Source organism: Monodelphis domestica, chromosome 2 (assembly GCF_027887165.1).
Source record: "Monodelphis domestica isolate mMonDom1 chromosome 2, mMonDom1.pri, whole genome shotgun sequence".
In the NCBI taxonomy this organism is placed as follows: Eukaryota; Metazoa; Chordata; class Mammalia; order Didelphimorphia; family Didelphidae; genus Monodelphis; species Monodelphis domestica.
The window spans coordinates 202,836,775-202,908,514 of NC_077228.1; the positions used below are offsets into that span (position 1 = coordinate 202,836,775).

Below are 71,740 nucleotides of genomic sequence, written 5' to 3' on the forward strand. Positions count from 1 at the left end.
CTCACTCATGCCTCTAGACTCCCAGCCTCAGATTGACTCTTGATACAAGACAACTTTCAAGCAAACATTCTTGAGGGTTCTGAAGATGAGATCTCTTAGTGTCATCTTCTAGTGAGGGGAGGGCACTAGAGATCAGAGGACAGCCACATTTCCATCTGTGGGCTCCTATTTATTCAAAATCCTTAGCGGTTCCAAGAGAGCAAATATAATGGCCTTGAGAATCAAGATGGGGGGGGGGGGGGCGGGGGAGAAAAGGAAAATCAAGACCTACGGAAGAACTGCCCTTGAAAACTCTACATTCTCTTCCTTTCTTGGACTACCCTAGCTAGGGCCAACAGTCTCTCACAGGTCCTTCCATTTCTGGGCAGGGTATCCAAGCGCTATGGGATAAGGAGGGGGTGTGTGTGAATATTTGAGGGCCAAGAAACAGATAGGTGGTACTTAGAGTCAGGAAGTCCTGAGTTCCAATCTGTCCTCAGACAATTACTAGTTGTGTGACCCTGGGGCAAGTCACTTAATGCCTTTCATCTTCAGTTTTCTCATGTGTAAAATGGGGATGGTAATAACACCTACCTCCAAGGAGTTTTGTGACAATCAAATGAGATAACATGTGTAGTGGAGGAAGAAGTGGAGGAGGACGGGTTGTGTGGTGCTGTTTCATTTTGCCTATGTAGCTTATGGATCTGCTTAGGTGTAGTTCATAGAGAGATATGAATAGATATCTCTCGAGTCTCCTCCTTCTCTTCTCAAAGGGAGATTTTGATTCTTGACAGGAGAGGAGGAAAGAGGTTGACCCTGTGCTTTCCTCAGAGAAAAAGGGAGTATCAAGCTAGAATTGTGTATATCTATTCCCTTAAATACTGTTAGTAAAGGGGAAATAATATTTAGGTTCAAGGTGCCCTCTCTATCACTATCCCTTAATGGGAAAGGAGTGCTGCAAGCTATGTAGTCAAAGCTTAACTTCTTTCCCCCACCTCCCTGATGCTAGTTGCACAATGAAAACACATAGCAAATAGCAGAAAAATCCATTTTCCCAAACAGATGGCAAACATAAATCAAAGAAAGTATACATAAGAAACTATATGCCAGAGAATACACAGAGTGAATGAGCTCTCCCATTGGGAGTGAATTAACAGCTCAACTTGGAGAGAGAGTCCCAGATTTCACAGAAGAGGAAATTCCCCAAAGTCTCTAGAGTAGTGAGCAGTGGCCAGGGACATGTTGAGATGCTGGCTCCTCTCATGTCAGTCTCTTTCCAGAGTCTCTCTCTCACCAATTCAGCCCTACACTCAGAAGAATATTGGATAATCAATTTCCAATAAGATAGAGTTCCATGCAACTGACCTTTGAACCAAGGATTACATCTGGAAAAGGGGGTCGGTGTTATAGACCTTTCTCCTTGTGCCTGGTTATAAGCTATTTATGTCTTTTCAGGCAACTTCCTGTGGTTATTCTCAAGCATTGAAAGTGCTCTTAGTACTAGCTGGCAAGGGAGTCCAAGCCACACCTGTGGATTTTTTTCTTTTCTCTTTTTACTATTTTCCTGAGTTGTCTATGACTCTGGCCTATTGCTTCATCATAGACATGGAGGGGACCATAGGTTCTCAAAAGCTAAGCCAATAGAGGCCATATCACTTCAATGTGCAAAATTGAGCAATAAAAATTAAAAAAAATTATGGGGGAAATAGAGTTTAGAGCACAATACTCAAAAATTTCATTAGTAACACATTTAGCTGGGCAGCTGGGTGGCTCAATGGATTGAGAGCCAGGTCCAGAGATGGGAGGTCCTGGGTTCAAATCTGGCCTCAGACACTTCGTAGCTATCTGACTCTAGACGAGTCACTTAACCCCCATTGCCTAGCCCTTACCACTCTTCTGCCGTGGAACCAATACACAGCATTGATTCTAAGACAGAAGGTAATATTTTTTTTCAAGTAACACATTTTTCATAAGGCAAGAACCTTATTTTTAAAAGGACAGTTTTATATATATTAAATGATTAAGAAATATATAAATATTATAACAAATCAGGGCAGCTAGGCAGCTCAGTGGATTGAGAGCCAGGCCTAGAAAAAGAAGGTCCTGGGTTCAAATTTAGCCTCAGACACTTCCTAGCTGTGTGACTCTGAGCAAGTTCATTAACGCCACCCCACCCCACCCTTGCCTAGCCTTTACCTTTCTTCTCCCTTGGAACCAATACACGGTGTGGAGATTGGATTTAGCTATTTCCTGATTGTAACAATGAAGATACTTAGTTTAACAAAATCAGGAATGTCTTGGGACCTTTTTTTTTACTTTTATTAGTCCACCCTACTTAGACCATACTTTAGGGGAAGATAAAGTTGTAATCTCCTGATTGAACAATGAAGGTACTTAACTCTTACCTTATAGTGAAGCTAGAACTTTAAGTTAAGTCTATTTTAAAATCTTAATACAAAAAGGTGTTAACTATAAAGGTTAAATTAATCACAAAAAGGTTAAGTAACTCACAAAAGGTGAACTTAAAGAAGTGTTAAGTAACTAAAAATATAATCTAATCAAAGAAGATGAGAACTCTAAAAGATATGAGCATTTAGAGGAGGAGATACAAGAGTAAAAGGTATATTTGGCTCACTTCCTCTCTTGGGGACCTTTCTGGCAGCAGACAGTTGGCTGGTGGCAACATACTAGGCCTTTTGGCATCTTAACATGGCTACAAACTATTGTCCAGTTCCGTGATGAGTTTCTGACTGAGTTTTCATCCTTTACTTTCCAATTTTATCCTCTTAGAAGCCTCTAATCTTCTTCAGAGACCTAGAGGTGGGGATTTAAAACTCCCGTTGGCACAGGTCAGGCAGGAGAAATTCTATATCCTCTTCCCTTCGTCTCTTTAAATTCCTTCCCTCTATATTAATTAAATTACCATAAATATCCGGACTGACTTGGGTATTTTATTCGAGATTTCCCTTGGTGACCAATTAAATCTAGATTTTAAATCACAAGCCTAAAATTATCTTTACAACGGTATTGAATCTAAGACAGAAGGTAAGGGTTAAAAAAATAATAGCAGCATCCCCAATTTTGGAGTGCTGTTCAGCCTGCATTCTAGTTCCAACAGGGCCCAGCTGGTAAAGTCAGTAGTGATCGGAGAGAGTCAGAAAATGCAACTCCAGGATAAGGGGTGAGGGCTGAGGCCATGGTTCAGTTTAGCCCTCCTCTATCTACAGCTCTTACTGTACTAGATGATTAATATGGCACTTAGACAAGTTTGGGATGTTGAATGAGTGGGCTTTTTTAAATATAAAAATTCACAAATGCAAAAGAACAGTAAGACACAGTGATTAACTGAAGTAGTGGATAGATGTCTGAGATTGTGTGCATTTTGTGTATTCCTACAAAGCTGGCTTCAGCTGGGTGCGGTTTTCTGCTTTCCCACTGTTTCTGGAGACAAAATTGTGCATAAGCAAATATGCAATTCAAGGTATACTCAAATTGGCCCCTAATATAGCAGTTTCATTGAAACAAATTCATGTGTATGTGTGTGTGTGTGTGTGTTTGTCTCCCACAGCAATCCCCTAGAATTCCATCTTAAAACATAAAGGTGCTTTGGTCTTGGTAGAAAGGATATTCCCCCTAATGCAATGAAAGCCCCTTGTATCTTCATTGGGCCAAAGCTACAGAATCACCAGAGCCCTGGTCTCTTTTCTCTCTGCTGTTGCCACTGGTCCTTGCCTAGTCTTCAGGAATCTCTAATTCCCACAAATTCTCCTAACCTCTAACCCAGATAGGATATTGGGTGTTTCCTTTCCTTTCCTTCTTTTAAACCCTTATCTTCTCCCTTAGAATCAATACCATGTATTGGTTCTGAGACAGAAGAGTGGTGAAGGCTAGGCAACAAGGATTAAGTAACTTGCCCAGGTAGAAAGTGTCTGAGGCCAAATTTGAACGCAGGACCTCCCATCGCTGGGCCTGGCTCTCAACCCACTGAGCCACCTGGCTGCCCCCTAGGTTTTTCTGAAAAGATCTTTATCATCAACTAAGGGAGAGAAGAGAAGACAAAAATCTAACCTTGAAAGACTACTTGGCTAGGCTCAAAGAAGTGAAGATATTAAGTCTACTCCCTGTTCTGAATTCAAATCTGTGCTCTGGACCAGGTTCAATCTTATGCAAGCCTGTCTTTCACAAGAGAGGATGCCCTTTCCCCCCACTACAATTCACTGCATGTTTCCACCCTAATACCTTAGGAATAATTTTATTTATTGGGTCATATGTAGGGTTCCTCCAAAAAGAGAAAGTAAAAAAAGAGACTCAATTGTACAAATATGAAAGAAGTAAAGACAGATAATTTATTCCTTCACAGAAAAGGAATATTAAACACAGGACACTCACATATATGTTTTTGACAGAAAACAAATGTATTCCAGGATTCAGTAACTTAACTTATAACTATTATTACAGTCTACCAGAAACCTGATATTTAAACTTCAGCAAAAAAAAACCACAATTTACAGGATTGCCAGTTAGGCATTTTTATACCTCACCTCGAGGAAACACTATCCAAATAATTCCCAGCTCTTCTCTATTGGTAAACCAGCAAGTCTTGGGTATATTGTCTTGATTTGGATTTTTTTTGTGAAGATGTTTTATTTTACCAATTATGTGTAATAACAAACTTCCACATAAGTTTTCTGAACTTATATGATCCAAATGGTCTCCCTCCCTCCCTTCCCTCGCCCTTCCCAGATCTGGTAAGCAATTTTATCTGGGTTATGCATGTATTATCAAGCAAAACATATTTCCATGTTGTTCATTTTTATAAGATAATGCTCATATAAAATCAAAACCCCAAAATAAAAACACAAATAAGTTAAAGGGGAAAATCATATGCTTTGATCTGTAGTCCTACTCCCACAGTTCTTTCTCTGGAGAAGGATAGCATCCCCAGTCATAAGTCCTTCAGAATTATCCTGGATCATTATATTGCTGAGAGTAGCAAAATCTTTCACAGTTGATCATACCATGATATTTCAGTTACTGTGTACAGTATTTCCTGGTTCTGCTTATTTTACTCTGCATCAGTTCACATAGGTCTTTCCAGTTCTTTCATGAAATCATCCTGTTCATCATTCCTTACAACATAATAATATTCCATCACCATCATATACAATGTTCATCCATTGCCCAATTGATGGACATCCCCTCAATTTCCAATTCTTTCTACCACAAAAGGAGCTGCAATAAATATTTTGTACAAATACGACCTTCCCCACCCACCCACCCCACACACATATTTTCTTATCTATTTGGAACGTGGTAGACCTAGCAGGCATGAAGGTAGGAAGTGCTTGAAGAGGAAAGATGCAGTGGGGAGCTTGGAAACAACAAATATGCCAATGTGTCTGGAACACAGTGTATAAAAGGGACCTTTAGGAATGTTAAGAAAAGGAAGGAGACTATGAAGGACCTTGAATGCCAAGTAGAATTGGGTTTTTTAGAAACAAAGGGGAGCCATTGAAAATTTTTAAGCAGGGGAGTGATAGGTTCTGTCTGATCTGTGTTTAGGAACATCTATCTAGCAACCATGAAAGATATATTGGAGAGGGTTGAGACTAGAAACTGGGAGGACAATTTAGAGATTACTGTAGGAAGTTATGAGGGCCCAAATAAGATGATGTTTGTGTGAATGGAAAAAAGGGATTGGATGTGAGGGAGGCTCTGCGTCTACTCACTAATTGTTTTGGATGTTATGGATATGGGACCTGAGGGAAAGAGAAGAGGGAAGAATGACTTAGAGGTTGCAAACCAGGTAGCTGTGGTGATGTTGGTGTTCTCAGCAGAACTAGGGGAATTTGAAAGGGAGGGATGTTTAAGGGACAAAATGCTCATTTGGTTTCAGACAAGAGTCTATCAAGTTATCTAAAGGAAGATATTAAGCAGGCAGCTATCAATGCAGAAGGTAAAGGTCTATAATAGCTAGCATCTAGTACCTACTATGTTGGAGGTACCCTTCAAAAATTCTCTCATTTGATCCTGTGAGGTAATTGCTATTATTAACCCCATTTTGCATTTGAGGAAGATGAAGCAGACAGAGGATTTGCTCAGGATTATCCTGGTAGTGACAGAGATCAGATTTAAACTCTGGTTTTCCTTAGTCCAAATTTAGCTCCCTATCCACTGTACTGCCTCACAGATTTGGGGGAATCCAAGAGAGAGACAGAGACAAAGACAGAGACAGAGACAGATGGAGGCAGAGAAACTCAAAGAGATATCTAGATCTAGATGCAGGCAGAAATATATTAACACAGATGAATAGTTTTCTTAGATAGACAAGCAGAGAGACAGGCAGATGAACAGATAGATTGATTATCTAGATAGATTGGAGAGGGAGGAGAGAGACCGAGAAAGGGGGGGAGAGAGAAAGGAAGAGGAGAGAGAGACAGAGAGACAAAGGGAGGGGGGAGAGAGGGAGAGCAGGAAAGAGAGAAAGAGAGAAGGAAAGGGAGAGAAAGAGGGGGAAGAAGAGAGCTGGAATGGTAAAGAGAGAGAGAGAAAGAGAAAGAGAGAGACAGAAAGAGAGAGAAGGGAGGCAGATAGGCATATAGATATATACCTACATGCATCATATATATATATATATATTTAAGGTTATGCTTATACATATGGGATATTTATGGATTTATGGAGATGATAATTAAATCCATGGAAGTCAATGGACTTTATTCATATTTTGGCACCTGAGGTTGAAGGGAGCATCCTTTGAACTCTCCCATCCTCCCCTCCATCTCGATGCTCAGTGGTGCTGAGGGGTCCCAGTAGTGACCTGAGGCTGAGCAGGTAGGAACTAGGAATCTCCCATAAACTCAGGGGAAGCTCACAGCACTCTGCCTTCTCTGCAAGAGTGAGGGTGGGTATTCAGAGAATCACGGGAGGATTGCTCCCTGGCCAACAGCCCCGTTGGCTTTCACCCCTGGAACCTGAAGCCAAGGGAAATGTTAAGCAACTTACCCAAGGTAGCCCAAAGACTAAGGAAGAGTGATGAAGCCAGGCCTCTGACTGTTATTTTGTCTGAGTACATTATTCACTTTGTTATTCTTGTGACATTTTTTGCTTCTGTTGTTTCGTTATGCATTTGAAACCCCATTTTTAATAAAGTTTTTCTGGAACTTAAAAGTTTCAAAGCCATTGAGGACCCCTCTTCCTATTAAGAGTCTCCCCCACTAAGGGGCCTGACTCTCAGTGGGAGGTCTCCCCCCTCCATGGAGCTTTCCTTTCCTTGGCCCCCTCCCACCACTGTCCCACAGGGTTGGCTGGAAGAGATAGAGGAGGCCAGGATAGGGACCTGACCTGCCAGGATATTGGACGTGGCTGAGAGTCTACAGGCATCCTGGGAGGAGCCCCCAGTCTCTACTGTGGCCAGCTCAGTGATGAGGGGGGGGAGTTCCCCTTCCCTGCCCCCCCTCAAAAAATCCTCTCAAAAATATCCCGGGCTCCACCCTGGGCTGGAGAAAGAACCATGGCCCTGAAATAAATCCTAAATTACACGGTGCCCAAAGGCAACCACAATTCTCCTTCCTCCCCCCCCCAGTTTATACTCTCCAGACTGAGATATTTATACTGCCTGGGCCTCCTTCTCCCTGGCTGTCTAGCCCTATTGTCCTTGGACTAATCCCAAGCAGGCCAAATAGCTCTCCTCAAAGGGTTTGTAGGGGTTTGGGTGGGGGGAGGGGCGCTATGGGAAGGAGTCTTGGAGGTTCAGGATGCCTGGGTCCCAAACTCTGTCCCAAAAAGGATAGAGAGATATGATCCACATTGCGATCTCTGGAACAGGAGTATCACGTCATTTTCCCTTTGGCCAGTTATCTCCCTCACCCATTTTAGCAACCCCCAGGATCCCTCGGATGAAGGCAGAATCTTTTCTTCCCACAGCTATCCTTTCATCCATACTCTTAATCCTAGATCAATCTTATCACAGATGATTTTTTTTACCCTTACCTTCAAGCTTAGAATCAATACTAAGTATTGGTTCCAAGGCAGAAGAGCTGTAAGGGCTAGACAATGGGGGTCAAGTGACTTGCCCAGGGTCACACAGCTGGGAAGTGTCAGGTCAGATTTGAGCCCAGAACCTTTATCTCTGGGCCTGGCTCTCCATCCACTGAGTCACCCAGCTGCCCCCTAGGGAGTTTTTTTTGTTTGGTTTTTTATTTGTTTTTTAGGAATTCTGGGGCAGCTAGGTGCTTAGGGTGCTAGACTTCCACTTTCACTTTCACTTAGAGTGAAATCTTCCTGATTTCAAATCTGGCCTCAGATGTTTAGTAGCTGTGTGACCCTGAGCAAGTCATTTTACCCTGTTGACCTTTCCTCATCTATCAAATGAGCTGGAGAAGGAAATGGCAAATCACTCCTTTATCCTTGCCAAGAAAATCCCAAATAGGATCACAAAAGAGTCAGACACTACTTGAGAATTTGCTGACCCCACTCTCTCTGTCTTTAGTTTCTCAGCCTTAAATCAATAAACACGGCCCCTCCTCCAACAGCCTCACTTCCCCAGCTGTCACTCCACACTTTCCAGGACTCCCCAGCTCTGACACCTCACTGCAGCCACACATGACAAGCCGTCCTCCACTCCCGAGGCTGCATCTCCCCCTTCCCCATCCCTCCTGACCCTTCCTTTCTTCCCAATGCTGTCCCCTACTTCTGTCTTCCAAAATCCTGCTCTGACTGGCCCCACACCCAACTCCTGAATCAGCTCAGCCAAACTGAACAGCCTTCTCTCTCCTCCCGCGCCCGCCATTGAGATCGTTCGCCACGCCTCCACTTGTACACATTTGTGAGTGTGGTTTTAGCATCTACGCCAGGGGCCTCCGTTTCCTCTCTTCTCCCTTCTAAACCCTCTGCAATCCGGCTTCTAGCCTCTTCATTCAGCTGAAACTGCTCTCTCCAAAGCCACCGTTGATTTAAATGCCCAACTCAATAGCCATTTCTCAGTCCTCACCCTTCTTTGAACTCTCTGAAGCCTTTGATACTGTGGACCAATTAGCCTGCTTCTCCCGGATGCTCTCTTCCCTGGGTTTTTGTAATTCTGTTCCTTCCTAGTTCTTCTCCTACCCATCTGGCTGTTCCCTCTCAGTGTCCCTTGCAGGACACACGTTATGGCCCCCTAACAGATGAAGGCTCTGTCCTGGCTACTCTTTTTTCCCTCCCCCTACACTATCCTGCGTAGGGATGTCATTGGCCACTATGGGTTCATCACTACCTCACTGCAAATGAATCCTGGATCTATCTATTTATCTGTCCCCAGCTCTCTCCTCCTGAGCTCCAGGCACCATTTACCCTTTGTTTCTTGGACGACTCACATTTGATGTCTCAAACTCAATATGTCAAAAAGAGAACATATTGAGGCAGCTAGGCAACACAGTGGATAGAGTGCCAGGCCTGGAAGTCAGGAGGATCTGGGTTCAAATTTGGCCTTTGACACTTCCTAGCTGCATGATCCTAGTCAAGTCATTTAGTCCCAATTGCTGCTCTTCTGTCTTGGAAGTGATACTAAGACAAAAGGTAAGCATTAAGAGAGAGGAGGAAGGGAAAGACAGACAGACAGACAGACAGACAGACAGAGACAGAGACAGAGAAAGGGAAAGGGAAAGGGAGAGACAGACAGAGAGAGGGAAAGGTAGACAGAAACAGAGAGAAGGAGAGGGAGAAACAGATGCAGAGACAGAAATAGACAGGGAGGGAGAAGGAGAGTAAGGATGAGATGGAGAGAGAGGGAGAGAGAGACTGAGAGAGAGCATACTTTCTTTCCCCCTTAAATCCTCTTCTCTTCCCAACTTCTCTTTTATTGTTAAGGGTATCACCATCCTGTCAATTTGGCACAGCTCAAATCCCACCTCAGCAGAAGGTTTTTCTCAACCCCACACCACTTGGAGACTGTCTTCCATTTACATTGGATGAACTATATCTTGTAGGTATCTCGTTATTTACATTCTCTGTCCTCCATTAGAACGTGAGTACCTTTGGACCTTTGTTCAGAAATAGTGATAGCTGCTCTTTTTGTGGTGCCAAAGAATTAGAGTCTGAAGGGTTGCCCATCAATTGGAGAATTGCTGACAAGTTGTGGTATATGATTCTGATGGAATACTATTGTTGGTTTTTTTCTGATGGAATACTATTGTGCCATAAGAAATGACGAATAGAATGATCACACACAAAAAAAACCCTGGAAAGACTGCTATGATGTGATGCAAAGTGAAATGAGCAGAACCAGAACCTTGTACACAGAAACAACAATAATGTATGATGATCAATTGAATGGCTTTACTATTATCAACAATGCAAGGATCTAGGACATCTCCAAGGGACTCATGACGAAAAAGGCTATCCAGGAAGCAACTAGGTGGCTTGATGAATAGAGTCCAATCTGGTGATTCAAGGGACTGGGTTCAAATCTAGCCTTAGACACTTCCTAGCTATAAGATCCTGGGCAAGTCACTTTAACCCCATTTGCTTAGCCTTTGCCCTTCTGTCTTAAAGTTATTACTAAGACTGAAAGTAAAGGGGGACAGCTCAGTGAATTGAGAGCCAGGCCTAGAGATGTAAGGTCCTGGGTTCAAATCTAGCCTCAGACACTTCCTAGCTGTGTGACCTTGGGCAAGTCACTTGACCCCCAATGCCTAACTTTTACTGATCTTCTGCCTTGGAACCAATATACAGTATTGATTCCAAGACGGAAAGTAAGGGTTTAAAAAAAAAAGACTGAAAGTAAGTGTTAAAAAAAAGATCATCTACTGTCATATAAGAAATTGATGGGTTCTGAATGAAGATTGAAGCATTCCATATTTCACTGTATTTCCTTCATGAATTTTTTTCTTGTATAAGCAATTGGTGTCATCTTTTGCAACATGATGGGCATGGAAATGTGTATTACATGATAGCACGTGTATCATCTATGTCATATTACCTGCTGTCTTGGGGAGGGGAGGGGAGAGGGATGGAGAGAGCATGGATGGCAAAATGTCAGAAAACGATTATTTAAAATTGTATCTACATGTAATTGGGGGGAAACAGAAATAAAATAAACAAGACCATTCAAGGTTTGAAAAAATAAATTTTAAAAAGCGTGTGAGTACATTGAGGGCAGGGATTTTGTCCTTGCTTCTCTCTGTTTCCCTCAAATGCTTACCACAGTGCCTAGTACAGGATAAGAGCTTAATAAATACTTTCTGGCTAACTGTGATCTGTCGCCCCATTTAGACTAGAAGCTTATTGAGGACAGGGATCTAGTCTTCTCTTCAGACTGGGAACTCCACAAAGACTGAGTCTGGGTGTTTTTATTCTTCTTCTCTGTCTCCATGTGTACATCACACTGGATTCTACACACACACAGGAGCTCAGACCAGGGAGAAGAGATTGACACAGTTGAATTTACCAAGTCCTTATTTTTTTAAACCCTTCCCTGCTGACTTATGATGAATACAGGTGTCACTTCCAAGACAGAAGAATAGTAGAGACTATGTAATTGGGTTTTAGTGACTTACACAGGGTCACATAGCTAGGAAGTGCCTAAGGCCAGATTGCTGTCTGTGCACTAAGCCACCTAGCCACCCCCACATCCCCATTTTTAACTCTTCATTTTTCCTCTTTCTAGTGTCAGTGTCTAAAAGAGACTGCAAATTCTAGGAGAAAAGTGCAGAGGGGAACAGAGGGAAGCCAGAGCAAATGAAGAAAATGAGAGACTCACAAAGGCAAAGAAGCAATTAGGCTTTGATATCCAGCTGGATTTTTAAAGTAGACTCCTAACTAGTCTCTCTGCTTAAAGTCTTTCCCCAATCCAGTCTGTCCTCCACATATTAGCCAAAGTGATAAGTGGATCTGACCATATTACTCCCCTACTCAATAAATTCCAGAGGCTCCCTTTTACCTATAGGATCAAATGTGAGTTCTTCTGTTTCATTGTTCAAGTCCTTCCCAGCCTGGCCCCAGCCCTTCTGTCCAAGCTTTTATAGTACTCCTTTCTTGCTGTCTATGGTGTAGACAAACTGCCCTTGCAGTGCACTCATCATCCACGGCATTCTATCTTTACACTCCTTGCTTCTGTACTATCTGTCCCCTGTGCCTAAAACACACTCCTTCCGCGCCTCTGAAAATCTTTTGTTTCTTTTAAAACTCTGCTCAAGCTCTGACTTCTAGCTGAAGGCTTTCCTTATTGCCCAGCTACTGATATTGTTGTTATTTAGTTGTTTTTCAGTCATGCCTGACTCTTCATGACCCCATTTGGGATTTTCTTGGCAAAGATACTGGAGTGGTTTGCCATTTCCTTCTCCAGCTCATTTGACAGATGAGGAAACTGAGGCAAACAAGGTGAAATGATTTACCTAAGGTGCCACAGCTAGCAACTATCTGAAGCCAGATATGAACTCAAACCTTCCTAATTCTAGGTCCAGAGTTCTGCCTCCTGTACCACCTAGCTGCCATAATAAGGTCATTGGCTGGGATTGAAACTGGGAGGCATGCAGGATGAGGGAACCTTAGGCTCAAAGATTTGGAGCTGAAAAGAACCAAAGAGGCCATTGAATCCAATCACCATAAAAAGGCCTAAGGAAATTAAATAACTTGTCTAAGGTTACTCGGGCAATGACTATTTGAATCTAGATTTTAATTTGGATCTCTGGACCCATAATACTAACCAATGCACCTTAGAGTTCCTGAGTATTTTATTTTATTTTTAACTATTACCTTCTCTGTTGGAATTGATACTAAGTATTGATTCCAAGGCAGAAGAGGGATAAGAGTTAGGCAAATGGGGTTAAGTGACTTGCCTAGGATCACAGCTAAGAAGTGACTAAGGTTAGATTTGAATCCAGGGCCTCCCTATCTCCAAACCTGATTCTCGCTGCCCCATATACTGAGTAGTTTTAAAAATATTTCCTGAAAGACTTACATGGGGGGGGGGGGGCAGTTGGATGGATCAGTAGAGAGAGAGCCAGACCCAGAGATGGGAGGTCCTGGGTTCGAATGTGACCTCAGATATTTTCTAGCTGGGTTACCCTGGGCAGGTCACTTAATCCCCATTACCTAGTCATTAAGGCTCTTCTGCTTTAGAACCAATAAACAGTATTGATTCTAAGACAGGAGGAAAGAGAAAGAAGGAAGGAAGGAAGGAAGGAAGGAAGGAAGGAAGGAAGGAAGGAAGGAAGGAAGGAAGGAAGGAAGGAAGGAAGGAAGAAAGAAAGAAAGAAAGAAAGAAAGAAAGAAAGAAAGAAAGAAAGAAAGAAAGAAAGAAAGAAAGAAAGAAAGAAAGAAAGAAAGAAAGAAAGAAAGAAAGAAAGAAAGGAAGGAAGGAAGGAAGGAAGGAAGGAAGGAAGGAAGGAAGGAAGGAAGGAAGGAAGGAAGGAAGGAAGGAAGGAAGGAAGGAAGGAAGGAAGGAAGGAAGGAAGGAAGGAAGGAAGGAAGGAAGGAAGGAAGGAAGGAAGGAAGGAAGGAAGGAAGGAAGGAAGGAAGGAAGGAAGGAAGGAAAGAGAGAGAGAAGGAGAGAGGGAGGGATGGAGAGACAAAGAGAGGGAAAGAGGGAGACATATGAACTGATGCAAATTGAAGGGAGCAGATCTAGGAAAACAATGTACACAGTAACAGAAATATTGTACCATGATCTGCTGTGATGGACTAAACTTTTGTCAGCAACGTCAGTTTCCAAGATAATCACAAGAGACCTATGAGGAAAAATGCTCTCCACAGCCAAGGAAGGAACTGTTGGAATCTGTGTGCAGATCAAAGTGTGCCAGCTTCTACTTTATTTGCTTCAAGTTTTTTATTGTACATGCGAGATGTGTCTTTTGTCACAGTATAAGCAGTATGGAAATATGTATTTCAGGAAGGCAATGATATAACCTACATCAGATTTTACCACCTGGGAGGAGGGGAGAGGGAGAAAATCTAAATTATAAAGTGACAGAAAATTTTTTCAAAAGTTGTTTCTACATGTAATTGAAAAAAAACCTCAAAATAAAATAAATGGGGGGGGGGGGTTGGCCACTGAAACAGAAAGAAAAAGTATTTCCTGAGTGAATGAGCAACAGTTCTTTTTGATGTTTTGTTTTTCAACTAAAACCCATCCCTTCTGTATTAGAAACAATACTGTGTTTCTAGGACAGAAGAGCAGTAAGGGCTAAGCAATGGAGGTTAAGTGAATTGTCCAGGGTCACAAAGCTAGGAAATGTCTCAGGCTATATTTGAACCCAGGACCTCTAAGACTCCAGACCTGGCTCTCTATCTACTGAGCTACCCAGGTGCCCTCTAACTGAATTGTTTTCAATGTCTCATCTGCCTAATTTTCACTTTTTTCAACTAGAGAGATACTCTTGGAGACTTTTTCTTCTTGCATCCAAAGGGGTTTCCCCTTGTCACCATCACCTGGACACAACTGGCCAGGTGGTCTTTCGTGGGTAACACAGTCCCAGGATGAAATCTGACAACCAGGCTCCTGCTCTAGCTTCTTCCCCACCTAGGAGAGCCCCACCCCTCCATCTGCCAAGAAAATATTGTTTATGGGGCTAGGGTCCATCCAACATGTCATTTGCAGAGAGAGCAAGGTGGAGGCAGCAGCTGAGAGCGGAGTCCGACAGGGAAATATTGCTCCCAGCCTAGGAGTGGGCACTGGCCCAGACACTTAGCGAGACTGTTTACCCTGGCTCAGGGAGGCTGGCACAGGTGGATGGCTCTCCAGGGAGCCAGGTGGAGCCAACAGACCCACCCTGGAGATTGTGGTTGAAGTGGAAGAGGTTGGCAAGCTTAGTCAGCACAGCTACTGCCACCTCCCAGGCCCCTAGTGGAGGGAATGGTCACTGTGCACTGGGCATCAGAAACAAAGCATCAGGCCCAGGGCTGGGGAACTGGGTGGGGAAGACACACGTGTTGGGGAAGAATGGATGAGGTTGGGGGTGTGGGGCAGATTGCCAAGGGCACTGTTAGCTCATTTCTGGGGGATAGAAGTGGGATGGGGCTGTGTGGATGGAGGAGAGCAGAGCAGGCACCTCCTGGAAATTAAGGACCTAGATAGCACCGACTGTTCAGTGATGAGAATCACTGAGTGGGGTGGGCATGACGACCTCTACACTTCTGGGGCATGCTCCTCACTCTCCTTTAAGCCCATGACTTTCCCCAGAGCAAAAGGCAAAATGATGTCAGGTACACGCACACCCCCATACTACAACACACGTACACACAAACACAGATGAACTCACAGACAGACAATTCTCAACATACCAACTCTCCCACACATGCACTGTTACATGTCATGTCCTCACTGATTCCCCATCTTTTATTCCCATCGCTCCCCTGGCCCCAAACCCCACCCCCTGACATTCTGTCTGCATCACTCTCCCATCTCACCTCCCTTCCCATCCCCACCCGCTATCACTAGTGGGCAGAACTAGCACAGGTCCTGGTACCCAGGAGATGCCATCCAAAATAGACCCCCTAACACACACACACACACACACACACACCTCTCCCCTCCCTCACTTATACACAACCCCCCACTTTCCCTCCCAAGTCCTAATATACATCCACAACTCTACATCTATCCCAACCCCAAAAAGAATGCTTTGGGCTCTCTGTCCCCCTTCCCTCCCCTGGGTCCAATCTCAGGTATCAAGTTATCCAACTCCCCCATTTTACAGATGAAGATATTAGGACACAAAGATGTTATAAATGACCAAGATTCCCCCTGGCTATAAATCACAGGACCAGGATTTGAATTCTAGATATATTTTTCTTTGTATCTTGGGACTTTCCTGCCATTGTGTCTCCCCAAACCTTTCCCTGGGTCACTTACCTCTTCACACTCCCCAACCAAGTCCTATCTCCTCATTTTCTCTTCATTTGAATAAGAAAGAACCAGGATTGGGGCTGAAAAAAGGCAGGGGAGACCTGGAGCTCAGAAAACAAGGTAGAGAGAGTTGGGAGAGGGCAGTGCACCTTTGGGGGGAAATGAAAAATATAGGGGCTATTGTCAGAAAGAGAAGCTTCAATCCTTAAGATTCTAGGGAGATCCTGGGGATGGGGGGATGCAAATGGATTGGGGTTCACTTAGAATCTTCAGCCCTGAAGTAATTGTTGCATTATTAAGGGGAAAATGGAAAATGTGAACAGTAATTAGAAGAAAATTGGGCCTGGAGGGTGGCGTCCCTTCTTTGTTCCCATGCAGATTGAGTCACCATACATCTGGAACTACTGAGGCCCCAGATATTCCCATAGGATCTCCCCTTCAATTTGGCCTACTCACCCTCTGAATTCACCCCCTACTCTCCAATACTCCCTGTCTCCTGAATTTCTCCCTTGGCCCACCCCCTCTACCCTTCCCTCCCTCCCTGAGAAAAGTCCTCATCCAACTACCACTGGAAACCAGAACAGGCTTCAATGCCCAGGAGATGCCACGTCGTCCACTAAGAGACTTCTACCTGCTATGTGCCAGAAGATGCCCACTGGGAGTGGGGAAAGATGTACCATCCTGTGCCCACTCCTGGTGTAGGAGGCTAGGAAAAGCCTCCGCTGAAGGTGAAGGGGAGCCCGGGGACTGGGGTAGGATTAGGGGAGAGGGAAGGAAGTGGAGTAAGGAGGGTGGGGAGGTGGTTTGGCCTCTAACTGCTGAGGGAGTTTATCCTGGCGAGCAGCCCAGAGGCCAAACATCCTCTACTAACCTCGCAGACACATCAAAGCCTGTTGGGAAGGGGCCCTCAAAGAGAGGAAACTTGGTATCCCTGGCTCTACCTAGGAGGAGAGACCATGTCTGCCCACCCCGGAGGGAGCTGCCTTGCCACCCCCCTAATGAATTAGACTGCAAGCATATAGGAGGTTGGAATATACCATGGGAACTCTCATGCCAGCCCTCTACCCCTAGCCCACTTTGGTCCAGCCTCACCTCTGCCTAGGAGATGATGAGACCTGGGCCCTGGAGGAACTAGTCCTGTTCTAAAAAGGAGGCCCTATGCCCTTGGACTACATGGGAGGGGACCAAGGGGATGCTGGCTTTTGGGAGGGGGACAATGCATATACCCTTATGTACATATGTACTTGCCTTCTCCCATGGATAGCAGGCACTCCTTCTCATAAAGAGGAGCCAGAGAGGGAGCTGCGACTGGAGGGGGGTGGGAGGAAAACTCAGACAAAAGTAGAGAGAAAATAAAATTGGGATTGGAGTCAGAGACTAAGAGAGAACTGGGCACAGAGCCATTGGGGGAGGCCTCTCTCCTCTTTCTCTCCCTCTTCCTCCCTCCCGCTCTCTCTTCTCTCTCTCCCCCTTTCTTTTCTCTCTTTCTCCCTCCTTCTCTCTTTCTCCCTTTCTCTCTCTCTGTCTCTGTCTCTCCTCTATCTCTCTGTCTCTCTGTCTCTGTCTGTCTTTTTCACTGTCTCTCTCTGTCTGTCTCCCTCCCTCCCTCTCTCTCTGTCTATGTCTGTCTGTCTCTATGTATCTCTCTGTGTCTGTCTCTCTCTGTGTCTGTCTCTGTCTCTGTCTGTCTCTCTCTGTCTCTGTCTGTCTTTCTGTCTCTCTCTCCCTCCCTCTCTCTCTCTCTGTCTATGTCTGTCTTTCTCTGTGTATCTCTCTGTGTCTGTCTCTCTCTCTCTGTCTGTCTGTCTCTGTGTATCTCTCTGTGTCTGTCTCTCTCTGTGTCTGTCTCTCTCTGTCTCTGTCTGTCTCTCTCTGTCTCTGTCTGTCTCTCTTTCTGTCTCTCTCTCCCTTCCTCTCTCTCTCCCTCCCTCCTCTCTCTCTCTCTCTCTCTCTCTCTCTCTCTCTCTCTCTCTCTCTCTCTCTCTCTCTCTCTCTCTCTCTCTCTCTGTCTTTCTCTCTGTCTCTCTGTCTCTCTGTCTCTGTCTGTCTGTCTGTCTGTCTGTCTGTCTGTCTGTCTGTCTGTCTGTCTGTCTCTCTCTCTCTCTCTCTCTCTCTCTCTCTCTCTCTCTCTCTCTCTCTCTCTCTCTCTCGGAAGTGGGTAATGGGAGGGGTGAAGGAGAAGGGAACCAGGAGGTGCTAACAAGGAAGCAAGAAAGTGCTAACAGGAACACTGGAGAGAGGAGGTTCCTGGGACTGGAGCAGGGTAGACAGAGTTTCCCTTGGAACTGGCAAGAGAAAGATAAGGGAACAGGGGCTAGGGCAGGGAATGAGGCTGCCACATCAGCAAAGGCCCAGCCCAAGTTCTCAGCTCTTGGACACACACACACACACACACACACGCACACACGCACAACTGGAACGAAGTCAGTCCTCAGCTGGGAGCCAGATGATGTGGTTGTTTGAAGGAGCTACGATTTTGAAAAAGAATGTGATTTGTGGAGAAGGAGGGGTTTCTAGCCTGGGTTTGTCAACCCACCACCTATTAATTGCAGGGACCCTTGGATCTCTGCAGGGTGATTATTTGCAGGAACATCCCATGCCAACCACAGTCCCCCTCCCCCTCCCCGACTTTGGTCTGAAGCAGGAAAGGGGTCCTAAGAGGTCATCTCATGCAATCCCCTGCCTCTAAGACCACCCTCATCTCAGGGCCTATTCTGAATTTTAAGGATCCTCAGCCAGGAGAGACACCACCCCCAGCTTGGATCTCGCTGGGCTCCCATCTCCCCTACAGTCTGTATCTTCTTCTGAAGTCTAGCCACAATCCTCTTGCAACCCATGTTCATTTCAGGGTCCTTTCACATATGGGGGGCCCTAGAATTCACCCCACAAACAATCATTTTCTTCTGGATCCAGCAGTCCTCCGGCCGGGGACCAGGGGCTGGAGAAGCAAGGCAAGGAACTGGCGGGGTGGGGGGGAAAGACCCTTGGGGGATCTTAAACTCCCTGATCCTCAGCTGCCTCACTGCAGAGGGTTCAAAGGCCAGTTGTTAATCTCTTCATGAGCATCAGCATCGTCTGACACCAGAGTTAGGGGGGCTGGTAGGGAAAGATTAAAGAAGATTGGGGAGGAGTAGGGAGGAACACTAGGGGAAAGAGTAGGGACTGGGGAACGTTGAAGCAGAATCTCTAGGAGAATGATGGAACAGAGGGGGCAGGAGCTAAGGGGATGTATGGGGTGGCCAGCGGCAGGGAATGGAACTGGGGGCATTCCCAGAACCTGGGATATTACTACTCTCAGGACACGCAGCCCGCTCCAGTCTCTCTGGTTCATCTGATTCTCATTTCCAGAGCTCTGTGCCAGAAGTGGCATTATAGGATTTAAGTGTGGAATGGGCCTTAGATCATCTAGTCAGAAGAGGAAACTGAGGCCCAAGAGAAGAATTAAAGGAACAGAGGAAACAAAAGATTCAGTCCTCCTTGCTTCTGCTCCACTAACTTGTTCCTTTCCACCTCACCTCTAAGAGGTGTTGCCTACCCCACCCATGGGTCCTTTCTCCGGAAACCTACACTTTGGGAAGATAATGGCTCCCCATATGCCATTTTTGTCTCCGCTAAGCTCTGGGAAGGTGAGCATTTAGCCAGTCCTCTCCAACCCACTCATTAGGATGATGAGCTCTCTGACCAGCTAATTGTTAGCTGGCTTGCCTTCCCTCTTCCCACCACAGCCTGGCTTCATGAGGGGATGGGCTCCGGCAGTCATCTGGAACCCATATGTTCTTGCTGTCTAACCCGCATCCATCCTGCTGCAAGATATGAAATAGGGTCATTCGTCCTGATTCTGTAGAGTGGTCCAGGCCTTCTAGAACCACCCAGGGGGCAGGTATGGAACACTTTAGCCTAGATCGGGTTTATGGTTGGAAGGGGCTGCATGAACAGCTTCTTGTAGCCCTCCCTTTAGGAAAAGACTGTGCCCCAGAATTCTATTCTCTTCACCCAGGGGACTTCATGGAAATGGGAGGTGAGGGAGCATTTAGAGCTGGAGGGGACCTTAGACACCATCTAGTCCAGCCCTCTCATTTTACAGATGAGAAAACAGACTCAGAAAAATAAAGGGACCCAGAGAGGATGCCCTCTAGAGTTCAAACCTGCCTCAGACACTTCCTAGCTGTGTGACCTGGGGCAAATCTCACTGCCTGCCTCCCTTTCCTCCTCTATAAGATCTGGGGTTATTGTGAGTATTAAGTGCTTACTTAGCACAGTGCATGACCCTTCATTGGTACTATATACTTGTTAGCTTTTTTTACCCTTTACTTTCTGTCTTAGAATTTATATAAGTATTGGTTCCAAGGCAGAAGAATGGTAAAGACTAGGCAATTGGGATGAAATGACTTGCCCAGGGTCACACAGCTAGGATGTATCTGGGGTAAGATTTGAACCCAGGATCTCCCTGTCTCCAGACCTGGCTCTCTGTCCACTAAGCCACCTCGATGCCCTGTTAGCTAGCAGCAGCAGCAGCCACCAATTGAGTTGAGAAGAAAGGTTGGAGGCTATCACGATTGTTCCTCTCACATAAATCTATTGCTTTTGTTTCTGCTACCAAATTCATTTCCTTCCACTGAGTACTAGAGATTAAACATGAGAGAAGACACTGTTCCTGCCCAGTCTGGTAGCATCGAGAGGACCCACACCCAGAGAGGGCATAGATGGACCTAGCCATGAGGACAGGCTCTCCAATGGAACAAATCCATGCCTGGGGGATAATGGGCCCCAGAGAGAGGAACAGGGCTGAATGGGTGGGCTCAGACAGGCTTCCTGGAGGAGGAGGTGGGGCAGCATCGAGGAGAGAAGAGGGGGCTAGAGGTCCTAGGCAGACGGGAGGTCTGGGGCTGGGAGATTCCCTTGCCTCCTGCATCTTGGGTAAACACCTTGGAAAGATCCTCTTTAGTCCAGAGTCTATCCCTAGCCTTTGTCCCACCTAGGGGCAAATTCCAGCAACTGCAGGCAGAAGCCAGGGCAGGCAGAATTGTCTGATTTGGGGGTGAAGGAGGATTGGGTTAGCCACCTAGGCTGATCTCTCCCACCTCTTCCAGGCACCAATTCCCAGGCAGATCAGTATCATCTTTGACTTGGGGGGGGTGGCATCCAAGGAGGCTAGTGAGCCAAGAGAACACAAAGCCGTCAGAGTCCTGGACTGCTCTGCTCTATCTCAGCTGGGCTGTGGAGGGTCTTTTGGAAAGAAGAATCTTAGCCACTTGGAATTCGTTTTCTCTGTGAAATGGAATTATATAGGTTCTTAAACACACACACACACACACACACACACACACACACACACACACACACACACACACACAAACCCTTGCCTTCCATGTAGAATCAGTACTAAGTGACAGCTCCAAAGCAGAAGAGTGGTAAGAGATAGGCAATGGGGGTTAAGTGACTTGCCCAGGGTCACAGAAGGCAGATTTGAATCCAGGACCTACCTGGCTCCCAACCCACTGAGCCACCCAGCTGCCACATATATGTTCTTTCTTTTTTTTTTTTTTAGTTTTATTTAAAATATTTTTCCATGGTTACAAAATTCATGCTCTTTCCCTCCTCTCTTCCCTCCCCACTCCCAGAGCCAGAGAGCAATTCCACTGGGTTATACATATGTCATTGTTCAAAACCTATTTCCATATTATTCACATTTGTAATAGAGTTCTTTTAAAGCCAAAACCCCAGTCACGTATCCATGGAATCATACCACGTATATGTTCTTAAGAATTCATCTCAAAAAAAAAAATAAAATAAAAAAAAAGAATTCATCTCAATTCAGTAAGTGATGACTGGAAACCTTCTGTATGCCAGACACTATGTAAGTTTTGCACTAAATATTTTAGCAAAAAACAAAAACAGAAACAACCCTAAAACCTTTCCTGTCCTCAAGGAATCTGAATTCAGCTGAGGGGAAAGAATTGGAGGAGGGGATGGAGGGAAAATATGCACATAGATAATTAATTACCAAATGATTCAATACAAATAAAATTAATTAAATACAAAATAAATGTAACATAATTTAGGGAAGGACAAGAATGTGCTGATAAAGAATTGGCACAGATTTTTTTGTATTTTTGTATTTTGTATTTAATGTAACAAATTTTATGTTTTATCTTAATTTTTTAAACTTATTTTTTAATTGTCTGACTCTTGGTGGCCCACATTCTTGGTGAAGATACTGGAGTGGTTTACCATGTCCTTCTCCAGGTCATTTTACAGATGAGGAAACTGAGGCAAACAGGGCAAAGTGACTGGCTCAGGATCACACAGCTACTCAGTGTCTGAGATTAGATTTGAATTCAAGAAGATGAGTTTCCTAGCTGGGAGGACAAATGAGAATATTTGCCCTGCAGCTTCTCTTGAGACACATCCTACTAGATTTTATCTATAGTGACATAAGCATCTATTATTCTAGTTGTGTTTCTCCATTTCTTCATATATGACATTCTATTTCCCATCTCTGGGCTTTTGCCTGGAATGTTCTTCCTTTCACATTTGCCCTTTGGAATCCCTAATCCCTTTCAAGGATCATCTTGGTCGCCTATAAGACCGTCTTCTTTATTCTCTCCAGTATCTTTGCCAAGAAAATCCCAAATGGAGTCTTGAAGAGTTGGGCACAATGGAAACAACCAAACAGCTAAGCAATAGGGAGCAACATTTGTGATGGGGGGTCTTGGCCACTCTGCCCCAAGGCCTGGCCTTATGGGGGTGCCCAGGCAGATAGTGATCTGACCCCATCTCTCGGCTGTTTCTCTGCCACTAAAGGGGTGGATGCCAGGGACCAGGTTATTTGGGAGTTCCCAGGAGGAACAGACACCTGGGCTGGAAAAAGCCAAACCAGGATTTCATGATGCCAATCCCTTTCAGACAAACAACCTCCCCCCTCCCCAAATCCTCAGTATTTATGCTATTAATTTGTATTTGTTAATATTATATATACTGTATGTAATAATAATTGGAAGTATTCCTGTGTGATTAGGGAAAGAAGCGATGATTCGAAGACATTCATGCTGGGTTTCTCCAAGGAAGTACCAGACACAATTCTGAAAGTGAAACTAGAGAAAGAAAAGAAAAAAGACTTAGATGAAGCCGTTGGGTGTCCCTCTTGGCGTCTTCCCTTCTCTAATACCCAAGGTTGAGGTCACAGCTGAAGAGAGGGTTCAGCTGTGGAAGACCCACTTGGGCCATCAGGCCCCCCCTCTGCTCTTCCTTCTGACAAGAGGAGCCTGTCTGTCCCTCTGCCCAGAGCCACCAGAGTCCACCCCCTACTAGTTCTGACCTCATCTTCTAGGAATTTGGGGGACCCTTGAGGCCAGAACTGGACAACAGGGCCTGGTGTTCTTGGCTCGAGTTAGGACCACCCACTGTCCATCCCTCCCCCCTCCCCACTCCTGTTCTCTTCCCCATTCACAGGAAGGAAAACAAGAGGAAACATCTGAGATCAGCCCCCATTTTTCCCCTGATGCACATATATATACACATAGACACAGACACATATACTCTCCACCCAGACCTCAGATGGAGTATATCGAGAATATTCAGGGGGGAGGAAGGAGGATCTGAGACCTTGATTGCCTCCCCTCATTAATGCCCATCACCTTTGCCCTTCAAAGAGCTATAAAAAAGTGAGGGGTATCTTCTATTCTTCATTCCTCTGGAGGATAGAGAATCTCCTTGTTTCGCTCACTCTCCCCAGAAAAATGACTTAGAATCCTTTTCTCTGGTTACACAGCCTTCCCTTCCCCATCCCTTTTCTCACCTTCAACCCCCTTTAATGCTCCAGCCCCCAAGACCCTGCTTGGGTGGCCAAGGAGCTGTGGAGGAGGAGGGATGGGGAGAAACAAGGGAAGACAGTGACAAACCCTGGAGCTTTGATTCTGTTGAAGGGAAGGGTGGCACTAAACCCCACAGCCATTGTGCTTTCTGGAACCTGGGTTTGGTTGTAAAATGTTTTCCACCTGAAGAGAAACAGATACAGAAAGGGAGAGGCAAAGAATCACAGAGGAAAAGAGATGGGAGATCTGGAAAGAGGATAGGATCATAAATTTAGAGCTGAAAAGGACCTCAGTGGCCATCTAGTACAAAATTCCCATTTTGCAGATGAAGGAACTGAGGCCCAGAGAGATTCAGCTAGTAAGTATCTGAGGTAGGATTTGATGCTGAGTCTTCCTAGCTCCCAGCTGAGTTCCCTAACCACTGGACCATGACGCCTCTCAGATCATACCCAGGGATGTGAATTAATACACATTGATACAGAAATATAAAACCCCAAATGCTGCCAGAGAGCATCTTAAATCCCACCTTGATTGGGAGTAGCTTGGTGACTCATTGGATAGAGAACCAGGCTTGGAGGATTTGCAACCCCCATTGCCTAGCCCTTCCAGTTTTTCTGCCTTGGAACCAATACACAGTGTTGAATCTAAAATGGGAGATAAGGATTGTTTTTTAAATCCTTTCCTGATTCCCAACTTCTCCTTTCCCCAAACTTGATTTTTTTCCTTTTACTTCCAATCAATGCCAGTAAACCTTGTCCTGCCCAGGTAGCAAAAGGATATCTGATGGATGGGAAGACAGCATGGGATGTAAAGCTGGAAGGGACTTTACTCCAAGCCTCTTTTTCCAGAAGATTCTGGGACAAAGAAAGGTTCAGAGACTTGCTTACAGTCAGATAAACATATACATTTATAGTTATTTTATTTATTTTTATATTTATGATATAATTTTATTTTTATATATTATTACATTTTATTGATTATATACTTGTTATCTTTGTTTTTCTTTTTAAGTTATTATATAATTTTATTATATATTTATATAGAACAATGTATATATATATATACTTTCTAGTTTATATATTTATATATAAGATCATCTGACCCCAAGACCAGGCACTTTTCCCACTCCCCAACAATCTCTCTCTGTTGGGCTCTTGGCTTTTCTCTGGCTCTCTCTTACTCCTCATCGCTTATCTTCTCTTTGCCTCAGCTCCTCTGGCCCCAACAGCAGCTAGCAAACTCAAGCCACCCCTTCCACTGGAATCCCAGGCTCTGTCCTGCTCCCCAACTTCCCCGAGAGCAGGCAGGGTTCAAATGGAAAGTAAGCGTTTTAGAGACTTGAGTTTGCAGCGGGGCCCTAAGGACAAGATGATTTCCAAGACGTCTTCAGCTTTGGGCATCTTATGAACATGAGAGTTGGGAAAGGAAGGCGAGTTTTACGGTTAATCTGGAAAGCTGGACGGTCAACCTACCCTCCTTTTCCAATCATTTCCTCACTCCTAAACCCTACGCTTGGGCGATCTACGCTAGACACTGCTGACACCTATCGGTTAAATTTGATCATTGCAGAGAGGAAAATAAGTGGAAGGGATGAAGGATTTGGAGGCAAAAAAGATCTGCCTCACAGATCTTCTGTTCCAAGTCCACGTCACAGATGAGCAAATAACGACCCAGAGATGAGGATGGATAAACCTGTCCAAAGTTACATGGGGTAGCAGATCCCCAATAGAGGTGAGATTTGAACCTAAGTCTTATGGATACATATTTAATGTTCTTTCCACAACCCTGCCTTGTCTCGCTTCCCTAACCTATTGGGAGTAGCCCAAGGCTCTGTGCCAAGATTTACCATTCTTCTAGTCTACCTCCATGGAATTCAGATTTGTTCCATTCCAACCCCCTCTACCAAATACTGAGACTTTCCTGGCTCAAAGTCCCCAGAAAGTGAATTATGGCTTTACATACTTTATTTGGGGGAATAGCTAGGTGGCTCAGTGAATTGAGAGCCAGACCTAGAGATGGGAGGTTCTGGGTTCAAATCTAGCCTCAGATACTTCCTAGCTGTGTGACCCTGGGCAAGTCTCTTAACTCCACTTGCCTAGCCCTTACTACTCTTCTGCCTTAGGACCAATACACATTACTGGTAGGGTTTTAAAGGTAAGGGTTTTTTAATATACATAAATATACAGGATAGAATGTATTTGGGTGAAAGTTAAAAAGGGAGAACAGAAGCGATGTAGTCACTGGAGTTTGTACTACAGACCATCTGAGCAGAAAGGAGTAATAGATGAAGAATTCAAGAAACAGACTATATGCTTATCACAGCAGTATGGAATAGTAGGGGGGCCAGGGATTTCAAATTCCAGCCTTTTTCTAGAGCTTTCTCTTTCTGCCAAAAGCATGTCAGTTAATAACATTGTGACCTTTCTTGTCTTTTAAAACTTGTCTTTAAAACTCTAAGATTTTAAAGGAACCAGCAAAGGGAAATAGAATTCTGGATCTGAGAAACTGGTTGCTGGGGTAGAAATGATGGGGTCTAAAAAGGAAATGACCACTCCATCCACAAGTTTGTGGCAGAGGAGAGGAAATCAGAGCATAGTTTTACATGAACCCTAAACTTAGAGGAAGCACATTTTAAAGGATTTGGAGAAAAGATAGATAGGATCCCATAGACTAAAATGTTTAGGAGGAAATCATTCTCAGAGGGTTGGAAGACATTTAAGAATGAAGATGTTCTGTAGACACAAATGGAAGCAATCCTGATGAGGAAGAAAATGGGATTTTTCTGAAGAGACTGATGTAAATGTGCAAGGAACTCACTAACCAACTGAGATTTTAGGGGGGAAATGTACAGAAGGTGAAAATGAAATTTAGCAATAGAGGGTGAATATAAAAGCATGAAATCCTGTAAAAATGAATACTAAGCTCAGAATGAACTGAGGCAGTCAAGAGAAGTTTCAGCCAACAAAAGTGTTTTTAGTCTTACTAGGAGAAAAAAGAAGATCAAAGAAGGGATAGGACCTTTGCTTGATGTGGATGGGACAATAACCAACAGCAGAGCAAAGGCAAAGTTGCTCAGTTCTTGCTCTACTTTGTTTCTCTGCAAAAGAGAATGATCTGGAAATAGAATAAAAATCACTAACAAAAAGTTAGTTAATACCCAAGCTAAATAAGGAAATAGTAAGAAAGCACCTGTTGATCCTCAACGAACAATATCTTTAGGTTCTGAAAGAAGTAACTGATATTATCCCTGAACCAGTCAAAGATATTGGATATGGAAAATGAGAGTCCCAATTTTCAAAAAAGAAAGAAAAAGAGTCTATAAATTATAGGGTAGTAAGCTTGAAACCAATTCCTGGGGAAATTCTAGAACAAATCATTAAAGAGAAGTTTGGGAAATATTTAGAAAGGGAAAGAGTGATTTTTAAAAGCCAGCAACAGCTTCTTCAAGAACCAGGCATGCCAACCTAACCCCATTTCTTTTTTGGACAGGATTACTAAACTGATAGGTGAAGGGAATTCTATAAATAAATAAATTCTATAAATATAGTTACCTAAATTCTGGCAAAGCATAAAACATTTCATATTATTTTTTTAGGAAAGGATAGATATGGATAAAAATAATATAGTCAAATGGAATTTAGAATGATTGCTGAGCTAAACTCAAAGTAGTCATTAATGTCCAATGTCAGCCCAGCAAGGGGTATCCAGAGAAGGAACCCAGAGATCTATGCTTAGCAGCAGAATGTTCAACATTTTTATCAGTAACTTAGGTAAAGACCTAGATGACATGCTCATCAAAGTTCTTGATCAGACAAAGCTGTGAAGGGTCCTTAACACAATAGATGACAAAGTCAAGAACCAAAAGGATTTTGATGGACTAGACTGTAGGTTAAATAGAATGCTGGGTCTAGAGTCAGGGAGACCTAAGTTTAAATCTAGCCTCCAATATTTCCTAGCTGTGAGACTCTGGGTAAGTCACTTAATCCTGTTTGCCTCAGCTTCCTCACCTGTAAAATGAGCTGGAGAATGAAACGGCAAACCACTCTAGTACTGTTGCCAAAAAAACCCCAAATGAAGTCATGAAGAGTCAGGCGCAACAGAAAAGACTGAACAACAGCAAAAAGATGAAATTCAATATGGATCATAAATATAAATGTAAGTATTTCTTAGGTTCAAAAAATCATAAGTATGAGATGTTGGAAATATGGATTGAATGTAATTGTTCTGAAAAAAATCTGTGGAGCTTAGAGTATTTCAAGCTCATTATGAGTTATCAGTAGGATATGGCAGCCAAAAAAGCAAATCTGATCTTGGGCTTTACTAAGAGAGTATGGGAGCTTGCATGGCTCAGTGGATTGAAAGCCAGGTCCTGGGTTCAAATATGACCTAGCTGTGTGATCCTAGGCAAGTCATTCCTCCTCCTTTGTCTAGCCCTTACCAATATATAGTACTGATTCCTAGACAGAAGATAAGGGTTTAAAAAAAGAGGGTATAGGAATAAAAAGGTTCCACTGTCCTTTACCCTTTGTCAGATTTCATCTGGAAGATTTTGTTGTTCTGGGTACCACAGTTTTTGAAGGATATCAATAAGTTAGTGTCCAGAGACGGGAAGCCATCATAGCATAGGGCCTTGTGTCCATGACATCTAAAAATCAGTTCAAGAAACTACTGGGCATATTTAGACTGGAGAAGAGACTAAGGAGAGAACATGATAGCTGCATTCAAATATCTGAGAGTCTGTGATATAGGAGAAAAATTAGTCTTCTGTTTGACACCAGAGGGCCATACAAGAACCAATAGTGGAAGTTACAAAGAGACCAAATGAGGCCTGCTGTCAGGAAAAACTTCCAAAAATGAATGAACAGCTAGGGGGTGCAAGTAGACAGAATACCATGGGCTGAAGTGGGGAAGACACATCTTCCTGGATTCAAATCTAGCCTCAGATATTTATGAGCTGTGTGACCCTGGGCAAGTCACTTAACCCACTTGCCTTGATTTCCTCATCTGTAAAATGAGCTAATAAAGGAAATTGCAAACTATTCCATGAACTCTGCCAAGAATACCCCAAATGGTGTCACAAAGAGTCATACACAATTGAACAAGAACAACAAAAAGTGAAATGAGCTACCTCAAGAGCAAACTGACTTTTTCTCGAACTCGGAGGACTACTTGTCCAAGAATATTAGGATAGGGATTCCTTTTAAGTGTAAATTGGAATAGGGGACCATTGAGGGCCATTCTAACTCTCAGATTCTGTGGCACTATGACTCACTTTTTTTTTCCTTTTCCAAACCTGAGAATCTCAAAGCAATCTCCCAACATAAACTAACCCTCAGGCTTAGCAAAGAATATTCGATCCTTTAATGTCTTCAAAATGCCTTTCTTTAGATCTCATACAGATTCAGAAACTAAGGCTCAGAAAGGTTAGGGGATTTGCCCAGAAGTCACACAGCTAGTAAGAGTCTGAAGCAAGGTTTGAATCCTGGTCTTTTCAATTCTCATTTGTAGAATACAATAATAATTGACCTGAATTTGGAAGGTGTCTTCTACTAGGATTTGGATTTTGGATTGTGGGCTGGGGGAGGAGAAAGGTAAAGGAAAGGGGGGGGGGGGTAACTAGGCACTCAGTCCCATCCTCCTCTCCCAGCTGAAGGCTCTGGGCACTGAGGAATCAGGACCAGTCCACCCAGGTTCACTGAGGCGAGAGGATGCTCATTTATGCGCACACCCACGAACTCTAGACTGAATTTCTCCCCCAGGCATTCATTCATCCCTTTGAGAGGAGAAGGCGCCTTGAGGTGAAACTAGGGAAATGAGAAAACCCAGCTGAGAGGACTTACTCTTCCGGAATAGACTTTAGCTTTCTTTAAGGGTGAAGAGAGGGCCAAAGAAAGGGAGGAGGAGTGTTGCCCGAAGCTACTCCCCTCCCAGAGTCCCGCCTAGATTGTTCCAAGCTGGGGTTGCTAATTGGGTGAGTGAGGAAAGTAATACAGAAAGCACGCTCCTTAAGGGCAGGGACTATGTTCTGGTTTATTTGTTTGTCTTCTTGTCCCCAAAACTGGGCGGCTACTTAGTACCTGGGCACTAAGGAAGACTGACTCATCTTCCTGAATTCAAATCTGGCCTCAAGATACTTTCTAGCTGTGTAACCCTGTGCAAGTCACTTCACCCTGCTTGGCCTCAGTTTCCTCATCAGTAAAATGAGCTGGGGAAGGAAATGGCAAACCACTAGAGTATCTTTGCCAAGAAAATCCCAAATGGAGTCACCTAGAGTCGGAAAAAAGACTGGACAACAAATCTCCAGGACCTATCACTGTGCCTGGCACATAGTAGGCGTTTAAAAATACTAGTTTAAATGCACTGAATTGGAGGGAGGGAGGGAAGGAGGACGGGAAGTCAAAACTCTGTAAGCCTTTTTTTGTTAACCAGATCGTCAAAATGATCAATGTCCCGGTGTGGAAAGTCTCCTGCACAGAGGCCAGTTAACCGCTTGTCTGTAATTTATATTTTTATAGGAATCGTAGGGCACAGAGACGTGGAGCCACCATCCCAGGCTCACACTAGGAAACTTTGTAGTTCGGATTTGAACCCGGGTCTTCTAGATTGCCCAGCAGTCATAAAATTTTCTCCCTCCCCCTCGGGGATCTCGGACCAGCCCATAACCATTGTATTGACTCCGCCCCCTTTTCCTGGGCCTGCTGCAGAAAGTGGAGGGAGGTGCTAGCCCTACCTCCTTCCCCCCCCCCCCCCAATACACGGAAGCTGGTAGACAGAGTCTACTAGCCCAGGATGCCGCGCTCCTGGGTCGCTAGCCTTCCCAACTTCTTGCCCAGGCTGCTTCTTAGCATCTTGGCAGGTCTCCAACAGGTGAGGATTTGGAGGGAGAAGGATAAGGGGGAGATAAGGGGTGCCGTTGTTCAAGCGGCGGGGGGCGGGTCAAACACCGGGGATCCGACCCTTACTTTCAGCTACCAGGTAAGAGTGTTGGAAGCTATTGAGAATGGAGTAGGTGTGTGTTTTACCAAGGGAAGAGAAGCAGGAATTTAGAGGTGAGGGTAAATGGCACTCCCCTCCTCCTTCCCTTCTCCATCCGAGTGCCCCGAGGTCTCAGAGGGGGTTTTGACCCCAATATTCCGCTGGCCTTACTCTTTCTAGATTTTCTTCTTCATATCCATGCCGAAGACCTAGGGGGTAACTGAGGACGTTGGACCGGGATCCTCCGAGACTACTCCCCTTGTACCGTGTGACCTTGGAGAAGTCTCGGCGCTTCTCTGTACATTTGTTTCTCCACTTGATCTAGTGGAAAAGTTAAGCCTAGACCTATTCCAGAGGTTAAAATAGGATTCGAACTCATTTTACCCTTCCCCACCCCCACCTTGTCTAGTCTCCCACACTACGGTTTGGGGATTTGGGTGGTGTCTTTGATTGAGGATTGTGAAGCCCTGGGGCAACTTGGAGAATTCCAAATCCCTCGGACCTTCATTTGCAATCGGGGAAAACCTTGGAAGCCAAAGAGATATCGGAATGAATAAAGTGCCTTGAGGTCCGGAAACCGGGGTCCTTTTTCTGATCCCCAAATGGGAATTCATTCATCCTGCCACCTTTAGTCATGTTAATTACTGGGGGGGGGGGGGCTCTAGAGATCTGAGACTTGGTGGGAGTCTTTTCCACCCCCCACCTTTTTGCCGGACTTGTGGGGTTCTGTCCCTAGTTCCGTGGCTTACTGTTTCTGGGGACTTTGGGATTTGGAGAGATGTTGGCTTTTTCTACGTCCCTGGATCCCACCTTAGTGATTCACTCAGTCCCCGGCTCCCCTTTCCCAGAGGCTATGTGTTCAAATTCTGTAGCATTGCTTTAAGGCTTTTAACTGGAGAGAAACATCTCCCCAGTTATTTTCTTTTATATCTTCTGCGTTATTGGCCATGTAAGTCAGATCGCTGTAATTATTAGTTGGACTTTTTTATTTAACCAGGTAAACTGTGGCTATGGGACCCAACCCCTGAGGCAAGATGGAGCTTTGTCTCCCCGATTATGCCCTGGTGTTCCCAGAACTCCCCTGGGCTGGTGGGAAGATGCTGCCGATTAGAAATGAAGTAGGACCATGGGGGGGGGGGGGGTAGGGAAGGGAAGCTGAAGATTGGGGCAGCCATTTCTCCCAAGGAGCTCTAGTTCCATGAGGGGGATGCTGTGGATCCCAATTTACACTTTTAATGAGTCTTATTGTGCCATTCTCCCACTAGCATAGAATATCCTAAGTAGGGGAGGAGGGTTCATTCTTTGTAACCCCAGCACCTTCATAAATATTTGTTGCCCTGGTAAATGTGTGCCTTAAGAAATATATGTTGGGGGGTGGCTCAGTAGCTCAGTGGATTGAGAGCCAGGCCTAGAAACTGGAGATCCTGGGTTCAAATTTGGTCTCAGACACTTTCTAGCTGGGTGACCCTGACCAAGTCACTTAACCCCCCCTTTGCCTAGCCCTTACCTCTCTTCTGGCTTGGAACCAATACACAGTATTGGTTCTAAGGTGGAAAGTAAGGGTTTAAGTTTAAAAAATAAAATAAATATTGATGCGTAACCTCTTTATACCCTCCACTCCTAATGCCTCTTAACCCTGGTTTCTTTTCTCCCTAGGTATCTGGTGGATGTCAAGTGTTGTAAGTATGGACATCTGGATGCTTCTTTTTTCCTTCTCCTCTAGAGAAGAAGGGGAAGACTATGAGAGTTTGGAGTTTCCAGGCAAAAAGGCCCAATTGGACTTCTCTTTTACCCCTTTCATAGATTGGTCTTTTACCACAAGTTCCCAGAACTGTGATTACAATGGGAAAACCAATTGATTTGGAATTGGGGACAGCTAAGTGGGGAAATGGGAGGTCTTGGTTTCAAATCTTGATTCAGACACTTCCTAGCTGTGTGACCCTGGGCAAGTCACTTAACCCAACTTGCCTAGCCATTACCATTCTTCTGCCTTGGAACTGATACTTAGTTTGGATTCTAAGACAGCGGATAAGGGTTTAAAATAATAATAATAATAATAAGACTGTACCCCTGCCTGCCTTTGCCTGCCACCTACATCCTTCCCCTTGAAAAAAAAAATCCTTCCTGAGATCTATTTGGCTTAGCTTTCTCTTCTGTGGAATTTGTAGAAAACAAACTGAGTGATAACATCACCACCTCCTTTGGTGCTGAAAGCATTATTCCACTGGATGATGCTGGGTAAAATGACTCTCCCAAGGTCATATACCCTTTCTAAGCCACTTATACTATACCAAAATAAATTAGAATATATGTTTCAGGGACCCCCAGTGGAAGAATGGAATAGAAGGGCTGGAGCAGATCTTAAGCACTTTAACACCCTCCAGATTGCATACATTCTCCAAACCCAGGGATTCTCTTTCAGGGGGAGTTAATTAGTCGTGTTCATTGCTGTTTAGTAGGACCAATGGGCCTAATATATGTATATAAGCTTTTACTTTTATACATAACGGTCTCCATTTATAAAATAGATTTGCTTCTGTTAATTATCTCATCACCATGTGAGGTGGGCAGGGTGGAAATTGTTATCCCCATTTTAGAGATAAAGAAGCTGAGTCTCATAGAAAAAATAAACTACCCAGGACCATATAATTAGTAAGTGGCAGAGTCGTGATTTGGGCGGTGAGGTGGCACAGTGGATAGAGCACTGAACCTGGGAAGAACTGAATTCAAATCTGGCCTCAGATACTCACTAGCTATGTGATCCTGGGCAAGTCACTTTACCACATTGGCCTCAATTTCCTCATATGTAAAATGAGCAGGAGAAGGAAATGTCTAACCATTCTAGTATCCTTGCCAAGAAAACCCCAGATGGGGTCATGAAGAGTCAGACATGACTGAAAACAACTGAACAACAGAGTAATGATTAGATCCTGGTTCTTTTGGTCTTTCTCCTCATCCCCCAGGCAGACCCCTTTCTAATATTCCGTAAGACAGAACAGAAATGGTTTGCTCTAACCAGAGAGACAGACAGACAGACAGACAGATAAAGATAGACAGAGAGAAGGAGGGAGGGAGAGACAGACAGAGTGATGGAGGGAGAGACAGAGAGAGAGAGACTTGCCCAGCAAGACATTGCTTACTGTTTCATGGGAAAGGGGGCCCCACTCAGATCTGGGATCTTTTTTGACCAAAAGGGATCACCTTTCCCTCTCTCCTGTGCTAGCTTGTGCCCCGAAGGGTTTGAGTGCTGTGGTGAAAGCTGCTGTGTGAAGACAGAACATTTCTCTGGCCCCATGAGGTGAGAAGCATGGGAGGCATTTTATGGCCATGCCCAAAGGTATCTTGTCCCTGGCCTCCTGAGAGAGATGGATGGGCCCTGCTGGTAACACAGGGAGGTACCCTTAGGGGCTGTAGAAAGGGGAAGGGAGGGGAATTTGCAAGGAGGATCATGATGTCAATCTTCCTGCTCCCCCAGGACATTTGTCATCAGCTTCCTGGTCATCATACCTCTCCTCTGCATCTGTGGCCTGTCCAAGCGTTTGTGCCGAGCTTGTGTGGTCTCGGAGTCGGAGCCCTCCTCGTCTCAGCGAGAGGTGCCCATAGCAGTGTCCTTCAGTAACCATTCGAGGCCCTCTGACATTCCAGCACCTGCCCCCTTTGGACTCCCACCCCCCTACAGCGAGGTGAGTCCTTGATTCCCACTCGTGTCCATTCTTTGCATAAGGCATGGGAGAGGCAACAAGGGTTGACTGGGTCTTGTTTTTCTTCTCCACAAGATTAGATGGATAGTCTAAATAATTTCTAGAGGGAGGGATACAAGAAGAATCAAGTAACCATGGAAAACAATTTAAATAAATTAAAATACTAATAATATATGTTAACCCAGGAGAATTGTCAACCTTGGGAGGAGGGAGGGAGACAAGAATCATGTAACCCTGAAAAAATAATATTAAAATGAAGTAAAATTTAAGTATTAAAATAATAATAGCATACATATAACCCAGTAGAATTGCAGCTTCAGAAAAGGGGAGGGAGATGAGAAGAATCATGTAACCCTGGAAAAATATTTTTAAAATAAAATTTTAAGTTTAGATAATTTCTGGGGACAGCTGGGTGGTGCTGTTGATAATGGATTGGATTTAGATTCATAAAAACCTGAGTTCAAGTACAACTGGACTGTGCAAGTCACTTTACCTCTGTTTGTCTCCATTTTCTCATCTGTAAAATGGGGGTGACACTTCACAGGGTTGGTGGGAGGGTCATATGAGATACTTGTAAAGTGCTTTGTAAACATCTTTTTTAAGTACTAGCTATTACTATTCTAAAATGCTTTCCACTGCAGTCTATGATCCTATGCTCTGCCTCTCTATACCTTCAGGGGTTTCCCAGCCTGGGTTGTGTACACAAAACTTGTCACAAGGTTATGGTGAATATTTGGCAAGTAACTATATATCCTACTGAAACTATTCCACAAGTTCCAAAGTGGTTTTTAGTTGACAGTTCCAAAATGCCTTGTGTGTATGTGTACAGTAAACTCTATAGAATCAGGAATGACTAGATGGCTCAGTGGATAGAGAGCACCAGGCCTGGAGATGGGAGGACTTGGATTCAAATCTAGCTCTAGACACTCACTAGCTATGCCACCCTGGGTAGGTCACTTGCCTAATCTCTTGGCACTCTTCTTTAGAACTTAGAACCAAGAAGAACTTAGAATTAATTCTAAGACAGAATGCAAGGGTTAAAAAAAAGAGAGAGAGAGAGAACTATAGAGTTTATTTTCTTTCATGTGAAATAGGGGATATGGGTAGATTCACTGCAAAGGACAACAGGGACGGACCAGAAAAGGTTGGGAACCCTTGTCACCGGCGCCCATAAATCATGTCCCTTCTAGATCATTCTCTCCCACACCCAACAAGCACCCTCTTAGGTAGTGGAAAGCACACTGAATTTTAGGATTCAGAAGACCATGGTTTGAAACCTGTTCTTGCTTCTTGGGGAAATTTACTTTTTCTTATCTCTGAAATGAGAGATTTGATTCTAGATAGATCATCTCGGCCTTAGAGAGGTAAGGCCCCTTCCAACTCTCCATGGCCTCGGGTGCCATCTTCCTTGTCCTTATTTCAGATGAGAAGGAGGCAGGGGTGAGCTCCTGCTACTTCCCCTGGCTCCAGACTCTAGGAGTCAATATGGGGAAGGGGCAGGGAGAGTAGAAGGCCCTGACTGGACAGAAAACCCTGTGCTCTCCTCCCCACAGGTCATTCAGAAGCCAGTCCCGTGTCCACCACCTCCCAGGGAGCCGCCTCCACCCTACAGCCCCACACCTATTGTGACCACTCAGAGTACCCACGGAGGGATCGTCAACCCGGCCTTCTAAAGCCCTGGGGACGCCCTAGGAGCTGACCCTTAATTTATTTCCCGTCCTTGCCTTTGCCTGTTCGAGCATGTCCTCACTCCTAGGGGCTCTGGGCCTTCCTTGGGCTAGGAATCCTCTCCTCCTCAAGCTTTACCGATGGAGGGAGAGAGGCAGATTTCGGCTCGTGTTCAGAAAGATGGCTCTCTTTGACACTTGATACACCTGAGAAGAGGCTGGATGATTGCCTGTCCCTGAATGCCGAAAGGAAGATTCTGCAGGTGGGAAGAGATCCTTCCTCCCTTTTCCCCAACTTCAGGAGGAGTGGGCTGAGATCCTGGCCGTAATCTCTTGGGGTTTTTTGTGTGTGCTTGGAGGTTGGGTGGGAGGCTCTAAGTAAGTCTAAGCAGAGATGTCCTCTGGCAGAAAGAAGACATGCCTCGCCTGCTGTTCTACAATGGCTGGAGTTCCACCATTAGAGAGCCATTCCCTTGGTTAAAGCCTTGCCTCCTACCTATGGGTTTTCCTGGGCAGAATTATTCTTTAATGTAAAGTAAATTGCATACTATAAAGGAATTCAAAAGACTTTTGACCCTGGGCAGCTGGGGAAGAGAAAAGGGTTGGGGGAAGAGGAAAGGGGCAGGCATGTCAAGGAGCAGTAAATAATCAGCAGGGTTCATACCGGTTCATTTCTGTTTCTTCTTGCCGCTGGAGATCGGGGTGTGGGTGGCATGACTCGGAGCTAGAGCAGGACAGGGAACTCCCTGCTGCCCAAGTAAGCCGAGAGGACCTAGCGGCAGAGTACAATGACCTTCTCTGACTCAAATTATCTCAGCATCCCTTCCCCACCCAGTAGATGTCCTAGATTTCCAGGGTAGGGGGTGGGGGAAATGACGAATTGGATTGAGAGAGGGAAACAGGTTGGGAGGAGGAGGAGAGGGAAGAAGCCCCGGACTGGAGGGGGGCAGCTTTCACAGTGGAAAAAGGGAGGGAAGAGAAAATGGACCCACTGGAAAGGGAGATCTTGACCTGACACACCCAGCAAACGTTTGAATTCTTTTACACTGGGTTGGGTAGGGAGATTGCCTTCCATTTCTGTCACCAACCTCAGACCTAGTTGTTTCTGCCCCTGAGACTCTCAAACCTTGGCCCCAAGCCACCCATCTGATTGGCAGAGCTCACCCCAAAAAGAGAAGTTAAGCCATTAGAGCAGAGGTTCCCAAAGTGTGGTTCAGGGACCCCTTAGGATTTTTCACCCCCTTTCTAGAGAATTATAAGATCAAGACTATTTTCATAACACTTAAGATAATTTAAATTGTAATATAGCAAATAGTGATGAATTTAGGAGGGGGGACTTCATTCCTTTTATTTAAGAGTATAAAAGGGGGTAGGTACATCTAGCTGGCTCTGGGTTGAGAGCCAGACCAAGAAATAGGAATCTGGCCTCAGACACTAACTGTGTAACCCAAAGCTTAACCCCCTTTTACCCCTTTACCCTTTACCACCCTTCTGCCTTGGAACAAATACACATGATTGATTCTAAAACAGAAGGTTTAAAAAAGAAAGAAAGAAAGATCATAAGAGTCCTAAGACCAACAGGTTTAAAAAAATCCCTACTTTGGAGGAAAGAGCATAGTCAAGGGAGTGGGGAGGGAAAAGACATTTTTCCTTTATTGAACATTAATGTCCAGAAGTGCCAAGCCCTGGAAAATTGGAGGCACATTACCATACCCTGGCCCAGGTGTGGACAGAAAGGAGCCTAGTCCCCAGCTGCTGCATGACTGGCATCTGAATTTGGGGCTGGGAGAGAAGTATACTTCAATGGTGGGGAAGATGGTGCCACATTACCCTGTAGCCCATTGGGACACATTGCCGGCAGCCCATATCTCCTTGCCCTAAGGGATGCTGCCCTCTTAGTTATCCCATCCCCCAGAGCAGGAAGATGAACTCAGAAGAGCAATGAGGGTAGGACCCCATCATGCCAAAGATCCCCAGAGATCTGGAGAAGAGAAAGGAGCATGAAAGTGTACTGGCTTATGCTCAGCCCACCACATTCCCCTCCCTACTAATCTCCAGTACCCATGGGAGCCACTCACAGTTCATGCATGGCACCTACAGTGACTCCTTGGCATCTGCTCATAAAGTGGCCCCCTCAGTCATTCTGGCCATCTCCTTGATTCTGAAGACAAATTGTAATCTGAGAAGTTTTAGGTAGGTGAAGTAAAAGTGACTCCCTTGGGCTCTTAATGTTCGCCCAATTATTAATAGCATTTACATGGTGCCTACTATGTGCTAGGCACTGTACTTATGCCACTTACTGGACCTTATGGGTGTATGAGATATTAAGGGAAGATGAGCACCTCTGGGGTGAGGGATCCCCAATCCTTTTTAGGAGCTTGCTTATCCACCTTTGGTGTCTGCCAGTCATCTAACTGATCTGTGGCTCCAAGAAATTGTAGGAGGCACAGAGGCTACCTGCTGGTGAAACCCTCTGTGTTGGGTGGACTGAACCAATAAGCCTCAAGCCATTGGTGAATTAGGGGAGTGTCTACCCCCAAACATATGGAGGCTTTTCCCTGGCCAAATGGGCAAGTAAGAACAGTGGTCATGAAGGCAGCTGGAGAAGGTGTGATAGAGTGTCCAAGCTTGGCAGGATGTCAAAGATGCCACAGTCATCCACCGGATCCCAGACCATCTTCCTTTTGTCCTGCCACTGGACTTTGATGACTGGGACAGAGAGTGAAGTTGATGCCTTTGTACAATTCTGTCTCACTTAAATCCAATTTGGGAACAAGTCAAAACATCTCTCTCCTGATGTCATTGATCTGCTTCAAAAACAAAGGGCCAACAATTTGACCATAACAACTGTGTGAGGTAGGTGCTATTATCATCCCAATTTTTCACCTGAGGAAAAGGGTAGAGGCTAAGTGACTTGCCCAGGGACAGTGAGGCCAAAGTTGAACTCGTGTCTTCCAGACTCCAGACCTGGAATTCTATCCTTTCTGCCACATAGAGCTGTCCTAATAGGGTACTGTTGTTCAGTTTCTTCAGTTGTGTCTGACTCCCAACCCTTTTTGGGGTTTTCTTGGCAAAGATACTGGAGTGATTTGTCATTGCCTTCTGCAGGCCTTTTTACAGATGGGGAAACTGAGGTAAACAGTGAAGCAACTTGTCCAGCAAGTGTCTTGAGACTAGAACCTGGCTCCAAACCTGGCACTGGCTACTTCACCACCTAAAAAGGCACTCCTGGAGTGTATTGAAGTTGAAGGTGGTGGGGTGAGTTAAACTTGCTCCCTTTTTTAGTGTTAAAGAACATCTGGGCCTCAATGGATTGAGAGCCAGGCCCAGAGATGGGAGGTCCTGGGTTCATATCTGGCCTCAAGTACTCCCTAGCAGTGTAACCCTGGGCAAGCTACTTAATCCCTATTGCCTAGTCCTTGCCTTTTGTCTTAAGAGTTGTTAGTACAACAGAAAGTATGGTTGGTTGGTTTTATAAGGAATGGGAAAGGAAGTATATTTAGAAATTAAGATGATAGTAGAAACAAAATATATTGATTAAAAAAGCCTTTTCGAATTTAAATTTTAAAGGTTTGACAAAAGTAGGTAAAATAATCATGCCCAACATAATGACATGAATCTCCTCAACAACAGATGTGTAGAGGTCAGCTAGGTGGCAACAGTGGATGAAACCAGGTCTAAAGATGGGAGGTCTTGGGTTCAAATGTGACCTCCAATTTTTCCTAGCTATATGACTCCGAGCAAGTCATTTAACCCCTATTTCCTAGCCCTTACTGCTCTTCTTCTTCCTTGGAACTATTGATTCTAAAACAGAAGGTAGATTAGAAAATTAAATTAAGGCAGCAGTTAGGTAGCACAGTGGATAAAAAATTAGGCATGGAGCCAGGAAGATCTGGGTTCAAATTTTGCCCCAGGACACTAGGTGACCCTGAGCAAGTCACTTAACCCCAATTGCCTAGTCTTTACCACTCTTCTAGCTTAGAACTGATACTAAGACAAAAGGTAAAAAATGGGTTTTTTTTAAGTTCACAGAAGTTGCTGGTCCATACTGATAAAATCACATCCAGTTCCTGTTCCTTCACAGTCTTAATGACACCTTTTAGAAAAGAAGCATTTATTAAGCACTTACTTTGTATCAGGCCCCATGCTAAATGCTGGAAATAAAAATAGAAGCAAAAAGAAAATCTGATCCTGCCTGCCCTCTAGGAGCTTACATTCTAATGGAGAAAGACTATACAAGAGAAGGAAGCCAAAAGCAATAGAGGAAGATGGTAGAAAACGCCCACTTTGGAACATGGTGGAACAGTCTGGAGAGTCCAAAACTCAGCCTGGAGAGGAGGGAAGGACTTGCTCAAAATGCAGGTTTGGGAAGGAATTGAGCAATCAAAGGAAAGGGTGTCAGGGGTGCCATGATGGGGAGAAAGCAATGAAGGTGGAGGGATCTTCCAAGGGGAGAAGGTTCCTGGAAAATAAGCTTCTGAAGGACAGGGACAAATTATTCCCCCATTGTCTCTTCAGTACCTTGGACAAAGATATTTAATCATTGTTGACCTGAATTGAGGAACAAAATGCTATTTTCCAGACTCACCACCATGATTCTTACATGGCCTTTTCCCCAGAGATGCAGGAACTGCTCCAGGATGTTCTTGAAATCACCCAGAGAGACATAATTAATGACTACCATCATTAAAAACCTCAAGTTGACATTTATATCAGATTTTGATCTACTTAGAGGAGAACATGTTCATTGGATCCTAGAATTTAGGGCACATAGTCTTTCATCCAACACCTTTTTTTTTTAATAATTTGTCATTGACATCTTTTCGTGTCATCTTCATTTCCATATCTAATTTGAAGTCAGAGATCTGAGTGCAAATCCTGAAAAGCTTATAACTTAACCTCCCTGGGTCTTACTTTCCTCATCTATAAAATGATGCAGTTGGATTAGGTTGCTTCTGAGTCCCCTTCTAGTTTTTTTGGTTCATTTATATTTTTTGGTTTTGCATCACCCTAATTTCCATACATGAGGCCACTATGTGATGCAGTGGATAGAGCACCAGGCCTGGAGTCAGGAAGACTTATCTTCCTAAATTCAAATCCAGCCTCAAACACTTTGCTAGCTGTGTGACTCTGGACAAGTCACTTAACCTTGTTTGCCTCAGTTTCCTCATCTGTCAAATGAGCTGGAAAAGAAAATTGGAAACCACTCCTGTATATTTGCCAAGAAAACCTCAAGTAGGGACGGGAAGAGTTGGATACAACTGAAAAAAACTGAACAACAAGAGTTTCCATGTATATAGAAGGCAGTATGGCATAACAAATTTAGGAACTTAATAATAAATAACATTTATGTAGCACTTTAAGATTTGCAAAGAGTTTTACAAATATTACCTCATTTTGTCTTCACAACAACTGAGAGGAAGTTGCTATTATAGTTATCCCTGCTTTACTAATAAGGAAATTGAGGCAGATAGAAGTTAAGTGACTTGCTAAAGATCACTCATTGAATGTCTTAGACCAGATTTGAACACAGGTCCTGCTTGCTCTGGGGCAGCCAGTGGTGAAGTGGATGGAGCTCTGGCCTGATTGAAGTCAGGAAGACTCATCTTGTCCCATATAGATTTCTTGGTATAATCTTAAATTGTTGGCCGGAATAAACAGACAACGTAATATTTCCAACAGCACAACAGTGTGCCTGTCTTTCCACAGCCCCACCAGTATTGACCATTGCCCTCCTTTGCTCATTTTCTGCATGAGACAGAAATTTAGACCAGACATCCAAAGTCAGAGAGATGAAGTGACTTATCCAAGGTCACATGGTTGCAGAGTCCAGTTTTAAACCCAGGTGTTCCGACTCCAATTTCTGTGCTGTCTATGCCCACACAAGCTGAAAAGCTTAATCCCTGCCCTCCACTCATGGAAGATGCTTTTCTAATAACAAATTTCAGGTCTAGGGATGGTAGGACTAGGGTCTGTTATTTGGAGCAAGAAGGTGGTGGAATGGAAATAGCTCTGACCTTTATGTTAAATGACCTAAGCCCAAAGTTCAACTCTGACAATGACTAATTATATAACTCACTTTGCCCCTCTAAATCCATTTCCTTATTTTCAAAAGCAAAGGCATTGACCAAAGGTGCAGAATGGAGAGGGCTCTGACAGCACTGTCCTGCGTCATACCAGGAATGCATTTGTCCCTTGGCAAAGAGCCAGACCACATACCAAGCTCCCTGGGAAGTACTTTACTACAGCAAATCAAGGATTCCTCTGTTTCCTGCTGTATCAGCCTCTTGTTTCTATAGCTACATGCAGGATAATTCAAGGAAGGAAGGAAGGAACTCTGACAACTAGAGATCTGAGGAAAGGCATGTTCAGGTACCCCAACCCTCCCCACAGGGTTGATGCCTTTTGGTTACCCTGGTTTAGTCCATCTGCCAAAGGCAGTTTCACCAGGATTGGGCTGTTGCACATGCTACAGCTTCTTGGAGCCACAGTCGGGAGCTGGGTGGCAAGGAGACACCAAAGGAAGAAAGCAGCCCTGAAAAGGGCTTGCCAAGCCCTCACACCAGACGTGCTAGTCTTCCCTGGATACGATATACCCCAAGCACAAGGAAACTTCCACCAGCAGAAGGGGCAGATGAGAACAAAGTATTTCAGTATCTCTGAAGGAGGTGTAAGCAGCTTCTGTGGAGTGCTTAGAGCTTGGTTGGACACAGAAGATGCCAAGGACATCCCCTGCATCCCAAGCCATCATCAGTCAACTTGTCTTTTGCCCTGCCCCTGGACTTGGAAGATCTTAGAAGAGCGAATGTGGTTGATGACTTTGTTCAACTGCCTCACTTAAATCCAATTTATGCTTAAGCCAAAAGATATTGCTGGTGGCTTTTTGGTCTTCAAGTATGGTAAACAACAACTGAGGTTCAGATATTGGGGTGGGAGGGAAAAAAGGACAAGGTATGGAGGGGCTATAGGCATCTGGTCACAAGCTACATTGATGAAGCAACTTCCAGTTAACTGGCCCCTCCTAATGTTGGCCCAGCTCAAACTATCCCCACGTTGGCTCTCCTGGCAAAGAGCTAAGGCAGAGGCCAACATGGTAGAGCATCCGCTGAACATTCTGTCATTGCGACCTGGAAGGAAGAGACTCCTGAAGCCTAGTGCCTGGGCTTTCCCTAGCAGGGAATAGGCCCTGGGATTATTAACTGCACATACCTCTCCTGTGCTATCTCCCACCAACAGCAACAAAAGGGTGTCCAGGTGAAATCTGCCTAAAAGGAACACTGAGGGCACCTTTGAGGTAGTTGAGGAAATCGTGAGGAAGAGGGATCAAAAAGGAATGAAAATCAACATCAGGAGAGCCTGGGAAGGAGTAGTGTGAGAAGAGGAAGTTCCAAAGTTGTAAATAAAATAGTTTAAGGGGGTAAATCACAACAGGAAACTCCCAAACATTCCAGATTTGCCTACCACTAACCTATTAGATTTTTTTCTCACTGAACCACAAATTGAGAGTATTTGAAGCATAGGAGAGAGCTGGAGAACATGCCTGGTGACTACAGATGAGACGTCTTATGGAAAAAGCAAGGAGGATCTGGGTTCAAATTTGGCCTCAGACACTACCTAGTTGTGTGACCCTGGACAAGTCATTTAACCCCATTGGACCTAGCCCTTACCACCCTTCTACCTTAGAACTAGTATTTACTATAGATTCTGAGAAAAAAGGCAAGGGTTGGGAGAGAGAGGATGAGCAAAGAGGTCAGAGTCATTGAATCCCAGACAGTGAAACATAAGAAAACTGGAAAGATAGGAAGGTTATGTAGGATTTCAAGTCATAGTTTTTTACCTTCTCTCCTAGAATCACTTCTAAGACGGAAGACTGGTAAGGAAGGGCAAGACAGTTGGATTAAGGGACTTGCCCCCATCACACAGTTAGGAAGTATCTGAGGCCAAATTTGAACCAGGGTCATCCCATCTCCAGGTCTGACACTATCCACTGTGCCACCTAGCTGCCCATCACAGAAGATTTTCTCTTTGATCCTGAAGAAAATAGGAAGCTGCTAGTTTATTGAATAGGGGTCTGGCATGGTCTGATCTGTGCTTTAGGAAAATTAATTTGACCATTGAATGGGAGATGTAAAGAGATTTGGGGGCCAGAGATAAACCAGTAATCGTCCATTTGTGAAGTGATGAGGGCCTGTCCTGGAGTGTGGGCAATTTCAGAGGAGAGAAGGAAGTAGATGCTAGAGATGTTACAGAGGTAAAATCAGCAGGCCTCTCAATAGATTGGATGGAGTGGAAGGGTAAGGAGTGAGGAATAAAAGATCACATCTTGGTTAAAGCCAAAGTGATTGGGAGGATCCTTGACAGTAATAATGAACTTAAGGAAGGGATTGGAAGAGAAAGAGTATGAGTTCAGTTTCAGACATGTTAAGTTTAATATATTTACAGGACAAATCTGGTCTTAGACACACCCCTAGTTGTGTGACCCTGGGCAAGTCACTTAACCCCCATTGCCTAGCCCTTACCACTCTTCTGCCTTGAAAAGAATACACAGTATTGATTCTAATAAGGCAAGGAAGGAAGGAAGGAAAGAAAGAGAAGGAAGGAAGAGAGAAAGAGAAAGAAGGAAAAAGAAGACCTTGGGATGGTTAGAGAATGCAAGAGTCAAGGGGGTGGAACCAAGCTGGAGACTGAGGTCAGAGGTCCCATGCCAGAATGTGATTGGACTGTGAAAAATCTGCCCTTCCAGCCTGGGCCAGATAGGGAGATTTGGTCTTTGAAAAATGTGCATGACGTTAGGAGACTGTAATAAATAAAAGACAAGTTGCTTGCATTTTTGTGGACTGGACAAATAAACAGAAGTAAACAAGCCAGGAGTCTTTATACCCAACTAGTCAGGATCAATCTTGCAGCTGAAGAAAATGAATTAGTTTTAAACCGGTTTGCACAGATTGCCCATGATGATACAGCAGACAGTGGAAAAGCTTACAACTGCCCAAGAAAGAATCCATTGAAACATCCTGTGCTTGAATTAAAGAGCCCCCATCAGTCATCTAGTGATGACTTTGACCTGGCTGAAGTCCTAGCTCTAATTCTCTTCATCTGAATGACTTTGGACAAGGTACTTCACCCCATCTGGGCCTCTAGTACAATCCAATCCCATTCATCAGAACAATTATAAAGTGTTTACCAGTGCAACACTCTGTTACAATTATTAGCTCATTTTAAGTGTTAGAGGTGAAAGAATGGTCCTGTAAGATCCACTTTGTTCCTTTCTCTTTGACTTTAGGGAATTTATTTTAGAGGAAAAGTTCCAAGTTCAGTCCCAGTTCCTCTGAGCACTCAGCAGGAAAACACTGGGCCAAAGAAACATCTAGGCCAAGATTCAGCTCTCTGACTAACCATACATTAACATCAAATTCAGTTGGTTGTCATGTCTGACTCTTTTTATTTTATTTTTTAACCCTTACTTTATGTCTTAGAATCAATACTATGTAAAGGCTAGGAAATGGGGGTTAAGTGACTTGACCAGGGTCACACAGTTAGGACCTATTTGAGGCTAGATTTGAACCCAGGACCTCCGGTATCCAGACCTGACTCTATCCCTGAGCTTCCTAGCTGTCCTATGGCCATCCAACATTTAATGTCTCTATTTGGAGTTGTTGGTTTTTTTGCAAAAATACTACCGTTTGGCAAACTGCCATCTCCTCCAGTTCATTTTATAGATAAGGAAACTCAGGTAAACAGGGTCACACTGCTAGTGTCTTCGGCCAGATTTTAATTAGGTTGTGACCATGGGTAGGTCACATAACTTCTGTTTGCCTTGGTTTTCTCATCTGCAAGATGAGGATAATAGTAGATACATACCCCACAAGGTTGTTCTAAAAATCAGATGAATGAAATAATTTTTGTAAAGTTCTTAGAATAGTTCTGGCTCATAGTAAGTGTTTAAGAAATACTTGTTTCCAGAAGCAGCTAGGTAGCACAGTGGATAGATGACCAGGCCTGAGAGCCCAGAGGACCTGGGTTCAAATCTAGAATGTGACACTGCCTAGCTGTGTGACCCTAGCCAAGTCATTTAGCCCCAATTGCCTAGCCCTTGCTGTTCTTCTCTCTTAGATTAATACTAAAATAGGAGGTAAAGGTTTTAAGTGTGGGGTGGGGAGAAAGAAAAATATTTGTTTCCTTCCTGAACTGGATTAGAAATTATTGAAGTCAAGAAAGGGGGATGGGTGTAAGTGATATTGGGGAGGTAGAACTGACAAGCCTTGGAAGGTATGGGGGCAGTCAAGGGAGAGAGACTGAGCTGAGGTTCTGAAAATAGATGACTGCATACATTTATGTCTTTTCATTTGTAAAATGGTATAGTGCTAGATTTTTAGCTCTTTTTTTTTAACAGATGAGAAAACTGAGGCAAACCAGATTAAGTGACTTGTCCAAGGTCATACAGCTAGGAAATGTCTGAAGTCAGATTTGAACTCAAGAAGTTGTCTTCCTGACTCCCAGCCTAGCACTCTAGTCTTGGCCCCTTAGATATAATAGCTGTGATCAAAAAACAAGGACAATCCAATCAGAATGCACTGTCTTTGGGACTTCAAGTTCTCAATCCATGGTCTTCCTCCTCTGGCTTCCTTTCCAAAATCCACTCTCCCTCCTTGGTCTCAGTCTTGTAAATTAGGAAAAAAGAATCATTTTAGGGAAAACTGGATTTGGCTTAATTGACAGTATAGCAATGAGACCTTTCCAAGAGGCTGTCCCCCTCCTGAGGTTGCCTGTACTGTTATTTTCTCTACAAGAGACTTTACAGTCCTCCAAGTTTCCATAGTCATCGATGGTCTGCATCTACTCATGTTTGTCATCAGTAAAAAAGATATTGAAGGGACAGCTAGGTGGTTCAGTGGATAGAGTGCCAAGCTTAGAGTCCAGAGGATCAGGGTATAAATCTAGCTTCAGAACATCCTCCTAGCTGTGTGACCCTGGGCAAGTCATTGAATCCCAATTGCCTTCTCTGCCTCGGAACCAATTATTGTATCATTTCTAAGACAAAGGGTAGTGGTTTAAAAGAAAAATACTGGAGTGGTTTGCCATTTCCTTCTCCGGTTCATTTGACAGATGAGGAAACTGAGGCTAACAGGGTTAAGTGATTTGCCCAGGGTCACACAGCCAGTAAGTGTCTGAGGTCAGAGCTAGTCACACACAAAAAAAAAAATCCCTTGGGCTGGTTCCCACTGGAGAGAACCGAACTCCCGGGTTTTGGAGCTGCCCCATGTCGGATGAGTTTGATGCTGGAAAGGGAAGAGAGTTATTCAGGCCGGGCGAGAGTATATGCCGTGGGAATTCTCTGACTCCGATGGAAAGGACTGGGTACACTCGCGCCTGGGGAAGAGCCTTCACAGCACGGAGCAATAATAGGACGGAAGGAGGCTTTTCCCTAGGAAGGTTGGAGGCTCCAGGTTATCCATCCCAGAGAAGACAAAGCCACGCCCCCCAGAAAGGGGGAGGAGCCAAGGGTTGAGCCGCAGCCCGCTCGGAGACAACCAAACAAAGGCTCTGGAAGCTTGGGGGCTCCCGCCGCTGTCAGGTGGCGCAACTGGGAGGTGGGACCTTTCAATCAAGGAGCGCTTGATTGAAAGATAGCCCAAGCTCCAGTTCTAACCAACTGCCGAAAAATTCCAAAGCTGCTCCTTTACTACGGCTGGTCACAGTGGCCACCCATTGCAACCCACTTCCTAGCAACCATTAAGCTTCAAGATATATTAACTAGAATCATAATAGCTGGCGTTAATAAGGCACGTTAGGCTCTGTGGAGCACAAAGTGATTCATATGTATGACGTCATTTGAGCCTCCTGACAAGCCTTTGTGGTAAACGCCACAATGTTATTGCCATTTTATATATGAGAAAGCTGAGGTTCAGAGACGTCATGGGATGGCTAGCAAATGTCAGGGGCGGAATTTGAATGTGGTTTTCCAGGGACTCTGAGTCCAGGACCTTTTTCTTGCTGTTGACTTTATCTATTGGTCTGCTTTATGAAATAATGATAATAGCTAGCATTAAAGGAAATTATTTGTTAATATTTTTATTTAAAATGTTTTTTAAAATATCACTTTAGGGTCTTGATCAACAACACATGTAAAACCCAGCAGAATTGCACCTCAGCTATGGAAGGGGGTTGGGGGGAGGGAAAGAATATGAATCTTGTAACCATGGAAAAATATTCTTAATTAATTAATTAAAATTAAAAAATAAAATATTACTTTAGGGTCAGCTAGGTGGTTCAGTGGATAGAGAGCCAGGCCTGGGTTCAAATTTGGCCTCAGATACTTCCTGGTGGTGTGACCCTGGCAAGGCACTTAACCCCAGTTGCCCTGATCCATGTCACTGTTCTGTCTTAGAACTGCTACCAAGATAGAGTATGTGTGTGTGTATATGTGTGTGTGGGTGTATACACATACATACACACATGTATTATATATATACATATGTGTGTATGTGTGACATAGATATAAATTATTTTCATATCTGGGAGGTAAGTGCTGCTATTATCATTCCCATTTAACAGATGGGGAAACTGAGGCAAATAAAGGTTAAGTGACTTATCCAGGGTTACCCAGCTAGTAAGGGTCTGAGACTACTAAAACTCAAGTCTTCCTGACTCCAGGCCCAACACTCTGTCCACTTCACCACCTAGTCACCCCTAGTACAAAGTGACTTCAGGATGAGGTGTGGGAGCACCAGCACCTAGAAGAATCTGAAAAGGCATCTTGTAGGAGATAGCACCTGAACTGAGCCCTGAAAGGACCTAGGGGCTGCTAAAAGCAGAGGGGAGGAGGGAGAGCATTCCAGGGATGGCTGATAACCTGAACAAATGGTTGGAATGGCCTCAGACACTTAATAGCTGTGTGACCCAGGGCCAGTCACTTACACTCTCTTTGCCTCAGTTTCTTCGTCTGCAAAATGGGGGTAATAATAATAATACTTACCTCCCAGGGTTGTTGGGAAGCTCAAATGAATTAATAATTGCAAATCACTTAGTACAGTGCCTGGCACATAGTAAGCACTATTTAGGGGGAGTGGGGTATGCACATTAGTTGTATTTGTGTCTGAGATCAAATCTGAACTCAGGTCTTCTTGAACTCAAAGAAGTTAAGTGGCACCGTGGATAGAGCATTGAAGATTCATCTTCCTAATGTCAAATCTGGCCTCAGACACTTACTAGCTGTGTGACCTTGGGTAAGTCACAAGTTTGCCTCAGCTTCCTCATCTGTAAAATGAATTGAAGAAGGAAATGGCAAATCATTCCTGTATTGTTGCCAAGAAAATCCCAAAAGGGGTCATGAAGAGTCAAACATAACAGAAAAATGACTAAATAATAGCAAACTTTTCACTCAATGCCCAGTGCTCTAACCAAATGAATAAAGATGGAACGTTGTATATGGGGAACATGATTCCCCTTCTGCTAGAATATAGAGTAGCTATGGGAGAGTCAGCCTGGTTGACCTGGAAAGATACATTGGCTTCGGTTAATCAAGAGCTTTAAAGGCTAAACGGGGGAGTTTGTATTTTGTCCTAAAGGTAATAGGGAGCCACAACAGTTTCATGATCATGGAAGAGACATAGAAGTGCTTTGGGACCGTGAATAGAGAATGGCTTGGAGGAGGAAGGGGCTTGATGCTGAGAAGCCAGTTAGGAGGCCATGGCAAGAATTCCAGTGAGCAGGATTGAACCAACTTCGTGGCCATACAAATGAAGAGAAGGGAGCAATTGCAAAAGATGTTAGGTCAGAATCAGAAGGACTTAGCAACTCGTTGTTTATCCTTCCGTTCCAAAGACCAAAGACATTACCGTTATGAGGTGATGTCTTGACTTGTGTTAAAGTTAAATTAAAAACTCCTGGTTCTTAGTTTCCACCGAGTTCCTTCATATTCTCTTGAAATAGAGAAAGCAGATCGGTAGAGATTAAAGTCTATTTCTAATCTAATTCTAACCATGTGTCTCTCCACGTGGCTATCTCTCTCGGCCACAGTCCTCTGTCTCTGCCTCCATCCAAGGAAATAGAGATCGCACCCCCTCTTTTATCCTTTCTTTTGGCCCAACCTGTAACCTTTAGTTCTGGGTCATGTCCCTAGGACTCTTCACCTGTGACCTATGTTTGGAGCATTCACATGGTGCCCAGGCACGCAGCACAGGGATGCAGGTCGGATGACCCCAGGAGAGGGGGGTCCCTTTACATACTTGCCCCTGAGTTGGATTTAAGTGAGACAGAGTTGCACAAAGTTATCAGACTTGCTCTTTCTCCCAGAGTCATCCAAGTCCAGTGGCAGGACAAAAGTCGGGATGACTGGTGATGACCCAGGATGCTGTGTATGACCCTGACTTCTTCAATGTCTGACCAAGCTCTGAGATCTCCACAGTGCCAGCTTCAGCCACCTTCATGGCTGTTAGAACAAATTGTTCTCTTCTACCCATTCCTCCAGGGATGTCTTCCCATTCTTGGGGTAGACATTCTCCCAACTCCCAACACACCAACTAGATTTGAGTCCTGTGGTTTACCTCAATCTGGTTAGCCTATCTGCTGAGACAATTTTATCAGGGTGTGACTTTGGCATATGCTATAGCTTTTTGGAGCCATGGGTGAGAGTTGGGTGTGAGATGGACACCAGAAGTGGATGGGCCACCCTGGAAAGGGCTCAGCAAGTCCTCACAGCTCACACCAAAGATACTAGTCCTCCCTGAACACCTCATACACCCTATTGCAGTGATGATGAACCTATGGCACAGGTGCCAAAGATGGCACACAGAGCCCTCTCTGTGGGCATACCTGCCATCGCCCTCCAGAGTTTGTTACTAGAAAGCCAGAGGGACTCAGAGTGGAGCTGTTCCCTTCTCCCCTCCATGTGCCTAAGGACATTCCCACTTCCTCACCCCTCTGTCCAGCAGCCCAATGGGAGTGTTTCCTCCCTTTCCTCTCTGGGTGGGGGGTGGAGTGGGGGCAGGACTCAGCACTCTGTCTCTAAAAGGTTTGCCATCACTGCCCTACTGATTGTACATGGAAGAGAGGAATGAGAAAATTTCAGAGAGAAATCTAGGATGACTAGAGTCTGGCTACCTAGAAGGGATGTGATGCCTTCCACAGAAATAGAGATATTAGCAGGAGGGACCCAAGCTTCAGGTCTGCTACTTAACTACCTCAGATAAACTGGCCCCTCAGTTTAGCTGCCTGTTTCCTCATTTGCAGGCAGCAAGGTGACTCAATGAAGAGAGCACTGGACTTGGAACCAGGAGGACTTACCTGTCTGCTTTCAAAACTGGTTTCAGACACTTGCTATATGTGTGACTCTGGGCAAGTCACTTAACCCTGTTTGCCTCAGTTTCCTCATCTGTCAAATGAGCTGGGGAAGGAAATGGCAAACCGTTCCAGTATCTTTGCCAAGAAAACCCCAAATGGGGTCATGAAGAGTCAAACACAACTAAAGATGACTAAATAACAATCAGCCAATTCCTCATTCACGAAAGGAGAGGGTAGGACAAGGTGATCTCTAAGGTGCCTTCCTACTCTGACATCCTTTTTAAAGTTGTTGGTTTTTTTTTCCAAAACCATTCATCTTAGAATCATTACTGTGTGTTGGTTCCAAGGCAGAAGAGGAGTAAAGGGCTAGGCAATGGGGGTTAAGTGACTTTCTCAGGATCACACAACTAGGAAGTGTCTGGCTCTCCAACCACTGAGCCACCTAACTGTCTTCCCCAGCCCATACCCCCAGAGCCTAATTTTAATGCCAGTTCCAACACTCCTGGAGGGTGAGGTAATTAGATGTAGACAAAGATATCTTTGTGGTGTCATTTCAGTCAAGTCTCATTCTTTGTGACCCCATTTGGGGTTTTTCTTGACAAAAATTCTAGAATGGTTTGCTATTTTCTTTTCCAGTTCATTTTATATGGGAGGAACCAAGGCAATCAGGATTAGGTGACTTGCCCAGGGTCACTCCACTAGGAAATGTCTGAGTCTAGAAATCAACTCAGGAGAGGAGTCTTCCTGATTCCAAGCCCAGTGCTCTATCCCTGGTATCACCTAGATGCTCCACAAAAGAAATCTACCCAACAGTCTCAGACTAACAGACCCCTAAACTTTCTAACCTAATCTTTAACTCAAGTTTCGCAGACCTATTTTGGCCCGTCCTGATTTAGCTGGCCATCTTGTCCTCTCAAAACCCAGCATTCAAAGGTCAGTTCTTCACTACATCCCACATCTGAGTGGATTTAAGCATTTGCTTACCTGGATTCTATAGATTAAGTTTTTTGGTCCATTTTCCAGACCCCAACTCATTCTTTGCCAACCACAACCCCCCAGTGACATTTTGTCAGATCTCTGTGACCCCTGACTGCTAATATCTAGGCTTCTGCAACAGGCATTGGGGAAAGGAGAGAGGGAAAGAGTCAGAAGGACAACAGATCATAGATTAGAGCTGGAAAGGAACTTCAAAATCATCCAGTCAAAAGAATAACCCATGAATGCCCACCTGCAGAGAAAGAACTAATCAATAGAAACAAGAAAGAGTTTACGCAGATAAATTTTTTTTTTGGTGGTCAAATGATATTTTCTCTAGTGTGGGAAGGGGAAGAAGAGAGGAAGACAAGTGGAAATTTTAAAGTGATCAACAAACAAATAATTAAAAAATTTTTTAATCCTTTTAATTTAATCAATGAATTTTAATCAATTTAATTAAAATGAGCTACATGGCTCAGTGGATTGAGATCCATGCTCAAAGATGAGAGATCCTGAATTCAAATGTGACCTCAGAGACTTCCTAGCTCTGTGACCCTGGGCAAATTGCTTAGCCCTTACCATTCTTCTCTCTTGGAACCCATACACACACAGTACTGATGCTAAGACAGAAGGTAAGAGCTTAAAAAAAAAAAAAAGAAATAATCCAGGCTAAGCCCTTATTGTACAAATAAGGAAACCAAGGACAACAAAGTAAAATGACTTGCCCAGGGTCACACATCTAGAAGGTGTCAGAGGCCAGATCCGAACTCAGGAAGATGAGTCTTCCTGACTCTACCTATCTGCCCCTACCCCCAAAGCTGCTCTACTTTGCCACCAGGAGGTCTCTTCAGGCTCCCTGGCCTTCCTCTGCCAATAACCATAGTCAACTTGGCAGTAGAAGGGCCTGTTTAGAAAACAGAAGCCTCAACTCGTTTTGACTTCATATGCTACCTTTGGGCAGCCTCAGAGTAGGAGAAAGGCTGGTACCCTCTTTAGGTTATAGCAGCAGTGTCTACTTCCTGTCCCCACCCCCTGTTATTTTCTCAATTCTATGTCAACTATTGTTACCACAAGCTATCTAACATCCTCTTCCCCAACCAAGAGAAAAAGGAAATATAAGCAAGTAGCCTGGCTGTGTCTGTCCTGACGACCGTGTGGAGTCATGCAAAGAATGTTGGCATTGGGGGCTGAAGTATAGATTCAAATCATCTGAAATGTATTAGCGAGGTGACCCCAGATGAGTCATTTGGCCTCTGTGTGGTTCTATGTGTAAGAAGTTGCTAAGATTTACCCAGTAAGCCCTCGATTTATTTGTGACCTGTTGGCAGAGGAGAGAATTTCCATACTTGGAGACTTCCAGAGGCAGAACAAAACATGGCACCCCAGATTGGCCAGTTCTCAGATTTTCCATTTTAAGGAGGAAGCTCAAGCCAGACACAGCTTTTTTCTCTTCTTTTTCTTCTTCTTTTTTAAACTCTTGCCTTCCAACTTAGAATCCACCCTGTGTCTTGTTTCCAAGGCAGAAGAGTGGCAAGGACTAGGCAACTGAAAGTGTCCGAGTTCAAATTTGAACCCAGGACCTCTTCTCTCTAAGCCTGGCTCTCAATCCACTGAGCTGTGTAGCTGCTCCCAGCTTCATTCTTTTCTGTAATGAGGAAAGGAAAGAAATGATTTGCAAACAAGTTGCAAGAGGAGAGTTTGCAAAGAGGGATCTTGCCACATGCCATGGAATGATATAGGCTCAGTTCTGGAATCTGGGACACAGAGAGAACTCTGGGCTTTTTGGTTTCCTGTTTCTGGGAGAGTTTGAAGCTAGTACTTCCTGCTGCTTGCCTTCTGTGTGAGCGAAGTGGGGGTTTGGTTTCTTATCCCGTGGAGCTGACGCTACTGATACTGGTGTCCATTTTGAACAAGCCTGTCGACTGCTTCATCTACTCGAGATTCCAGCATCCTGATAGACTATTTCCAGCTGCTCTGAGCTCTGTGTCCAGCCAGCCAGTGAAGGAAGGCCGGAAGGTCTACAGCCATCTTGGGTCTAACTGACCAGCACTGGCCGCTGAGATAAAGTGACTTGTCCCAGGCCTACCTGATCTAAAGAACTATATACCTTAGCAAACTTATCTGGGAGGATTTTAGTCAGGTAGTAAGATAGCTGGGGAAAGTCTTAGACAGTCAGAGTAGTCAATTAGGCAGTTGGAAAACCAGAAGATACTCCTTTGCAGGGGTCTTAGAAAATTTAGATTTAGGGCATCCTATTCCCTAATCCTCCGCTCCAGTTTACTGAGATTCAAATAAACCCTGTCTTTGTTTTTTAACTGGCCTAAGAGGCAGATAAGCGCACTGGGCCTATGGGGGAGGCCTGCGAGGCCTATCTTCACTGTGGGTTATCAAGAGCATCAGACCTTGATATCTCACTTCTACCATTCTATCATCAAGACTATCTACCTTATTTCATTTCCAAATGGCTTTCCTCATTATTCTGTATTTATTCTCTATTCACTTCCTCACCCTCACCCCCTGCACTTTTCAGCTTCCTTTCATTATGGGTAACTAGGTAGCACAGTGGATAGAGAGGGTGCTAGGCCTGGTGTCCAGAGGTCCTAGATTCATTTGACCGCTTCCTAACTGTGTGACCCTGGGCAAGTCACTTAATTCCAGTTGCCTAGCCCTTGATGTTTATCTGTTTTAGAAAGAAACTAAGACAGAAGGTAAGGTTAAAAAAAAATTGTAAGCTCCTTGAGGAGCTCATCTTTTATTCTGCTGGTATTTGTCACACACACAGAGCACAGGACTTAGCCCATAGTAAACATTTAATAATTAGTATTTGACTTCATGTGACCATTTATGTATAGTGTTCTAAACACCTCAAAAATTGCAAATAACTCATCACAGTAGGTCACACACCCCTGCCCCAAGTGTTTATAATGAGCAACCCTAACACTCTTCATAAATTTGAGAAACTGATGATGAATAAGAGCAATGGCCCAGGGGGCAGCTGAGTAGCTCAGGGGATTGAGAGCCAGGCCTAAAGATGGGAGGTCTCAGGTTCAAATCTGGCCTCAGACACTTCCCAGCTGTGTGACCCTGGGCAAGTCACTTGACCCCCATTGCCTAGCCCTTACCACTCTTCTGCCTTGGAACCAATACCCAGTATTGATTCCGAGATGGAAGGTAAGGGTTTATTTAAAAAAAAAAAAAGAGCAATGGTCCAAATGGTATCGAAGCAATCAACGGTAAAAATAGAGCTAGTTAACAAAGAGAACATTATATACAGCAACAGAAATATTGTTTGAAAAATGAATAGTGTACAATTCCTCCCCAGAAAGAACTGATAAACAGAAATAAGCAAGAGAAAATTTTATATATATCTTTTTTTTTAGCCCTTACTTTCTGTCTTAGAACTGACACTAAATATCAGTTCCAAGGCAGAAGAGTAATCAGGGTTGGGCAGTTAGGATTAAATGACTTACCCAAGGTCAAACAGCTAGGAAGTATCTACATTCAGATCTGAAACCAGGACACCCTATCTCTAGGCCTGGTTCTCTAGCCATTGAACCACCCAGCTTCCTCTCTATATATCTTTTTGTTTCTAGTGGGTAGGAAATTACTGACAGAAGGAAGTTACCTGAGAATTTGAAAGTAACAAATACATTTAAAATAAAATAAAAGCCTGACATACAGTAGGTGCTTAAATTAATAATTAAAAAAAGAATAGATCAAGTTACACATAAATTGGAGAATTTAGAGCTAGATGGGAACCATAACATTCATTTTATCCAGGGATTCCTAACCATTTTTTTTTGGTAATGAGTCCCTTGGTAAATTTGATGAAGCCTATATAGACTCCTCCTAGGAATAATGTTTTTAAATGCATAAAATAAAATATATAGGACTACAGAGGAAACCAATTCTATTAAAACGTAGTTATCAGATATTAAAAACAGAAAAACAGGCTCACAGACCCTGGGTTAAGAGTCCCTAATTTAGTCTAAACTGCCTCATTTTTAGATAAGGAAACTGAAGTCCAGAGGGTGAATGATTTGCCTAAAGCCAAAGAGCTAGTAAGTGGCAGAGCTGGTAGTGCAACTACAAGTTCTCTGACTCCAAACAAAGTATTCTTCCTCACTGCCCCAGTGAATAGACAATGTTCTCAGTGAAAAAACATTTGGTTCCACATTGGGTCCAGTGGGCCTCATCTATCCTTGAAGTTCTAATCTGTGAAGGACTCTCCTGGGAGCATAGAGTAGCAAGTATAAATGTCTCCAGTGAGCCTGTCAGGCGTGACAAACTGCTGGTGGGGCTGGGAACAAAAAGGTCCATTTCATTTTCCATTGGGTAATGGTGCTTCTCAAGATTGGAGCATGCCCTGGAGTCATTTCATCTCAGATCCCTATCCATTTTTAAAAAGCTTTATTTTATTCCAATAATAAATTTACACATAGGTTTTCCAAAGTTATATGATTCATGTCGTATTCTTCCCCTCTTCCCTCCCACCTCCCGGAGTTGACAAGCAATTCACATATATGTTATCACTCAAAATATATTTCCATATTTATTTATTTTTGTAAGAAAATGATCTCCTAAAACCCAAACCCAGGTAAATAAGTGATAAATTCTGTGTTTTCACCTGTATTCCAACTCCAATGGCTCTTTCTCTGGAGATGGATAGCATTCTTTCTCATGAATACCAAAGTATTGTCCTGGATCATTGTTTTGCTGTTATTAGGAAAGTTCTATCACAACTGATCATTCTACACTATTGCAGTTACTGTGTATAATGATCTTCTGGTTCTACTTATTTCACTCTGCATCAGTTCATTAAGTCTTTCCAGCTCTTTCTGAAGCCATTCTGTTCATCGTTCCTTATAGCACAATAGCATTCCATCACCATCATATCCCATAACTTGTTCAGCCATTCCCCAACTGAAGGACATCCCTTTAGTTTCCCATTCTTTGCCACCACCAAAAGCACAGCTATAAATATTTTTGTACAAAAAAGTCCTTTCCCATTTTTTCAGAACCATATTCAAATATTAGGAAGTGTGTTAAGCAAAGGCTAGCACTGAATGCAAACGAAAACAACCCTAAAGTTTCCATCAAACTGGCACAGAAAGGAGATGGATAAACATTATCAGTGTTGGAAGTACTGAGGCATAGTGATATACTCTCTGTAGAGCTGTTAACTGGTCTGACCATTCTGGGAAACAATTTGGATTTATGTGAGGGAAGTCACTCAATTGTTCGTTCATCTGCCTGAGTAAATCAGAAAAAAAGAAAGGTCCCCACCGGGACCAAAAATTTCAGAGTAGTGCTTCGTGTAGTAGGAACAAAAGTGCAACAAACCGTTGGTCAAGGAAATATACCAGATTTGCGTCCGAGCCAGGGAGACGCCTCGCCTCCTAGTGAAGCGACCTCCATTGGCGGTTGATTTTCCCTGTCTACTCTTCTTTATGAATGTAACCAGGCGCAAAGCTCATTGGCGTAAGACCATCCTCATTGGTTTTCCAGGAATCTATCTCCACCAATGAGGATGATCTTATGCAAATGAGCTCTGTGCTTCTGGTTTCACAAAGGGACTGATCCAATGAGTAGATGAGTTCATAGAGGCGTATCTGACAATGACTGTAGTTCCAAAAAAAAAAAACAAAGCAAAAATAAAATGCTAAGTTGAAAAAACAGGAGAAGAAGAAACGTTGGTCTTAATAGCTGAAAAGTTCCTCGGAGTAGGATGTAAAATGAGAATATCAGACTAATCCCCACAATCAAAGCGTGGGTCTCTAGATGAGTTTAGGACCTAAGACCACCTGAGTAATGAGAAAGAGCCCTGAGCTGGGAGAAGACCGAGGTGTGAGGCTCAGGTCTGACGCTTTTTTGGCCAATGCAGTTGGAAGGAGCCATTTTAACCTCTCCAAGCCTTTGTGTGTGATTGTTGTTGAGTCGGGTCTGCCTCTTTGTGACTCGAAAGACCATAACTATCCACGAGGTTTTCTCAGCAAAGATATTGGAGTGGTTTGCCATTCCCCTCTTCAGTAGATCCAATAGGTCTTTTTGTCAGGCAATCAAAGGCTAAGTGACCTGCGCAGGGGCACAGCTAGGAAGTGTCTGAGGACAGATTTGAACTCAGGTCTTCCTGACTCCAGGCTTAATATCCTAACCAAGGAGCCTCAACTGCCTTTCATCAAAAACACTGGAATGGGTTTCCATTTCCATCTCCAGTTCATTGGACAGATGAGGAAATGGAGGGGGAGCAGGGTGAAATAACTTGCCCAGGGTCACAGAATTAGCAAGGGTTCAGGCTCAGATTTTGAGTCTTCCTTGATTCCAGACCTGGCTGTCCCAGAACTCAATTGTGTCACCTGCAAATCAGGTGAATAATCCTTTTTTTTTTTCTTTTAAACTCTTACCTTCTATCTTAGAGCAATACTATGTATTGGTTCCAAGGTAGAAGAGTGGTAAGGGTTAGGCAATGGGGGTTAAGTAACTTGCCTGGGTCACATAGCTAGGGAGTATCTAGGTCAAATTTGAATTCAGAACCTCCAGTCTCCAAGCCTGGATTTCTGTCCACTCAGACACCTAGTTGTGCCCCTCCCCCCCCCCATAGTATTGATTCTAAAATGGAAGGTTATGGTTTTAAAAAATTAATACCAAGACAAAAAGTAAGGGCTTACTACTAATAATGATGATCATACTAATACCTGCCTGCCTTATCTTGATGAAAAGATTCAATGAAATAATATATGCAGAAGACTTTCTAACCCTTAGAGCTTTAAATGAATCTAAGTGATTATTATCTCCCACAGGCAGCTTGTGGAGAAGAGAAGGAATGCTAGGCTTGGAACAGCTATGTGACTCCAGACAAGTCACTTAATTTCTCCATGCCTCCAGCTAGTAACTCCCCAGGATTCATCTATCAGGCTGCAGACTAATTACAATCTGTACTTCTTTGAGATGATAAAATTCCAAATTCCGTTTAAGGAGAGCGCCCAGGCCAGCCCCAGCTCATTCTTCTCCCAGCATACCCCTGTATTGGGTGGCTTCATCCCATCCTACCCTTCTGAGCTTCTTTTTATCTGTTGCCTTCATCAGTTCCATTTTAAGCTAGGAGAGGAGAGGGGCTCAGCTTTTACTTGTATCCCCAAGCTAGCTAGGTAGCACAACAAAATGTGGAGTCTGGAGTCAGGAAGACTCCTCTTTCTGAGTTCAAATCTGGCTCCAGAGACTTCTTAGCTGTGTGGCCCTGAGCGAGTCATTTCACTTTATTTGCCTCAATTTCCTCATTTGTAAAATAAACCGGAAAAAGGTCTTACATTATTGTATGTGTAAAATCTATATCAGATTACTTACTATCTCAGGGAATAGGGAGGGGAGGGAGCTATGGAGGGAGAGAATCAGGCTCAAAAACAACAACAAAAGGGCTTTGCATAGTGTCTTAACAAAAGCCTGTTCACTGATTGATATTATCAAGATCTTTGTCTTTGTAAATAATCACCAATGGAGCAATATTTCCACCCAAGCCATTTCGTGGGGTGCCCGACACTTCATCCTTAAGGAAAATCAGTAACTAGGCAAGATCAGGCAGTTCAAAGGTGATCTGGGTAATATAAACATACCTCAAAGTAATTTCACCAAGGACTTATAAATAGCCTAGCCTTTGCCATAGAGAACAAAGAGGGTGGAGTCCACAGGAACTTTCAAAAGGGGTTCTTTATTTTTTAAACCCAGACCTTCTGCCTTAGCAATGATTCTAAGACCGAAGAGTGATAAGGGTTGGATAGTTGGGGTTAAGTGACTTGTCCAGGGTCACATAGGTAGGAAATGTCTGACACCATACTTAAACCCAGGTCCTTCCAACTCCAGGCCTGACATTCTACCCATTGTGCCACCTAACTGCCCCTCAAAAGGGGTTCTTAACCTTTTCTATGAGCTATCCCTTTGGCTGTCCTGTGAAACCTGTGGACCCTTCCTCAGATCGATGTTTTTTAAATACATAAAGTAAAATCTAGAGGATTACAAAGAAAACCAATCATGTTGAAATAAAAACTTTATTTGTCTTCTGTCTTGGAATTGATACTTAGTATTAACAGAAAGTATGTGTTTGAGAGAGAAAGAGACAGAGACAGAGACAGAGGCAGAGGCAGAGAGAGAATCTCTGTCCACACACAGGCTCACTAACAAAGCCAACCAAGGGCAGATTCATCACCTTAGATCTGGAAAGAGCCTCGGGGGACATCTCATGTAATCCCTTCATTTTACAAATAAGGAAACTGAGTCCCTCAGAGGTGATATGGACTTTAATTGGTTTGCTCAAGGTCACCTAAATAGTTACTAGCAGAGATGACTGTCTGCCTCATCAGCCTGTTCCCTTGCCCAATACCACCTGCAGCCCTAACCCTGGACCCCACTCCTGATTAGTCCCTTCAAGGACCATCTGGTGAACCCCCATTCTGCTGTCCCTTCTCTTTCAGAGCCAGCCTCTTGACCCCGAGCCTTCCAACACCTTTAGGCACCTGCCCGGTTCTTCATTATGACTTGTTTCTAGCATGACTCTGACTCAGAACTGTTCAAGGATTTCTCATCTGTAATCTTCCCAGAATCCTACCCCAACTCCCTAGACTGGGGAGGGTCCCCCTGTACTGTGCCTCTTGCTTAACTACAGCCTTTGAGCCAGGGTGTCACTCCAGAGTCTCCATCTCTCCCATAAAACTCATGGTTTTTCAGGGCTTGGTGCCAAGGCTCGTGGTCTATGGCATGGGTGTGGGGAAGGGTCCACAGGGCCCCATAAGAATGCTTTCCCCAAACTAATGTACAGATCTAGATCTAGAAAAGAGGCACAGGTCCACCATGGCCATAGGCTAAGGAGCCTGATGTCAGGCAAGGCAAGGAAGGAGAAGAGAGAACATTAGATCTCTGAGTTGTGAGCATGAGCCCAGCGTGGGGGCACACTTAGAGACACAGGAAAGTTACATCATCCCTTGTCCCATCCAGTATACAGAGAATCTTGCAAAGTTACATACAGCTCTGTACTTATCAATGCATTTTTTAAACCCTTACCTCCTAAGAATTACATGACCGAAATGATCACACACACACACACACTCCAAATGTACTTTTTTTTAACTCTTACCATCGGTCTTAGAAGCAATGCTAAATATTGATTCCGAAGCAGAAAAGTGGTAAGGCAGTTAAATGACTTACCCAGGGTCACAGCTAGGAAATATATGAATCCAAATTTGAACCCAGGACCTCCAGTTTCTAAGTCTGGTTCTCAATCCACTGAGTCACCTAGCAGGACACATTATTTTTGTTAGTTATTCAGTCTTGTCTGACACTTCCTGATCCCATTTGGGTTGCCTTGGCAAATATAGTGGAGCAGTTTGCCATTTTTTTCTATCTTATTTTACAGATGAAGAAACTGAGATACACAGAGTAGAATTACTTGCCTAGGGTCATGCAACTAAGTGTTTGAGGTCAGATTTGAATGTAGGAAGATGAGTCTTCCTGACTCCAATCCCACTAAGCCATGTTATAGGATTATATTAAAAGTTGGCAGGAACCTTAGAATCTATCTGTTCTAATGTGCTTGTTTTACAGATGAGAAAACTGAGGCCTCATCACTTTTTGTGCTCACAGCCAAGTCATACAAACCATATATATAGTCTTAAAAAAAAAAAAAGACATTTTATTGTCTCAATAACAACTCTGGGACAGAAAGGCAAGGACTAGGCAAAAGGAGTTAAGTGACTTGGCTCCCAATGTCATATAGCTAGGAAGTGTCTGAGCCTAGATTTGAACCCAGGTCCTACCAATTCCAGGCCGGCTCTCTATCCACTGCGCCATCTAGCTGCCCTGACTTACCCATGCACCCACACTCAATCACCCAAAGAAAAGTGCATATAAGACAAAATGATGTACACATCTAAAGAAACGCTCACAAACCATCTGAAAGTTTATCTAAAGTTACCAGGTTCGTGGTATTATGGGAAAAAAGCTCTAGATTCGAAGTTAGACAGCCAATGTTGGGATCCCTGCTTTGCCCCTTGGGGCCTCTGTGGACCTCATCTATAAAATGGGTTGTCAGAGATATCCTCTAGGGTCCTTTTCAGCTCTTAATCCTGAGAGATCCACAGAGAAAATCACATGGTCCCCTCTGTCAATCCTGGATCTGGGGGAGGGAAGGAGAGGGTAGGAACAAAGATCATGCATGACCTGAGGGCTGAGAACTATCTGTAGCTGACTCACACATGACCTCAGGGAAACCCCACCTTTCACCATCTCTAACCTGGCAAGATTTCTTTCTCACTTTCCACCAAAAGGGGGCGGGAGGGTGTGATGAGGGAACTGATGCTGAAGCTGCCCATTTTGTGGTGGAACTACAGCCAACCCTGGGACAAAAACCAGAAGGGATCTTAGAGATGATCTAATCCAATGCCTTTGTGTTAGAGGAAGGTAAAAAGAAAACCACTGGGTTTTTGTACAAATAAAACCAATGCAAGCAAAATCAGAAGAGAAGCAACCAATTGGGAAAAAAATCCTTATAACAAAAACCTCTAACAAAATTCTAATTTCTCAAATTTACTTCTCATGGAACTAAATGAGATGTGTAAAAAAATCAATCCATTCCTCAATTGATAAAGGTGCAAGGGACATGAATAGGCAATTTTCAGATAAAGAAATCAAAACTATTAATAAGCACTTGAAAAAGTGTTCTAAATCTTATAATCAGAGAGATGCAAATCAAAACAACTCTGAGGTATCACCTCACACCTAGCAGATTGGTTAACATGATAGCAAAGGAAAGTAATGAATGTTGGAGGGGATGTGGCAAAGTAGGGACATTAATGCATTGCTGGTGGAGTTTGGATTGATCCAACCATTCTAGAAGGCAATATGAAATTATGCCCAAAGGGCTTTAAAAGACTAACTGCCCTTTGATCCAGTCATATCACTGTTGGGTTTGTACCCCAAAGAGATAATAAGGAAAAAGACTTGTACAAAAATATTCATAGCCGCACTCTTTGTGGTGGCAAAAAATTGGAAAATGAGGCGATGCCCTTCAATTGGGGAATGCCTGAACAAATTGTGGTACATGTTGGTAATGGAATACTGTTGTGCCCAAAGGAATAATGAACTGGAGGAATTCCATGTGAACTGGGATAACCTCCAGGAAGTGATGCAGAGCGAAAGGAGCAGAACCAGGAGAACATTATACACAGAGACTGATACACTGTGGTACAATTGAATGTAATGGACTTCTCTACTAGCAGTGATGCAATGATCCAGGACAATTCTGAGAGACTTATGAGAAAGAACACTATCTACATCCAGAGAAAGAACTGTGGGAGTGGAAACACAGAAGAAAGATATTTCCTTTATCACATGGGTTGATGGGGATATGGTTGGGGATGTAGACTCTAAATGTTCACTCTATTGCATATTAATAATATGGAAATAGTTCTTGATCAATGATACTCGGAAAACCCAGTTGAATTGCACATTGTCTACGGGAGGGAGGGAGAGAGGAATGGAGGGAAAGAACATGAATCATGTAACCCTGGAAAAATATTCTAAATTAATTAGTTCAATTTTAAAAAGAAAAAAAGAAAAACACCAGGAGGAAGTAGGGTCACAGACTTGAGAAGATTAAAGGGAGAGATCCCCTTCCCTATCCCTGCCCACACAAACATGCACACACTCACCATCGGGAGACACAGGTTTACAGATGGGCAGCTAGGGGATGCAGTGAATAGATTGCTAGGCCTGTTGTCAGGAAGACCTGAATCCAAATACAGCTTCATTCGTACTAGCTGTGTGACCCTAGGCAAGTCACTTCACCCTTTTGCCTCAGTTTCCTCATTTGTAAAAATGAGCCAGAGAAGGAAATGGCAAACTATTCTAGTGTCTGCCAAGAAAACCTCAAATGGAATCACAAAGAGTTGGATATAACTGAAAACCGACTAAATAACAACAGGTTTATGGAATTATAAATCTAGAGCTGGAAGGAAATTGAGAAAACCATTAAGTCAATCCCCTCATTTTACAGATGAGAAAAATGAGTTACAGAATGGTTTAAGAGACTTGCCCGTGACCATAGAGGCAACATCTGAATCAGGATTCAAGCTAAGGTATTCTGGGGTCCTATTCCCAAGTTACCATGCTGACTCAATGCCCAAGTGACTTGTCCAAGGTCACACAGTAGGTTAGTGGCATGTGGGAAGCATACTGGCTGTGGCTTTAGGAGACTTGCATTTGAACTTGTACTAGTTTTATGACCATGGACAAGGGTCTCAGTCTCACTGAGCCTCATTTTCCTCACCAGTAAAATATTGCCCAGAGATGTTATGAGGTGATAGATAGCCCTTTCCTTCAAAGGCATCTAAGGTCAACACAGATGAAGAAACTGAAGCCCTGAGAGATTAAGGGATTTAAAGGCCAATGGATGGGAGTCAGGAAAACTTGAGTCCAAATCCAGCCTCAGATACTTTCCAGCTGTGTAACCCTGGGAAAGTCATTTAATCTCTGACAGTCGCAGTTTCCTCAACTATAAAATGGGGATGATAATAACACCTACCTCTAGAGTTGTTTTGAGGATTGGGAGATAATATTTGTAAAGCACTTGGCACAGCTCCTGGCACCTAGTAGGAACTTAATAAAAGCTTGTTCCTTTCCCATCCCTCACTTATCCCAGGCGAAGGTTTCCAGGTATGAATGAATCATGAAAGTGTTAAAGATGTATTCAAAGGCTGACTCTAATGAGCAAAGTGCTCAGGGACGGGCTTATGGATATATTTCTAATATTTCACATGGTTGATTTCTGGATCCTTGAATTGAATTGGGGTGCAAATTTTGTGGAACTCAAACCTCTCCCCAAGTCTGCAGTCTGGAAGGTTGGCATGCAAATTCTATAGCTTCTTTGTAATGGCAAAGGCACTCACTCAGCATTTGTTTGAGAGGGTGCCAAGGCTGGAGAGGAAGCAGGACTTCCAAATGAGCTTCTGGTCTGTGCCATTGTGTTGGGTTCCTTTCTTTGATCTTGTGCTGATCGCCAATATGATGCTAATGTTTCCATCGCACCACCTGTTTGATTGACAATCCCACATCCCCATTCCTGGAAGCCTCAATAAAACTCAGCTCACCTGTCTGACTCCAGACTCTCGCCATCAGAAGAGGAGCTGGCAGGCTGGATGATGCTGAAGAATCCTGTGTCTCTTGGTCTGTTTTCTCTACCCAGGTCTTCTCCCTCTTAATCTTCAACCCTTCCACCTGGATTCCCTCAGTCCCAGCTTCCCGTCCTCACCCCACGAAAGAAGATCTTGTAGCAGCAGGCTACCACAATGGGTCACATAGTTAGGAAGCAGCAAAGCTGGGATTTGAATCTAACTTGACTATTAGACCTCTTTCCTTTATCTGGAGCTTCCAGTACAAGGGCGTTGGGCTAGATGTTGTCAAAGGACGCTGCCAACTCTAGAGCTATACCCCTGAGCTATATGTGAATGTGAGCAGTTATTTCCAGGATCCATCAAAGCACAGACTGTCTTCTCTGAAAAATTTCCTCCTTAGGAGGTGCTTAATACATTTCCGGGGGGGGGGGTACAGCTAGGTGGCAAAGTGGATAGTCAGGACTGGAGGCAGGAGGTCCTGGATTCCAATCTTCAATCTGGCCTCAGACACTTCCTATTGGTGTGACCCTGGGCAAGTCACTTAATCCCCACTGCCCAGCCCTTACAGCTCTTCTGCTTTGGAACTAACACACAGTATTGATTCTTTGACCAAAGGTAAGGGTTTAAAGAAAAAATACATAATGGATGAGTGTTTAATCATTTTAGTCATGTCCAATTCTTTGTGACCTCATTTGGAGTTTTCTTGGCACAGATACTGGAGTGGGTTGCCATTTCTTTCTCCAGACCACTTTACAAATGAGAAAACTGAGCCAAACAGGGTAAAATGACTTGCCCAGGGTCACATAGCTAGTGAATATCTGAGGTTGGATTTGAACTCAGACCTTCCTGAATCCTGACCTGGCCCAGTGCTCTATTCACTGGGCCACCTAGCTACTTTTAATATATATATTTCTTCAGCTCAATCCAACCATCTAACCCTAACCAACTAAGTCCCTTCTATGGCTCAAACACTGTGGTAGGCACTGGGGATATAAAACAGTCCCTGTCCTCAAGAAGCTTAACTGGGGTGAGATAACATGTAATCCTGACAAGTAAATATATATGTGTGTGTGTGTGTGTGTGTTTATATATATATATATATGATAAATGCAAAGATAGGGGGTCCTGAGTTCCTGAACTATCTGGATTCAGATAGTTCCTAGCTGTGTGACCCTGGGCAAGTCACTTAACCTCCATTGTCCAGCGCTTCCTGCCCTTCCCCCTTGGAACCAATGCATAGTATTGACTTTAAGACAGAAGGTAGGAGTTTTTAAACAAATGAATACAAAGTAATTTGGAAGGGAGAGGAGAGTTAGAATTCATGAGTGGAGGAATCAGGAAAGATCTCTGGCATGAGTGACAGGTGCTGAACCTTGAGGGAATCATTCCATGCAAAGCAGGGACCAGACCCAGACTTCATCCTTTCCATGCCGCCCTGAATATCTTATGCCCAGTTTCTCTCAGCCCCTTTCAATCCCTGCAGCTGTCCAGAGAACTGAGTTGGCGGGGCTGCTAAACCTCCTCATCAGCCAAATAGAAACTGGTTCTGGATTAGCTGATGTTGTATTTCATCTGTCACCCTGGACTCGAGCATGCTTCCTTCCCTCTGTCGGCTGATTCCTGACTCTGGAAGGTGATTTCCTTTGTCTTACCTGGTCTTGGAAGCATCACAAGGGGGCCTTTCTTTTTGAAAAGGTAACCCAAGAAATAAGAGGAGAATGGAAAGATAGATGGAGACTGAGAGAGAGGCAAACAGAAACAGAGATAGAAATAGAAAGATAGAGAGACAGAGACATGTGGTGGGGGTAAGGTGTTGGCCAGGGTTGAGAAATAAAGTAGTCAGGGGCAGCTGGGTGGCTCAGTGGATAAAGAGCCATGTTGGAACCAGGAAGGTCCTGGGTTCAAATGTGATCTCAGACACTTCCTAGTTGTGTGACCTTGGGCAAGTCACTTAACCCCAACTGTCCACCACCTCACTCTTCTGCTTTGGAATGGATACTTAGTATAGATTCTAAGACAGAGGGTAAGGATTTAAAAAACAAACAGGTAGTCAGAGGCTAGGAATAAGAACCTAAGAATGGTGTGGGACTTCATTATTCTGAAAGTTCTTCAAGTATCCAATATCACACACACACACACACTCACACACACACACTCCACAATCTGCCCAAACTGGTGATTTCCACTTTTCCCAAAGAATATTTGGTCCTTAGGAAGGACATGGAGGTAGCAGACAGTCAGATTGTTGGATATTGCCCACAGTGGGGGGAGGGTGGTAAAAAGAGACTGGGGAACAATGGCAAAGCACTTCCCTTGGGCTTCATTATGGGAAGGGGAAGATGAATGTAAGATGCCAAGTAAGTGTGAAACTCTGTTGTGCTCCATCAAGGCACAAGGTGCCACTCCAAATACAGGCTTCTCCTTTCTTGGGCAATGATATCCCCATACATCCTGAACAGCTTCTTAGAAAGAGGATGGGCTCTCCCCAGAATGCTTCTATGGGAATCATGCCAGTCCCTCCATTATACCAGTCTATAAACTATTTGTGTATTTCTAGAGGGGTTTATTAGGGAAGGATATGACTGTGTGTATTGTGAATGTCTTTTTTTTTTAAACCCTTACCTTCCATTTTAGAATCAATACTCAATACAATCAACTGTGTATCAGTTCCAAGACAGAACTTTTTTTTGGGGGGGGGGCTGCAGGATACATTTATTTTCACTTGAACATGGAAGGAAAAATGCCACACACACACCTTTCTCAGGAAATGTGTGCTACCAGCAACCCTTCCCCCCATCCTGCATACATACAGGCACTTGTGCACAAAAGTGCACATCTGAGGGGTTCTTGGACTGTCCCAGTTGTCCCTTCTCACTGTTCCCTAGAGGAAGAGCTGACAAAGGGTAGATGAGGAACCCAGACTGGGAAAAGGGTCCCCAACCTTTGTCCCTGGGAGATGGGGAGAGAGGAAGTAAAGTTCAGGCAATGGGGGTCAAGTGACTTGCCCAGGGTCTCACAGCTGGGAAGTGTCTTAAGACCAAATCTGAACCCAGACCTCCCATCTCTAGTCCTGGCTCTCAATCCACTGAACCACCCAGCTGCCCCCTCATTACGTATGTCTTCTTGTGTGACTGTGAGATAAAGATGATTTGGGGGTTCAAGGAGTGCTATCCATCATGATCATTGTTACATGGTGCTATATTCTAGAGAGACCAAAGAGGCCTCACTCTCCTATAGAGATGGCCCAACAACTCTCTAGGCTCACCCCAGGCAGAGAGTCTGTCTTGTCAGGGGCAGCATTCTCTTCTTAGAGAATTCTATTTTTTCAATTTGCCCTCTGGACTACTCCCAATCTCCCCAGCCAGAATGAATGATAGGTAACTTCACTGTTGGCACAAAGGCAGAAATAACTATATATTGAAGATCCCCCAAATTGCAGATTATCTGGATTTCCCCCACCCCAGGTCCCACAGGGAAACAGGGGGCCAGGGAGGAGACTGTGATTTGTACAGGTTACTCCTGTGGCCACTCAGAGAATGGGTCTCCAGGCTGGAAAGGGTTCAGCTCTGCCAGATTCCCTGGGCTCTGGCCAGTTGAATTTCTCATGTCTCCTCACTCATCCTGAGGAAAGCATCTTGACTCTCAATCCCTTCTGGATTGCTCTGGGGGGAAAGGGAACTGTTGTAATAACATCCTGGAAACCAGGGCTGAAAGGGACTTGGAAGTCCCTGGCTGGGAATTTCTCCCAGAGGCTATTTGGGCCCCTGCTGGGAAGGGAAGGGGTGCAGGGCAAGTAAATTAACAGCTAGGACTAGTTCAATGGACAATAGGGCATCTCTTCTTCCCCTTCTCCCTGGCTCTGCAGGCTAGGCCAGAAGATAGCAAAGGAGGATGGGAGAAAACTAGAGGGCAAAAAAACCCCAGAAGGATCACGGAAGAAAAAAGAATGTAGATAGATGTATCATGGATGCAAATCTTTGCAAATGAGATGCACAGAGTGAAGCAACTCAGGGCTACTTGGCCCTCTCCATTTCATTTGCTTGAGTTATATAAGCAGTATTTATATATAATGAACTTCTTTCTACCATTTGTAATAAATAAGTCTGTTTATTCTCTCTTTACTCAAGTCTCTTGTATGTTTCTCTTCCTCCTCCTCCTCTCAGGAGGGCCCTCCCAGGGAAGGGAGCACTGAAAAGGGATTAGGGGGCACTAATTTCCAGGGCCTCCTAGAAAGGGACATCCCTCCCTCCCCGATACACTGGGATGGGGGATCACAGTGGTTTAGGGGCCAGCTGGTGTTGGCATTACAGCAGGAAAGATGAGTTGAGACACTGAAGGACTAGCTGGGCCCTCAAGTTCAGGTAAGAATGTGGAGTGGGATGAGGTCTGAGGCCCCAAACATGGACACCAGGGAGAGGTTGGTTTTTCCCTTCTCTCTGGGGTTTCCTATTATTTCCTATGGGATAAAAGGGCTATCCTATGGGAAGGTAGGGGGGGAAATTAAATGACCCTAGAAATTCCAAGACAGCATTTTTTGTTTTTTTTTTCCTTAAAGGGGAATTTTACAAAGATGACTTCTGTACTGCTCCAAACTCCTAAATTAGGGGGTCATGGTATCCCCTCACAAAACTGAAGGATGGAGCATGGAAATCAGCATAGGAGATAAAAATCTGACAATTTCTAAGACTGGAATATGGGATTTCTCCCCAGTTTAAGAAAAGGGACCTTCATAACGTGAAGGAGAAATAGGGACCATCCACAACAATCCCACTACACAGACTCCAAAATTTCTCCTCTGGAGCAAAAGAACTCATCCCTCTCTGAAAGAGAGGCCCAAGTCTTCAGACGTTGGTATCTCATACACATATGATCAGTGTGACATGGGCAGAAGAAGCTCCATTCTTCAGGCTACATTCTTACCCAGCTTTCTCAATCCTACTCTTCCCAGGTCCCCCAGGCCTCCCATGTCTACCCTTCTAGTAGGACTCCCAGAGCCAGGTCCTGTCAGCTAGTGCCCAGATTGCCTGGAGGGATTCAGGAGAAAAGACTGAACCCTTGAGGAGACACCAAGGAATATTTGAACCCAGATCATGAGGTTGACTTGCCCTTCTTGATTTTTCCAAGTTCTTGGAGACCTTCAGCAGAAATCATAGAGGAAGTCTAGCTTTCCCTTCTCAAGGCCAAGATCTTCCCACCCATCCCAATACCCCCACATTGAAGGTTGAAGAAGGGCAGTGCTAAGGGGTCTGGGAGATACAATAGGGGAGTCTTCGGCAGTGAGTTGCTGTGTTCTTGGGGGAGGGCAGGAGAGATAGGGAGAGAGGCTAAGCCCTGGGAATCTTTCCCAATACATATTCCATTCTGTTCTCCAGGAACTTCCAGAAAGAGGACAGTGCCCACTTTCCACCCTGGGCCCTGGCTTCATTCATGTGCTTCAATCTTCCCCAGGCTTTGGAGGTAGCACCAGGCAGAACTAGCTCCTAGGCAGGTCTGGACAAAATGGCCAGCTCATTTAGATGGTGACACAATAATTCTCCCATCCCTGGATCCCAGGATTAAGTGACTAGTCAGTAGGAAGGGCACTCGGGTAGGGGCAGATCTGCTAACCCTGAGGAGAAAAGGTGACTAAATAGAGGTGGTGGTGCCCACCTAAGTGTCAGCTTTTCTCATTTATGGACTGATGGGCACCTTGGGGGGGGGGCTTCTCCCCTTCCCCCACCCTCCTAAGCACAGTTTGGTCCCTTAGAGAGGGGAGGGGAGGGCACCAGGTTGGCTGATAGCTAACAGGCATAGGAGAGGTGGGCAGCACCTGGGCACCAAAGTGCCCCATGAACATACCCTCCCTGACAGTGTCTTCTTCAGAGCTGAAGCTAGCTTTTACTGCCCACCTGGCTTTTTATCCCAAGGAATGGACACAGCTTCCCAAGGGAGCTGGGCGAAGGGACATGGGAACCTCTGCAAAGGATGCCCAAGGACAGCTCAGAGCAAAGGATGAGGTCTGAGTGACTAAGGATTGTGGAATGAGGATGTGAATCCCTGTGCCAGAGACGGGTGGATGGGCAGCAGGGTTAATATACCCAGCTGACAGGCACCCACTGGGGTTCTGTTCGCAGCTTCTCCATTGCAGTCTGAAGCTCTCGGAAGGTCCTCTCAAGGTTGTCATTCACCAGCGTGAGATCAAAGTAGTGCCCATACCCTCTCTGGATCCGACTGCTCTCTTCCACTGTCCGCTTCAAGTCTGCCTCCTGCCAGGCCCAGGGAAGCCACTGAGTCAGGTGTGCCCATCCCATCCTGTTCCTCCCTCCCAGGGATGGGAACCCCAACAATCCCCCCAATATTCCCCATTGATAACCTCTGAGAGAAAGTT

General features: G+C 44.3%; 2 protein-coding genes across 4 annotated transcripts in view; one reads left to right on the forward strand and one right to left on the reverse strand.

Moving 5' to 3' along the window:
- The first annotated feature begins 30,366 nt into the window (after positions 1 to 30,366).
- LOC103103427 (transmembrane protein 92) lies at positions 30,367 to 36,618 on the forward strand. Its single transcript, XM_007482402.3, has 5 exons — positions 30,367 to 30,483; positions 32,248 to 32,270; positions 33,815 to 33,889; positions 34,067 to 34,274; positions 35,846 to 36,618. Exons 1-5 carry the CDS (start codon positions 30,406 to 30,408, stop codon positions 35,963 to 35,965), a joined length of 504 nt encoding a protein of 167 aa, XP_007482464.1. The 5' UTR covers positions 30,367 to 30,405; the 3' UTR covers positions 35,966 to 36,618.
- Positions 36,619 to 69,460: 32,842 nt separating this feature from the next.
- Positions 69,461 to 71,740, reverse strand: part of LOC130457234 (MAGUK p55 subfamily member 2-like) — a 23,857-nt gene continuing 21,577 nt past the window's right edge. For all 3 annotated transcript variants that reach the window (XM_056816907.1, XM_056816908.1, XM_056816906.1), the window contains exon 11: positions 69,461 to 71,618. In XM_056816907.1, the coding sequence (XP_056672885.1) occupies positions 71,442 to 71,618 (177 nt within the window). In that variant the 3' untranslated portion in view covers positions 69,461 to 71,441. The remainder of the gene's footprint in view (positions 71,619 to 71,740) is intronic.

Bases quoted from the DNA above. Each gene is read 5' to 3' on its own strand.
- LOC103103427 (XM_007482402.3), top strand. From the start codon at position 30,406: ATGCCGCGCTCCTGGGTCGCTAGCCTTCCCAACTTCTTGCCCAGGCTG. The intron at 30,484-32,247 runs GTGAGGATTTGG...TTTTCTCCCTAG, and splicing joins TCTTGGCAGGTCTCCAACAG to GTATCTGGTGGATGTCAAGT. The intron at 34,275-35,845 runs GTGAGTCCTTGA...TCCTCCCCACAG, and splicing joins TCCCACCCCCCTACAGCGAG to GTCATTCAGAAGCCAGTCCC.